Source organism: Prionailurus bengalensis, chromosome C1, assembly GCF_016509475.1.
Source record: "Prionailurus bengalensis isolate Pbe53 chromosome C1, Fcat_Pben_1.1_paternal_pri, whole genome shotgun sequence".
Classification (NCBI taxonomy): Eukaryota; Metazoa; Chordata; class Mammalia; order Carnivora; family Felidae; genus Prionailurus; species Prionailurus bengalensis.
In genome coordinates, this window is record NC_057345.1 from 157,548,838 (window position 1) to 157,609,785 (window position 60,948).

Sequence of the window (60,948 nt, forward strand, 5' to 3'; positions counted from 1 at the left end):
GTTCTATCAGGATATAAAATAGTGATTTTTTTTTTTACCTTTAATGGCTGTTCCCTTAACTACAAAAATACCCAGCCAAAGCTTTGAAATTACCATTGGTATTGACCTAATTACGTTCTTAAACAAGGTGCCTCCCTTTCCTCCTAGTTACATTATTACATTATTTTCTTTGAGTTGCCCTTTTACGTGGACGTGGCATAAATGCAGAGATCTCCACTTTAGGTTTTTATTTGCCGGAACTGTGTCAGGAGATGAATACAAATTACTGTTTATCTATCAAACACTTACTTAGCACTTCCTAGGTGCCAGGCAGTGCTCTAAGTGTTTTACAAACATTAGCACATTTAATCCTTATGACAACCCTATAGGTAGGCATTATTATCATCCCCACTTACATGCCGGGAAAATGAAAGCACAGAGAGGGTAAGGAATTCAACAGAGGGCGCACAGCGAGTGTATAGTAGTAGGATTCATATCCAGGCAGCCTTGCTCTGGAGACCATGCCTTAAACAATAGTTCGTCCTCTCTGGCTGTGTCACATGAGCCATTATCTCATTTTTTATCTCACTGAAATAAATTCCTGATGTAGGTGATTTTTATGATCATTTTTAGATATGAAAGAAAACTGGCCTCCAAAAGTCTGAGCAGCTTTCCAAGTCACAATTAGATACCAAATTCAGAGCAGTCTTGTAAATCCAAAATCTGGCTTTGATACACTGCCTTCTGCTTGCTTGGGTTTACTCAGACAGTCTCTGAAGGATGAACATGAAGGAATTTTGGCCATAGAATTTTATTTCCCCACTTGACTTTGCAGTCAATATAATCATTTGATCAGGACTCTAATGCAGAACACATGTGCCTAGGAATCCATTTTGTAAATTACAGAGAAAGCCATAAAATATCCCCACATAAAGTGAGCAGGGATCAAGGCTGCCATGTTTTTATGAACATAGTGATACACCCTTAACCAAAATTATATTTTCTTCTTGTAAATGAGGATACAAATTACATTTTTGACCTTTGGAATTAGATTTTGTATTTATTTTATGTATTTCTCAAAAGAATTCATAAAGATTGACAGTCATTTGAGCTGCTGCTAGAAAGAAAAGGTATTTTTAAAACCTTGGCATGCAATAGACAAGCAGTAACTACTTCTTTATGGATTGAACTATTGAACAATTCATGCTTTGATCATTACTTAGCAATTTATGACTTCTGAGAAGCCATTTATCACTACCTCCTGAATGATCTTCCAAAACAAATACAAACCAAAGAAGAAGAAGAAGAAGAAGAAGAAGAAGAAGAAGAAGAAAAACAAGAATAATTTACTCTAATCTTTTTTATGGGTTGTAGTATTGATCACCCCCATATCATTACATAGGCATTATTAGCCCAAGGTACCGACAAAAGACAGCAGAGACACTCTGTACATTTCTTATACTGAAACTTGAGCTCTGCTGAGTTAGAATTTCCCACCTTTGCACCATAGACCTCCTTCTAGAATCAATCACAATACACTTATTAAATACCTACTATGCACAAATCCCTGTATTGAGCATTAGAAACTCAGAAAACTAAGGCATACCCCCTGGCTTCAAGGAGTTTGTGTTTTATTGAAGAAGACAGATTACAGACAAATACACAGAATATTGTAAGATAAGCATCGGTAAAATCACCTACAGGATACTGAGGTGGCACAAAGAGGGAGTGATCAATTGACCAGAGGGCCAGCAGGAGCTCAGAGGGGACTTCTTGCTTTTCAGCTAGGTCTTGAAGGAGGAGTAGGAGCCAGTTGAACACTACTGCCAGTTGAATACTCCTAAAAAGGAGTATTTCAGGGTAGAAAATTTGGCAAGAATCAGAATATAGAATACCTTGTAAATATGAAAACACGGACTTATAGTCACCATTCCCAACAGTGAGACACATTAAAGAATTTAAGTGGAAGAATAATGTGACTTAGTTTCCCTTCTAGAAAGGGCAGGGTGATTACAGTCTGCTGGATGTATCCAGAGACCAAGGATGTAGACATGAAGTCAATTAGAAATTGTTGTTAAGAGCCCATAAAAAAGACATTCAGGAGCAAAAGCAAGACAGAATTTAGATAGATAGGTAGATAGATAGATAGATAGATAGATGATAGATAGATAGATAGATAGATAGAAGTGGAAGATGAGGAAGAGAAAGAAATGAAGCTGGCTACTCACTTATGTAGCTGATACAAATGTAACAATTAAAGTGCTTTCAGGGGATTTATTGTCTCCAATAGCCACAATTGTGTAAGTCAGGTAAGCCCAGGATTGGTCGATTAACCAAGTCCATCAGAATTCAGGTTCCCTTTCCTTCCATCTTTCCACTGTCCCTTTTGCTCACGGTCACAATATAGTGCTAGCTCATACATGCAGGCACCACCTGTGGCCATACCAACGTGTGACGGCGTAAAAAGGGAGCTTGTACACTGAGTGCCTCTCTCTCTCTCTCTCTCTCAGAATGAAGGAAGCCATCCCCAGAATCCCTCAGCAGATCTCTCAAGTCTCATGACCAGAACTGAGGCAAATGCCCCTGCCTAACTTAACCACGGACAGAGGAAACAAGGCCACCATGAAGTAGCTTAAGTCAGTATGACTCAGCTCAGGCTGGTGTCTGCCCTTCCTGGAGCACGGGAAGGGTACAGACCAGAGAAAAATCCTGTTTCTAAGGAAGAGGCAGAAAACAATGAGGACCAGGTAGGAAGGAACCTTGTCTGCTACAGGGAAAATGATTAGTTTGGCTTCTTCCAGTCTAGTTGTGGGCGAAAGACAAACTGTAAAAAAGTAAGGTGGTGAGTAGAATTCCCCAAATATAAATAACCAAAGTGATCAATGTTTTGCAGACTCAGAGGATAAAGTAGGTGTATTGCATCATTTTTGTTTTTAGAAATGAAAAATTCATCCCCCAACCTGATGTTTGACCTGCATGGTATCTAGTTCTAGACACTTAGCAAACATTCGAATGATGGATATTCACTCACGTTACTTTCAAATGTTAGGATTTCACAGGCTATATAGATGTATCTCTATATAAGTCCCCCGGACTCCTTTCCTTTCAAGCACACTCTCTTCCTAACCTGAAACTGTTGTGCTTCAAAACCAGCCCATTTGTCAAACAGGATTTTCCAAAAAGGTGAAATTTTGAAGATTCTCCACCACCAGCTATTTTAGTAGGAAGGAGACTCAACAGGCATATTATGCACTTTTTGCAGCTTAAAGCCCCGGTCTTCTGAGTCCTTCTCACATTCTGGAGATCCGTCTCTTACTGCTTAGAAATACTTCTGATGTTTGAAACAAAAATGTGTTCTTCAGTGATTAACACTAGTCCGACTCAATTATTTTTCAGCTTTATTATCACTGAATAAACTAAAACCTTACAGTGAGCCCAATGACTATATGTCTTATTCAAATAAGTCTGGTTGAATTTGATGTTTTTAATAAAGAAACACACTCTCTGGAACACGTTGCCTTAGTTCATAATGTAAAAGAATAAAATTCTTTCTGTCGATTGGCCATTTTGCAAAAAACCGTAGTAGGAACGCCAGCTCCTTTGTTTTGCAGAACAGTAACCAGTTTAATAAACAGTAAACCAGTTTAATAAACAAACTATATGGTGAAAATTCCCTCATCTATCAGGCATCCAGTTTAATTGATAGCTTTGGATTTTGGCCCTTCTTTAGATGATCCACCAGACAAAAAAAAAAAAAAAAAACAAAAAACAGAAAGCTTTGCCGTGTATTGGTTATTTTCCTCAACCTTGAAATTTATCCATAAGACACTTAGGAAAGCCCCTTTGCGGTAACAGGAAGGTCAAATTCATTGTCGCTGTTTTTCCAACAAGCTGTTTATTGAACAAATCCTTTTTATTTCCCCCTTTTAAAAAGTTTAAGTTGGAATGCATTAATGTGGTAAACTGTTGGCTTTCATCCTGGTCACCCAATTCCACAAAGTCAAAATGATCAAAGACTAGGCTCTTCTCACCTTCTTTCATCTTCACTGCCTCCACGGAGGACGGAAGGTCAACACAGTCACACGGGCCTCCAATTACCGATATCAAGATAAGAAAGAAATGGCTTTCCTTTCCCACCTTTGAAATTATATTTGGATTGATGTAAAATAAATCTCAGAGCCTCAAGTACCCGCTTGCTTTCTGATTGCAGACAATGGCTCCTGAACAAGGACCAATACATGGGTGAAGTGGGAGAGGTAACCCAGTCCCCAGGCAGTCTCAGCACCGGGACAGCCCGGTCGATTTCTACTATTAAACTCAGCTTGCTTTGGGGCGCCTGGGTGGCTCAGTCGGTTGGGCAACCGACTTCAGCTCAGGTCATGATCTCACGGTCCGTGAGTTCGAGCCCCGCATCGGGCTCTGTGCTGACAGCTCAGAGCCTGGAGCCTGTTTCCGATTCTGTGTCTCCCTCTCTCTCTGACCCTCCCCCGTTCATGCTCTGTCCCTCTCTGTCTCAAAAATAAATAAATGTAAAAAAAAAAAAATTAAAAAAAAAACTTTAAACTCAGCTTGCCTTTGGCTTTTTGATTATTTAGATTAAAATTCTATTGGCAAACTATGATTTGTATTTTCCCCAAGAACAGCAGATACATAGTAAAGAGAATTAAAAAACAATTACAAGTTACGACTGCGTGTTGTCTTTAATGATCTCAGAATAAAAAGTTTAATTTAAAAAATTCTTGGAATCCAAAATTATAAGGAAATGTAGAAACAATTTGATATATTGCTCTAGAGTGGAAAGCTACAGGGAAGAATATTCTGAGACTATTATGACACCAATGCTCCCTTTGAAATTTTAATTAGGGGAAAAAAACGCCTCAGAACGACTCACTTTTGCATGTGTGTTGCTTTCTCTTGTCCTGGTTAGAGTCATCGTTGCTTTTTTTGGCAGAATTGCCCTTTTATTTGCCTGAATTAACAAAAATAATTGGTTCTTTTATATCTGTCTTAAAAATAACTCCTCCGTAAAACCCTTTCTTCTCTATCCTATGGTAATATTTGGGATATTTATTCAAGACTTAGAATCAATCCAATGCTGTATCTAAGGAGACTCCTGATTCCTTTCATTTGTTTCTGTGCTAGGATGGGGCCTTCCGCACATTCTGAACAAGCAGAGATCCATGCTGCTTTGTTTTCTCATCTTTAACAGTAAACGGTCCTACCACTAGTTGATAGAAATTTCAAAGCTTAGAGACCATCCATCCACCATCAGTTAGCATTAAAGAAAACTAGCTCTCCAACGTGTTTGTGTGTTTGTTTGTTTTTCCCCAGAGAATTAACCTTGAATTGTCAGCTATGCAGATATTTCTAATGCCAGATGAAAGAGTGATTTGAGGGAAAATGTTGAGTAACTGATCTATCTATGTATTCATATCTTGGGTCATGTGTTCATATCATAATGATCTGCTCCGATCTAGAACTGCCTTCACTGAATTGTGCTTTAATATTTGTCCTTTGTTTTTATTGCACTTGATTTTAACTGGTCATATGAAATACGTTTAAACATTTGGATAGTGGCCATTGTATATTTAGTCTCCCCTCTCCAAGTAAAAGACTTTAATGTCAAAAATAACATTATCTCCCCTGATAAACTGGCATGTTTATTACTTTCATATTTAAAAAAAACTGTGTAACCAACTTGTCACATTTCTCATTTTTGCATTGGCTGCCAGGAAGCTCAAAGACAAATCTAAAAGAGACCTCCAACTATTAGTAACGATAACTCTTATGGTTAATTTATCTGATTGTTTATAACTTAGGTCAATTTTTCCATTTCTTTTTTATTTGCCTTACAGTTATATCTTCTGCTTTATGCCCCTGAAATCTTTGTCAGAAAGAGATAGTTTGCAAGTAAATTCAACAATTAAAATCTTATTTTGGTATAATAATTTTTTTGATTTTAAAACATATGAAAGGTTGGGTGCCTGGGTGGCTCAGTCGGTTAAGCATCCAACTGTGGCTCAGGTCATAATCTCACAGTTTGTGAGTTCGAGCCTCACCTCAGGCCCTGCACTGACAGTACAGGGACTGCCTCTGATGCTCTGTGTCCCTCTCTCTGCCCCTCCCTCATGCGTGCCTGCACGGCATGCACGCACTCTCACAAAAATAAATAAATATCTTTAAAAAATAACACATAACATGGGTATGCGCCTGGGTGGCTCAGTCGGTTGAGCGTCGTTCGAGCCCCGTGTCGGGCTCTGTGCTGACAGCTTGGAGCCTGGAACCTGCTTCTGATTCTGTGTCTCCCTCTATCTATGCCCTTTCCCTGTTCATGCTCTGTCTCTCTCTCAAAATAATAAATAAGCATTAAAAAAATTTTTTTAAGTAACACATAACAAAGGTTTCACTAAGGAAATACTAGTTAGACATCTGAAAGCAGTGTAAAACAAAAATGAACATGGTGGATTGCACTAGACAGTAAGCAGTAATTAGTAAAAATAAAGGTTTTTCTCTAGTGAGGTAAGTGGATGAGGAAGATTGCAGGAACCTTTTTGAGAGGCCATGAATTGGAGAACAGTTTTGGCAGGTTTTCATATCACCTTAAATATGCCATCATTATAACACTGACTTATACTTAGATTGTCTATAATTCTGACTTTGTTGTTAGCTGTTGGCTTCTTGAGAATATGACCCATGACTTAGTCATTCCGATATATAGTACCATATCTGATCCATAGTAGGGCTTCAATAAATAGTTTTGAATGCCAAATAAGTTTCCATCTATTCAGTGGTATTCCTGAGTGAATAAGTTTTTCACAGTGCTTTCTAATCCTGTGATTTCAATGCATGCACTTTAATTTATGTTGCCATAGATACCATGTCCTAAATATGCTGGTTGATACAGCCTTTTGACTCTAGTCATTTCATCTGTGAATGGTCAGTATCAGATTAAAAGAAGCCTACATCCAAGCATTTGTCTCAATGTTGATGAAGTGTATCAAAATCAACTCTTAGAAACAAACCATCATTTTCAGAAACCAAAAACATAAATGTAACATATTAAGATTTTTTTTTACTTCACTAACTTTTGCTAAAAATGATTGTCCATCAAATGCAAAGAGAGAGTTTGAAAAAGTGTTTCAAACCAAATCATTAAGCCTGATTTTAGTTTTGAGAAGTCATGCTTTCTAGAACACTCTAAATGGTTCTTTGTGGTTTTATTCCTTATGCCTGGTGCTTGCTCTTGTCAAGCTGTGGTAGAATGTAATCTCATTAAGAAACCAGGGGGAAAGTTTAAAGCAAATGTTAAAGGGCAATCTAATTACTTTACGAAATATAAGATGTGTACAAGACCCACAGACAAAGGTTCTTAGTCTTAATAAAATTTCTGATTTCAATAAATGAATAAGTTAATTCTATTGATGAATTATATATATGTGTATATATATGTATATACACACATACACACACACACACACATACATACACACATGGTATAATACATAGATTCTCCCCCTAAAACATAAGCTTCACCAGAGAAGGGATTTCTATCAGTTATATGCACTGATGTATTTCCAGGCACCTAGATTAGTGCCTGACATATATATATCTATTCTCATTAGACATTTGTTGAATGAATATAAAAACATGCTGAGGGAACGATAGCATTTCATTATTTGCTCTATTTCAGTCCAACTAAATGTTTTCTCTTTATTTCATATACATAAAATCATTGAGACAGGGATCCCAGGAGGAAAAATATGGGACATACAAGCAGCTCCCAGGATAGTCAGTCAGCAGTGAGCATTCTTATGTGGTGCCTTCTAAAATTTGGAATCCCATGGTTAAACAACCTCTGGAGACTTTGTTTTTTTTAACCTTTAAATCCAATATTTAGGAAGGGAAAACTGCCACCTGTACCGTCCTCCCCTACAACCCACCATCACCCACCCTATTCAAACCCTCCCCCTAAACTTTCTTGACCAAGCACAATCATGAAACATAAAAATATGCAAATATAAGTCCCAAACTAAAATGAAAGTGGTAAATACACTAAAAGTATTATCTGCAACTCAGCTTCCCTACCTAACCATAAATCTTTGAAACTTTAGAATTATTCCTTAATATTGAGAAGCCTTCTGTAAACCACTTGGCTTCAACCCTATTTAAATTCATCTTTCCCTCCCTCAGAAAAGGGGGGCTTCCAGTGAGGAACCAAAGGAATCTATTGATCCTTGTCTTTGTGTCTGGGGATGGGCATTTGTGTGAATGAGACCTGTCCCTGATGAGTCCTCACAGACCAGGAAGAATTTAGGCCGATGGCTTTTATGTCCTAATCTAGGAGCCCTCAACCCACTTAGCTTGCATGTTGGAGTCTAGAGAAACCATTCACAGAAAGGAGACATGCTCTGGACCTGAATTTAAAAGCCATACATGAAAAACTCTTCCAAAAGAGCCACTTGCTGAATATATTCGTGATGAGTCATTTCTACATGGCAGAAATTCAAAGGGTGAAAGGTGAAATAGACAAACATATGAATAATGCGTTGATGCACGGGCTCCTTGGCAATGCATGCTCTTGGTTAGATTATATAATCATATATATATCATGATATATGTAATAATCTTATTCTGTATCTAATCATGTATATTTATAATGTATATGATTTATGATAGAAAGAATGGAAGACTAGAGTATAAAAACTCTCTCTCTTGTCTATACACACTCACACACACACGCACACACACACACACACACACACACACACATATACTTTCAACACTCTACTGCAAAGCTCAGGACATGAGGCTCTGATTAAGTCCTTAAGGGCAATAGTGAAAACAAAGCCAATTGGTGTATATTGGTCCTAAATTTAAAAAGCCATCGATTAGAAAAATTACCCCTTCTTATTTGTCCTCCCTTTAAATGAATAAGAAAAATCATTGGGGACATGAGCAACAGAAAAGAGAATGTGAACCTTAGATTTAAATAATTCACTTCCCTCAAACTATACTTCAAATTTAAAGGTCTAGTTTACACAGACACAAAAAACCTGGAGTCTTATATTTGTTTGTTTTATCCACTTCACATATGCATTACTAAAATTGGACTACCTCCCTTAGAAAAGAATAACAGTGCATCTGCTTTCCATGAAATGTCCCTAAAGGATATAAATGTTTTTGTTTGCTACAATGAGCTACCTGAATGTCATGCCATAATACAACATGACAATACTTAACCTGGGGTAATTCAGTTTGACAGCACTTTTTTGGACAGAATTTAAAGTATTTTAGAGTAATTTACCATATTAGCAAGCGTTGCATGGAATTTGCTACAGCTTTTTGAGTACAAATGCATTAAATATCACATGATCCTTGTGCGTCCCTAACACCAAATGCCAGCTCATTGAGTTATCATGAGAACACAGTATGGATCAGCTCTAGTGTCCTCCTGGTATAGGACAAAGTGGGATTTCATAAATGCTCCAGGGGTGTCCCCACATGTTTGGTGGCAGGAGTCAAGAATCATTTTTCTCTCTCCACCCATAGGCAGTTGTGCCACAAAATACAGTTGGATGGGAGTTTGCTGTAGTCCCGTAGCCCCCAGACACTTGGACGTGTGGACATAACAGCTTGCACTATAGTCCTCCCTGTGAGCTCTGACTTCATGTAAAGTGTACAGCCCGGTGCCCAGCCTAGGGCTTTAACATGTGATGGACATGATTGTCACATTGGGAGAAGCCTCCAAAGTTACACAGAATGAGAAATAATGCTCCACCTTCTAAGGCAAGCCTACTGGAAAAGAATGGATGTGTGAGAGGCGCCCAGAAGCCAGCACCTCATTGGCCTCGGAAGAGACTGTTGATCTCATCACATGAGATCACTGTGTGGTTGTTTTTATTTTAATCATTTTTTAAAACATAAAGTAATATTTGAATTCATATTATTTGTAAATAATATAAGCAATAGAGAGGTAGAAAGAATAGAAATTAGTGGCCGCTCCCATCATCCCACTGGTATCCCCAGAGGTAATGGCTGTTAATTGTTTTCTTGTTTTATTTTGGGGTTAGGCCTAAACATTTAAACTTAATATAACCAAATGGTTTAATGATTCTTCTAATGGGACTCATTCATAGTTGAAAATTCAATTATATCTATCATATCCCCATTATAGATCTCTAGCAAGTCCCTATTATAACTATTTTTTTTAGCAACTCTTGAAATTCATTACTGCAGTGCATCTAATACAGGAAGAAGAACTCCTTCTTAACATTTAAAGTGCTGTGGTTACCCATAGGTAATTGCTATGTTTTTATAATCCATGGATTGAAAAATAGTTATAACAGAAATCTGCAATGAAGTTGACAACACTTTAAAATGAATTCACATTTTTCTTATCACATGGGCATATATACGCATTTGAAAAAAATGATATACCTACATGTACAAGATGAAATTTATTTAGGCTCCAAATAATGATTGGTGTGCAGATGGATTTTCGGATCAGATCACATGGGGAAATTAATTCATCACTGCTGACCACATCCACCTACCCCCCCTGACCTGCCCACCCCCCCCCAACACACAGACACACAGTCACACGCCCCCAGTTGAGAAATAACAGCATCAGACTATAAAAACTTTCCATCAAGCAGGGAAGTTCATTTAAAGTAAACCCTTAAAAGATTACAACACTGTTCTAAATGGGTCATCATTTAATTTTTAGATATTTATGTGTTTTGAAGAGCAAATAGGCTTTCTATTCCAAAATAGCTCAATTACGTTTTGATTGCAACATCAGATTTTCCACGGATCTTGGATCTCAAATACTGTAATCATTTATACATAAGTTGATAATTGCTTTACAAAAATAAAAACTGTTGCTGTGGTGGTGGTATAGAGTGGGCATGTGTGGTGTTTTATCATCCTAGAGATTTCACAGTCTACTTAGCTCTATTGATTTTGGAACACGCATTGTTTGATTCTGCATGATTTCAGGTACGGCATCTTCCAGGGAAGGAAGAGAAGAAGATGGGCGGTTGCTTGTGCCTCTGGCAGGGCCTCCTCCACGCGGGGGCTTTCCACAGCTTGCCCATCTCTTTGACCTTTAGCAGGTGGTTTTGCTCTGCGTAGTTCGCTTCTTTCACTTCCTGCACAGAGGCTTCAGAAATGAAAGAACATTCAGTCCATTTATCCACAACTCCCCCAAGGAATACCTTTAAAAAAAAAAAAAGGACATTCTGAGTGACCCATTTACACCCTCACTCCATCAAATGTGTCACGATCCTGTGGAGTAGTGGGCAGTTCTAGGTATGCGTTTAGCCAGTGAAAGAGTTGTATTTTACTTTAATAGAGGTGTATTTCTCAGGCCCTTTTGTATTTATCACCATTTCTTTCCAGGGGAAATATATTACAAGGAGTACACACACAGTTGCCCTGATTTGTGACTTTTCTCAAAATTTCTTTTTTATTTTTCATTGAAATAAAAAAAGGAACTGACTGGTTTTTTAGGAGCCAGACCAAGAAGGTTTTGATGGGAAGCAACAGATGGACTGCATCAGGTACCATATCTTTGAGGCCACTATTGCACTAAGTTTAATGAATATAGGCAGAATCAGGTTTAATGTAACTTTCAACTGTAAAATTGATCATTCCAGCTATCCGTGTACTATAGAGCACATCTTTGTTCACTGCCTACAGTTTAAGTAACATCCAGCTAAGCTGGCTAAGCTTAGTAGGTCCCACTTCCTGCCCCACACAAAGAAAACAACACATGGACCCAAAGGCAGTTTATCAGATACTTTTTAAATAGAATTCCAGAGAGCTTTGCACTTATTGCCCAAGGTCATTGATTGTTATCTTGGGAGAAAAAGAGCTTCTTTTCCTCATATCTGTCCAGTTAAAGCGTACAACAGCTTCCTCCTGAAAAGAAATCAGGCAAAAATAGTAACACAAGAAGAAAACGTGATGAGGGTGTAGCTCGCCCACCCTATTCTCAGTGACTGAGTGGGCTGCCTAAACATCAGAGAAATTTAAGGCAACAAAGAATGGTAAGCAGCCCAGGTGATGTTGCTGTCGAGGGCGTGAGGTGTAGGTGGCTTCCAGGACCTTTAGTGAGCAGGGCATTCTGGATCTCAAAACTTGAAAAAAAAATAGCATTAAACAAAGTACCAGCATAAAGATATAAAAGTGCATTCATGTAGTGTAATTGTAGTCAAAATTGTAGGCTTTCTGTTATGAACCCATTTCTTAAGTGTCTGATATTCAAATTTAGTCTTCCTGTGAACTCATTAGTCTATAAGCTTCACCTTTCTTTGTTTTCCAAATAAAAGGACTTGTGTTTTTTTTTCTTTAAATGTTTGTTTATTTTTGAGAGGGGGGAGGGGCAGAGAGAAAGAGAGAGAGAGAGAGAAAGAGAGAGAGAGAATCCCCAGCAGGCTCAGCACTTCCAGCACAGAGCCTGATGCAGGGCCCCAACCCACAAACCATGAGATCATAACCTGAGCCAAAATCAAGAGTCAGGTGTTTAACTGACTGAGCCATGCAGGCACCCCAAAGACTTGTGTTTTCTAACATGAGTTCCAGCTGTTCCGGACATTTCTCAACTGATTTCTGGGTAAGTTAGCCACGGCGTGGAAAACACTTTGACAGCAGCTTTTTAACTCCTCATTCCTTTGGAAGGTCTACTGAGGAAAGCATGCCCCATTTGGAAGTAACAGAGTACCTCTTCTTTGTGCATCTAAGTACCCATCAAACCTAGGGTAAGAGAAGTGCTTTATGTTTTTGAAGAAAAGATGCACTGCTTCCAAACTGGACCAGTTGCTTACCATGCCACAATTCTGACAAGTCTCACTGACCCTGAAATACAGAAATCGCCATTAAGGACAAAGGTGACCTCTCTGTAAGTCCCCACCTCCCCCACCTCCCACCCTCTGCAGAAGCTCCCGCAGGTTCTCCATCATGCCTCTGACTGGTCAAAATGGTTGTTGGCATCTGAACCAAATGCGCTTGGGTATGGTGGGGAACCTCTTAAGTCAGAAGGAGGATCACTTTCCAGATTTCAAGATGCTGCCCTTTGAATTAAGAGGTGCCGCTGCTGCTCCAATTGTCTATAGGACAGGTATTTCAGACTGTTGGTTTTGCTGTTTTTTTAATGGTGGTGATGTATTTGTACGAATACTGGCCTATTCTCTCACCCATTATCTCTAGTGACAGATGCCATATCCATTCCTAAAAAGACTGATTTAGAATAAAATGCCTATAGAAAAAAAAAAAAATGAAAGCAACTGCCCACAGATGGGTCACACTGAATTCTCACTGGAACTAACTGGCTGCAGACAGTCATGTTCAAATAGGTCATGTTCAAAATCAGCAGTCATGTTCAAATTCCACAAGCTCACATGGCATGATTTACAATAACAGTATTTTCAAGATATGTGGAGCACGAACTGAGAAATCCAGCAAGGCAATAGTTGACTCAGTCAATATGCAAGCTTTGCAGAATTTCTTTCCACATATGCTTTGGAATGGTCTTAATTTTCAGAACCAACTTCAGCAGCTATAAAGGCAGAGATAAAGCTGTAGCTACAAAGTTGGACAGCCAAACACAAATAATGATCGATTCCATTGTTCTGTGTTTGCTTGTTATCAGCGTAAATTCACGTTGTACCAAAATCATTTGTGAAGCAACTCATTTATACAGACTAAACTTTTATAAGTGAACATAAATTAGGACATTTTTATTCCTGAAAAATGTCATGAAGTTATATCAAACTTTTAAAAGGCTCATAGGAATTTCTTGCTTAAATTTTTTTAACGTTTGTTTATTATTGAGAGACAGAGAAAGACAGAGCATGAGCACGGGAGGGGCGGAGAAAGAGGAAGACACAGAATCCGAAGCAGGCTCCAGGCTCTGAGCTGTCAGCACAGAGCCCGATGCAGGGCTCAAATTCACAAACCGCAAGATCTTGACCTGAGCCAAAATCGGATGCCTAACCGACTGAACCACCCAGGTGCCCCTGGAATTTCTTACTTAATAAGACTTTGAAAACAACTTGGATTTTCTTCATTCTTCTTTAAATCACCAGGACCTAGTATGTGAATTGCTCTTAAAAGGAAAATAAAAATATCGTTTAACTGTTGAAAGACTAGCTCACATGTATTTCAACTTAAAATCAGGAAAAACAGGCCGTATGATCTGGGGCTCCATGCTAAACTCCTTTATCCTCACAATGTCTCCAGTTTTATTGGCAGAAACATTAATCGCATTTGTATTTTTCAGTCAGAACAGGGAGAGCTATTGGTCTTAATATTTAGTACTCTGGGGGCACCTGGGTGGCTCAGTCAGTTGAGTGTCGAACTCGATTTCCACTCAGGTCATGATCCTAGGGTTGTAGGATCAAGCCCCGCAATGGGCTCTATGCTGAGTGTGGAGCCTGCTTAAGATCCTCAATCTCTCTCTCTCTCTCTCTCTCTCTCTCAGTCTCCCTCCCTCTGCCCCGCTCCCCCACTCACATGCTCAATCTCTCAGATAAAAACAAATAATTTTTTTCAGTGTTCTGAACACCTCATTCAAGAGAAAAATGCATTTGATTACACCCCAAGTGCTGTGCATGTGTGTGCACACACAGCCACGCTCAGTTCAGTGTCTCTCCTTTGTACTTCAGTATTTCCATTACTATACTTTGTTATCTGAATTGTATCTTTCTCAGGAAGGATATGAGTTCTTCTGTATATTTCTAGCTCCTAGTAGAACACCTTAATAATAGAAGATATTCAACATAGTTTTGTTGAATGAAGCAGTGGATATTACAGGAGAGGAATTAAGAAGCTGATTCTAGAATCCACATGTGGCCATGGCTATATTTCATCAGTTCATCTCAGATCAAAGTGTGGAGAGAGACCGAGTTCCTGCCAGGTACAAGGTTCTGGGCTAAGCTGTGACATGTCAGATGGAGTTTGTGCCCAGTGATTTTATGTCATGGAAGAACATTTTTTGGAAACCTCACTTTCTCTCTGCTTTAATGCCTGTTACAGAAACATGATAGACAATGGAATAGATGTAGTCAATATCAGTCACTTTTTAATCACTGAATTCTGGAATCATCCACACTTTTCTTACTGAGTTTCGTAATTCTAGCCTCATGTGCTAAAATTGGGAGAACTTCTTCTGCATGTGAAGTCTACTGTTTTTCGCTAAGTTGGATGCCCAAGTGGAGTTTGACAATTGCTGCCATGCCAAGATTTAGCGTAGCATGTTAAAGAGCAAAGCTGAGAAGAGTTTATGTACAATCTGTCACCGCTCGTCAAATCTTGGGTCTCTCTAGTGCCTTTCTCTAAGGCGTAAAGGACTCAGAAGAAGAAAGAACCTTGATAGATGCGCGGCTTTGTGCAGAATGGTCCCCCTGAAAGTTTCTGCTGCCCCAGCCAACGGTGAAGTCTCTCAACACCACCTCTCTGAGTTTCCTAAAGATGTTGGTATTTGCACACAGAAGTTGGCTTAATTCATCTTTCCTAGGAATTAACTTTTTTAAAAAACTGGAATTATTTTAACAGAAATTCTTTGTGTGGCTTGGCTAATACACTTAAAAATCTTCTCCCTCCTTATGGTATACATCCTGAACTGCCTCCATAAATATTTAAAGACTTCATTAAACAAAGACATGCTGCAATTATTACCACTCTACTTTATTGGTATGAATGACCATGTTTACATACAAGGAAATGGAAGTACTTTGAAACAAAATCATTTCAGTTGGCTTATTTTTTTCTAAGTATTTTTTTCCAGGATGTTGTCCGATCATCGTCAGTACTTACTTTTGATAACTCTGTCACTTAGGCTTTGGCAGTCATATCACCGAGTCTTATCGCATAGGGCTGATTCTGTTTCCAAGAGAGCTCAGTTGCCTCTTTCAGAAAGGCAACAATAAAGATCCCTGACAACATAGCAGGGCTAGGAATCCTGGGATTAGAATAATACCCTGTGTAGAATAGGGAAGACCTAGCCGCAGAAGTTACAGCAATACAAGCTGGCTGTGGCACACACTGACCTCTACAGGTGTATCCCTGCTCCAGCACTGCCTTGGGGTCCATTAAGGCCTCCTTGTGACTGCATCACAGCTCAACCTATCCCTCCCTTTCTTCCTTCTCCTCTCATCATGGCCTGGGTGTCACTCCCAAGAACATGCCCCAATAAACTTGCTGCGTGGATATCTCAGAGTCTCAAAGTCTGTTTCCCAGGAACTCAGGCTGTGAGAAGAGAAAAGGAAAATTACATTCATGATCAGTGAAACTTACAAAGTGAAAAACCCTGTTCTGTCTTCTAAATTTGTTAACTAATTAGGTCAGGTATTACCTTCACCTGATTTCCTAATGAATCACAAAACTTACTTTGGTAAGTTAATAAATAGGCAGCTCAGCAGCACTCTCTGTTTTGTTCTGTCAGTCTTTATTCAAGTCCTTGGTTGCAGACAGACCACACACAAACCGGAATCAAATGTGGCCAGATGTTGACATTAGAGATTCACAGTGCAAATCCCTTTGTTGCTGCAAAGAAGGCTGAAGCAGAACTGGGGAGAAAAAATCTCATGTCCAAATATTATTACTATTTTATTTGTCCTATTCGTCACTAAAATACTTCATAGCTAACTCTCATGTGGAGACACACAAAATGAATGTGATTCCTCAAATATGGCCCTGGTGGAATTCTTTTCTGCCACATGAAGCTAAAAAGAAGGGAAGATGTTAACGATGTGTAATAGAATAATGCACTGGAGTAGCTATAATTTTTAATCCTGGTAAAATTGTAACTTAGATTAAGATGTGGGTGACAAATTTTGAGTCTAGGCTATTTCCCCAGAAAAACACAACAATTTATATAGCCAATTTTCAATTATCTGCCCAAGGAGAAATAGCAATAATGGCAATTATCCAAAAGAGTATATAATGAACAAATTAATTTCTATTTGACTTTGAAATACTGTTTTGTATTCCAAAACCAACATTTGGATGTGGATGCCTTTTTTATTCTGTAAGGTTGCTATGCCTCAAACTTGAATACTAAAATTATACTTTCGAAATCAGATGGTAGAAAGTGGCTTATATTTTTCATCCTGTCTTGTGCAGTACATTCCTGCTTTCTATATTATTGCTGAAAATAGATATTATCTCTTAGGATATATTAAGTTCATCCTAAAGTAGAGAAAACTTGCATCTATATGTTTCCTAGTTTATATTTTCCTGGCACTGATGATAATTTAATACTTTGGTTAGGAGGACGCCATCCCTCCCTGTCCTTGCTTGGCTAAAGTTAATTATAGTTATATTTTGTGTACGTGTCAAAAAAACAAAGCAAAACAGAATGGGTGGTCAAGGCAAGGAGTTATGTCCAAGTAAGATTTAAGATGTTTAAATGGAAATATCTGCCTGTGGAAAATTGAGTTGGCCATACATACATTTTCCACACCGATTTTGGCCCTGGTTTGGTTATTTTTCATTCAGTAGATGCTAAATTGTATACAAAGTTATCTGGCATAGGATCCAGCTCATGTTAGCCGTCCATAATTGCTTATTTCCTTTACTCCTTGCTTCCTTTTCTTCATTCAATATGTTTTATATAAGATGCTTCATATGAATGCTTCATAGACCTTAACAAATGTTTATGTTTTATTCCATTCTTTTTTGTATAGAAAATATTCATTTTGTGAAAATGAGGAATTTCTTTAATATGTTAAAATAAAATCATCCAGTTGTTATCTTCCCAATGTTAATATACAATATGTGTTTCAATTCTTAAAAGCTACCTCCATGGAATTTGATTTATCACAGTTTTTTTAGATTTTATTTATTTTTATTTTCTTCATGTAATCTCTACCCACAATGTAGGGCTTGAACTCATGATCCCAAGATCAAGAGTCACATGCTCTACTGACAGAGCCAGCCAGGCACCCCCTGATTTATTATTATTAATCTATTAAGAACCATAGCATTTTAAAAGATAAGCATGAGGCTTTGCACACACTAAAAACTGGCCACATACTCTCCTGTCTTATTCTCAGTCATGCGGTGCACTCGCATTCTAGAACAGTACATTTTTATATAAGGCAGAAGATTATCAAGCATCGCAGTGCTTTCAATTGTTTGCTTTAGGACTCCTTTGCTTTGGTGTTTGACTTGATAATTATTTGGCGTTTGACCAAAGTTGGCTTTACCTCCCTTTAAAGATCTAAATAGAGTCTTCAGTTGAACACTGGAGACGTGGGTTATACAAAATACCCAAGCTGTGTAGACCTAGTTTCAAACCTGGTTCTACTACCTGCCAGGGTGATATTAGACCAGAGACCATCTCTCAGGGTCATGGTTATCTCATTATTAAAGTAAAGATAATAATATAAAATGAAGAGGAATGTGGTGATGCTTACAAATAATAAATGTAAGTAAGTTAGGGTATATTAGGCATTCAATAAATGTTGGCACTGTAGCAGGATTTTCACACAGAGAGTCGTGACACCAAGGCTTGTCTTTCCCAGAAGCGACTTTATTCATGCCAGCACTGCTCAATTGGGTTTATACCCAAAGAACTGAGCCCCGAACCCCACGTGGCATAGTTTTTTTAATACATTGTCTATTTCTGTGTCTCCCATATATTGTAACACACAAACATGTAGTCTGGTTAAGTGGTCTCATGTTACAAGGTTAAATGGTCTCATGTTACAAGGTCGTGATGGATGTTGTCACGTAATAGCATATAGCCAGGTTGCCTTGAGGGTTTTTTTGTTTTGTTTTGTTTTGTTTTGTTTTCCTTTTTCTCTCCTTAGGGAGAGGACCCTACCACGTGTGCATTTACAAATACTAGCATACATGTACTAAGTGCTAATACCATTCTAGGCATTTTCTGCGTATCGATTCATTTAAACCTCAGTATAATCTATGATCCAGGTACCATTATCACTATTTAAGAGAACTTAAGTCCCAGTGAGCAGCTGAGTCAGTATTTCAACCCATCCCATATGCTTAGCCATCACGTAGCACTGCCTCTCGTATAAACAGAGCAACCTGTTAGCAGAAACTGGAACCGGCAAGTGGATTCAGTGCGGCCCCCTCAGGCCTCTGCCCATAACTCCAGCACTGCCATTCTTCCTATCTGGCCACACTGCTTAAACACCATCCCAAACAAATACCTGCAATCAGAGTTTTATTTCCTATGAGGGACCATCGTATTTTAGTCATCCAGCTTTACCCAGAACTCATTCCACAATATAAATGGAGAGAAAATTATGCCTCTTATGAACTTTTATATAAATGCATCTTGAGACCCAAGGCTCAGATCAACTGAAGGCAGCCTCCAATGTTTCATTTAAACAGATCTGATCAGATTCAGCCAACCTCAGAGTGGTCCCAAGTGGAAGTGAAAGGTTGTAGGTAAAAGGGAAGACACTCGTGATAAGAAGCCCCAGTTCTGCCACTCACTAGCTGAGTCCTTGCCCAAGAGGCTTCTGCCCCCTGAACCATTCACTTTCTCTCCATTTGGAAACTGAAGATGTTGCATTGGATCTTAGGTAAAAGCTGGCCACCCATGAGCGAACCCTGACCCTCCGGTAGGCTTTGGCTTTAACCTCGTTTGACCTGCACAAAGTTTTAATTTATACTTATGAACTATAAAACAAGAGATTTCACATGAAAATCCTTATTTCTGTCTTCCTTTGAAAATCTGAAGCTGTGATATTATTGGGCCTGTTTTTCCTTATGCCATCAGTGAAAAACATCGGCTAGATGTGAGTGCTGGCTCCCCCTTTAAGATGGGACATGTGCTGTCCGCAGCCCACCATTCCCTGTTGTCTCACACCTGTCTGCCCCTCATTCATGCTGCTTACCTGGTCTTGTAGGCATATGGGTTTGCAAACCTAGGACCAGTACCGACCTTCATTTGTTCATTTATTCATTCTTTTTTTTTCATTTGATCAACCTGTATTCAGTGCTTTCATGCCATCTTGTCCATTGTACTTGTAACCTAAATACAAGTCTTTTTTTTTTTCACTTCTCAGAGGTGAATTAATCTCCACTGTCCCTAACATTTTCTCTCTTTTCGTTATCTGCATAGGATCCTGCAGCTTGCTAATAAGCAGCAGCTTCTCCTGGCACAAGCCACTGTCCTCATCAGACAAGCTGAGACCATGCTTTGTGCCCTGCACCTATAGTAAGAGAAAAGGTACACGGCGAGCTTTGGCCCAACAGGTAAGAGAAGAAGGCGCTGTTTGGTTATGCAGCCCGTCACTGGGGAAATTAACAGCAATTCTATAAAATCAGAAATCAACATCTAAGGACTAATGAGGAAAGTGAGACATTTCCTTTTTTCCTCTCATTACTGTTTACCTGCTATAACATATAAAATAGCCTTGGCATAAGCCATAAAATAACTCGTGTTCCTGAATGATAGGGGAGAAAAAAATGAAAGCTGAACAGAGAGTGGCCTTTTTAAAAAATTCATATTTACAAGCGCCTACGAAACCTTTGACTGATTTTAGTGGTGGCCTCTTTTAGGATGAAACATCCGGGAGCTAAATATATCCCTCAGGTGACCTGAGACAATGCCTATTTAAAAATCCATCTCTCTAAGGCGATAGCTAATTGATTCTTGAAACTTCTTTGCTGAAATAACCTTGTCCCACAGGCAATTGCGTTTCAATTATTTCTTATTTCACTTGAAAATAATAGTCTTTTTCTATAGAAAATGATTGAATAGTTATAAAAAGTATCTATAATAACACATAATTGTTAAAATATTTTTATTTAAAATGATAAAACACACAACAAATACTCAGAATATTCCTTTATACACTAACTTTTTGCCCTAAATAGCATGCTAAGTTTATTGAAATGATTGCAGCCTTCCTGGAGTATGACTCAGGAAAAGAAGCCCCCACTGGCACCAGGAGACTTGAATCATACTTTTATCTCTTCCACCATTGCCTCTGTGATTTGAGCCAATAACTTCATCTCTCCAAACTACAGTTTCCTTGCCCATGAAATGGGCTGTTATTTCAGACTGCTACACTTGATCTTAGCCATAAGGCCAAAAAGTGATGTTATTTCAGATTTCTAAACACCAGGCTCAGTTTGACAGTGAGGTACCACTGTAGGGGTGGGGAGCCTTGAGCTAGTTCCCTGCAAATCTGTTTGCCTAAGGCAAATTCAACAAAATGCTGGTTTGCCAAATTCCTTTCTTTTCATTATTTACAAAGTTTACAGCAATTTGCACTGGGTAATTTGGTTTTTCCCATCTTTGGAGATTTATGTGAGGTTTTAACTGATAGTTTTCCAGTTTGCTCCAAACCAACATTTGAAGGAATGCCCAGTTTTTCTTTGCCTTAGCCCTGCTGGTATTTAGGGGAGAGGATCCTCTAATAAGGAGGAATGGAGAGGCATCAGCACACAACCAAAAAGGACATAGACTGAGAGACATGACTGTGACACCATAAGGAATCTCCAAACTGAAGACAAATATATTCAGGACTTAAATATATTAGGCAGATTGACCGTTTGGGGGAACTGTTTCATAGGATTAGCCTGCTGTTGTAGTTCTTCCTTGTAGGGATCTTATAATTCAGTGGAGGAAAAAAAAAAGATTAAAATGAAAGCAGGAAGTAAACAATGCAATTACAAATCGTGATGAGCACTCTAAAAAAATGAAAGGGGTGCTAAGACAGTGAAGAGCTCGACCTTGCTTCATACAGGTAGTCAGGGCAGGTGTGAGGCAGGAGAGCGGTTCCCTGTCCCTCCCCTTTGCAGGTTTGTGATAGGATTGCATCGCTTTGCTCTCCCCAAGATTCCGTGGGGCCATGGGATTTGATCTGGCCAATCAGTTATGCATTAAAACAATATGTGTCTCTTCCGTGCTGGAGCATCTAATTGATGTTGCTCTAGCTCCCTTTCCCTATGGCATTCTGACAGGGCATATGGTCCAAGATGTGGTTGGTCCCTTCACCTGGAACTTGTGTGACACCAAAGAGCAGAGTCCCCCAGCCAACCCACACTGGAGATGCACAGCCTACAGCATGAGCAAACAAACCTTTATTGTCTTAAGCCACTGAGATATGGAGGCTTTTTGTTAATGTAGCTTAACAGAGACAATCCAGACTATTACAAGAGACATATCTGAAGAGGCAGAAAGACAATTTGTAGAGGCTTTAAGACAAGAGGCTCTGAGCTTGGCTGGTTCACAGAATTGAAAGGCGGTCAATATGGGTGGATTATAGTAAATCAGAAAAAAGTAGCAAATAATCTTGAGTTCCTTCTACTCTCTCAACTCTTGCCTATTCTGACTCTGAGGCTGTTCTGATATTTATATTCCTGGCAATGCTTAGAGATAGATTAAGTAGCTGATTCTAAATGCTTTTGATTTGTTTACACAAATCAAACTCTCATATTTTATCTCTTGCCTCTGGATTATGATCGTTTTTATCAAGAACTTTGCATGTGGGCTATTGATATGATAATGCAATCCTAATGCCTTCTCAGGAATGAGGGCCTCTATCCTTTCAGTCAATAGGAAGATGCACTTAAGTATACAGGCCATTCATAGCTGAGCTGAGGCTTGGGATGGGAAGCCCACAGCATTTCACAATTGAATAATATGTAATACTGTGCAATTTTTAAGCTCTCAGCTTTTCATATCAATTTCTAATATTCTGGCAACAGAATCTAGGGAAAAGCCCAAACTTTCATGGGACTCATCATGGCTCCTTTTATGTATATGTATGAGAGATTGTCTTTTGCACTGAAGATCTTGTTTGAAAACAAAACAAAAACCCCCTAGCAAAAAGCAGATTGCATGAGATGCAGTTTATCTTTTTTGGAAGAAAAGAAGAGCTGAGTCAGCCCTCCTGGGATTTGACAACTAAGGTATTTCTTTATCCTTGACACTGCTCAGATAGAGCCACAGATATTATAACTGCCTTTATTGAAGTTTGGTAGATTTAGAGGAAATACATCCAGCTGATATTACAGTCATTCTTGTACAGTTCTTAAAGTCTTAAGGATTTTTTATTGAGGTGAATGAAATCCTGCTTAAGAAAAAGAAAAGTAGAAGAAAGGAAGGGAAATGGATCTTAAAAAAAACCTGGGTCCTTAATGTAGTCCAGGCTCAGTGTTAAGTGCTTTCATATGTAGTATTATCCCCATACAGTGGAGGAAATAGCCCAGAAAGATTAGGATCACCCATCCAATGAGTGGCAGACCAAGGAAGGAACAGAGGTCTTCCCCCTCTAAAAACCCTTGTCTTTCCTCTCTACCACTTAGACTAGAGTGTAAAAGTCTTCCTATACCATCACCACTATCATATCCAAAGTAGCCCAGCCTTGCATTTCTATGATCTCCAGAGTTGTCCTCTAAATGGTAAACACTAGATCAGTCTTCATTTATTACATATATAGGTTCAGAAGAGCTTCTAAACAGAGATGGTTGTAATAAACTGTGCTCTGCTAATTGTAAGTCTTCCTTTTGTTCAGCCTCATCCTGTATAATTAGCACAGTCTTAAAAATAGAAGTTTTCGATGGCATTAAAGTTCTTACACAGCACACCCTCTAATTATTTCATATCTTCACATTAGGGATAAGATACGGTGGAGGGGGTAATACTGTTTGTTCTTTAATTACTTATAGAAGGAGTTCAGGAAAACCAGGAAAAAGATATCATTAAAATAATTTCTACATCATTCTGAGATATATACACATAGACCAATGCCCAGGCATACATTTTTCTCATACACTTACTCCATCCTGGCTTCTGACATCATTTTTGGCATGGTCTCAGTTATACCTGTTAGCATCTCTTTCTATCAAGGACTTACCTTTCCTTCAAGACTCAAAATCCCCTCCTCCACTGGTCTTTAAGATATCATTCAAATGAAGCTCCATCTTCCCATCTGCCAGGGTACTTTGTACTAATCTTAAAGCCTGTCTCTGCTCTGTTTTATAGGGTTGGGAGCTAGGGCAAAAATGGTTGGTGACTCACTCAAATATGTTTTCTCTCTTTTCTTCTTGGGCATCTAACTAGACAGCATTTCCTTGCCTTCCTTAGAACTGGGAATGTCCACATGACGACTTTCTCACAATGGAGTGTGAGTGTAAATGACATGCTTCATTTGGGAGCCAGGATTTTTAGGAAGTACATGTGCCTTCTCCATGCGCACTCTTCCCTGATGCTGTTGGAGTGAGAGGAGGAACTCTGAGGCCTTCAGGGATGGAAGGAACCTGGGCTCCTAGATAACCAGGTGGAAAACTGTCTGACCAAGTGGGAACACCCCTATTAGGTTGTGACGCAAATAAAAAATAACTATATGTTGTACTAAACTTGGAAATTTAGGGTTTATTCATTATAGCAGCTATGTGGGCTTACCTAACACAGCGTGCTCACAGCGTGCTAACACAGGTGTGACCCCCCTCTGTTTGATAAGCCCTAGAAGGACTGGGACAAAAAAACAACCCTTCACTGTGAGCAGAATTAAACTGAATAGCTGCCTCATGTGGAAATGGAGCAGATAATCATCAAAATGAAGAGTGGAAGATACTCTAAAACATCTCTAACACTGGAGATACCATTTTGTCATTTATAAGCAACTATCCAGAATTTTGTAAATAATCTCATAGATGACTAGAGTGGAGAATTAAAGGGATACTCAGTTCCCATATTAAAATATATCCTAGTTCATTATCCATTCAAATATCCATTATTATTTCGATCAACAAGTAGGCATTAAACACATTTTATATGGCCTCACCTCACTCCATACACAGTCCAGTGGGAGAGCCAAATATCCACTAAGTCTTTACTCTGCTTCCCACCCAGGTTCTCAGCCTCCTTATCTGTGAAAAAGAGTAATAATATTACATACTGCTCAGATTTTTTTGTATTTTTTACTTATATAATATTTAAATATGATTAATGTGAAATATTTAGCATTGTGCTTGACACCTGAACTTGGTAAACACTCAATAAATCTCAGCTATTATTATTTGTGTTAGTTGGGGTAAATAAGATTGTACAACAAAAAAATCTGGGTAAGAATGAGGGAAGGGTGGGGCGCCTGCGTGGTTCAGTAGGTTAAGCAGCCGACTTCAGCTCAGGTCATGATCTCCTGGTCTGTGGGTTCGAGCCCTGCATCAGGCTCTGTGCTGACCGCTCAGAGCCTGGAGCCTGCTTCAGATTCTGTGTCTCCCTCTCTCTGCCCCTCCCCTCTTGCACTCTGTCTCTTGCTGTCTCTCAAAAATGAATAAACGTTAAAAAAAAAAAAACTTGTCTTTCAAAGTGACTCCTGATATGAGAGTTGAGAGGTTAGGAATAATGTTGCACCTTTTTAAAAATGAAAACAGTATGTGCATAGGACCAGTGATGTGAGGAAGACTTGAAAAAAAAGTAAGAGTAGCTGGAATACAGAGAGCAATGAAGAAACACTGCAGAATGAGATCATGCAGAGCCTTGGGAACCATCTTGTAGTCACGCTAAGAATTTACCCTCTTCCTAAAGTGCCGTAGAAAGTCACTGAATGGTTTCAAACACGTCATGGCACAGAATGACATGATCAGCTTTGATTTTAGAAAGGTCATTGTGGCTATGAAGAAAAAATGATTGGAGGGCAACAGAAAGGAGCATGCAGGCCACTGGGAAAGTTACTGTACAAGCCAAAGCAAGAAATCCTCACGGATAGGTCAGGTGGTGGTAATGGGGATAGAGTGAAGTAAAGATACAAGAAGTTTCTAAAGTGACATGGAAAGGACATGGTGATCAATTAAGTGCAGAGATAAGGGAGAGAGTGCTGTTAAGAATGGCTCCTGGTCTTTCACAGGGTTGTGGGTACATTTCACACAGATAAGGAACCCTAGAAGAGGATCAGGATTGCAAGATCACAAATTTACCTTTGTACACACTACATTCGGATGCTCCCCAGAGATCCAAGAACACATGCCATGTACACAGTTGGATATATGGGTCTGGAGTTCCATAGACACATCTGAGCTAGAGTATAAATTCAAGAGTTATTGGCATATGGATAATACCTGAGACCATGGGCAGGAAAAATTTGCTTAGAGAATAGGCAAAACTTAGACCTGAGAGGAAAAGAGGGTCTAGAACCTAGCTTAAGGAATTTATAAGCAAAGAAGACTATACTAGTCAGGCAGGGTTCTCAAGACAAACAGAACCAGTGGAATGTGTGTGTGAGTGAGTGTGTGTGTGTGTGTGTGTGTGTGTGTGTGTCTAGTTATACTTTAAGGATTGTGGTGGCTTGGGGAGTGTGAAATCTGATAGGGGAGGCCAGCAGGATGGAGACTCAGGTAAGAATGACAGTTGGAGTCCCAAGGCATTCTACTGGAAAACCAGGAATAGCAAGCATTGCAGATGAAGTCTGAAAGCAGTCTGCAGGAGAATTCCTTCTTCTCAGGGAAGATCCACCTTTTGTTCTATTCAGACTGTCATCTAATTGGAGGAGCCCTACCCCACACCACCCCCACCACATTATGGACAGAACTCTGCTTTACTCAAAAGTCCTGGCTTAAATGTAAATCTCATCTAAAACACCCTCACAGGAACATCCAGCATGATGTTTGACCACATATCTGGACACCGTGGCCCAGCCAAGTTGACCCATAAAATTAACCATCACAGAGACATAAAAGGAAAACCAGAAATAGTACTGTTTCTAGGTGCTGGGAATGTGACCTATACTGTGGTTTACAGTGTGACCCCAGAGTCGGATGGCCTGAGTTAGAATGCTAACTCGTTGTTTACTTGCCTTGTAACCTTAGGTGCTTACAGGAGACTGGACCAGCCTAGACTGGCACCCGGGTGAAACAGAATGAACAAGATGATGCTAAGCAGCTCTGGCTTTGGGCAGTGGAGGGCTGAGGAGCAGGGAGCTCTGCAAATGATACTCACCCTGCCCTCTCTCTGGCCACAGATATGGCAGTTTCCCTTCATTGCATGGCTGGCATCCAAGAGTTTGCTTTTCTAATGCTGTGTTTATTTATGGCCTTGGATGTGCTATAACCAAAGTCTTTCCTGACCTGTGGCTCTGCCACTGAACAGACCAGAATGGAAACCAGAATATTACACAATTCATAGGTTGAAAAGAGAGAACAAGAGAAACATTGGCCACGTCACAGTGCTCTCTCCTGGGGCTTTGTGGCAGGTATTCTCAGTGAATTTTACTGAGCCCTGGAGAGACAGCACAGAAAGATCTTTAAGCACGGTAAAGACTTCTCCAGGCAGCAAACCTGTGGCAACTCAGAGTAGTGGCTCCCCCACCTTTCCTCCTAGGCTGGCTTGTTCTTAGGTCTCTAACAGCAAGTATGATTAAGTAAGGACTTATTTTCCAGTTGCCTGGGCAAATATTTATTCAGCTGTGGGTAAGGCACCATGCTTTCTCACCAGACTGTGACAGATCTAGTGCTTTGGCTCCCTGACATCTAGGCTAGAGCAGGAAAGTAGTGGGTGCTCAATAGATGTTGGTCAAATGAATTACCATAAACCATATAGTTATAAGGCATTTGGAAAATACCCTATAATACGAAAGGGTCAACAAATCCTTCTTCCCTAATAAAATCTACCTGAGATCCCACAAAGGGCTTTTCATATGTTTTCTAATAGTATAAAATATCCCTCATGCCCTAGTGAAATAAGTCTAGGATACGATGAACTTCCATATAAATTAATTAATGTAACCCTGTTGAAAAAGGACCTATGGGCATTTGAAATAGCCAGAAAGATGATAGGCAGCGATCATATAACTCACGGTGAGATCATGACCTGAGCCAAAATCAAGAGCCAGATGCTCAACTAACCGAGTCACCCAGATGCCCCAAATCTGCTCTACCTTTTTAAATTGAAACCCAGTAGTGGACAGCCTTTATTGAGTGTTTACTGTGTGCTAAGCACAGTGCCATGAGTTTTGTGTATATGATCCCATTTGAGCTAAGAACAACCGTGAACGATTGCTTCTGTAGCATCTTCATTTTGCAGGCTAAGAAAGAGAGGTCTATAGAGATTACAGAATGTTTCAAGACTAATACACGTCTAGAAGTTGAATCTAAGTCTTTTCGTTTACACTCTCCTGTCTCCAAAATCATACACAAACTTCAGCACTTGGTGACTATTATTATAAATTTCCTGTGACATCCCTCACAACTGACTGCCACAATCTGTATATTATAACATAGAGAATTTTTTATCAAGGACACAATGCTGCTTTTATCGAAATTAGATTTTGCTTCATGGTTTGAACCCAATTCATTTATTTGAGTCATGTTAAGTCTTAAAAAATAATCAGGGGCGCCTGGGTGGCGCGGTCGGTTAAGCGTCCGACTTCAGCCAGGTCACGATCTCACGGTCCGTGAGTTCGAGCCCCACATCGGGCTCTGGGCTGATGGCTCAGAGCCTGGAGCCTGTTTCCGATTCTGTGTCTCCATCTCTCTCTGCCCCTCCCCCGTTCATGCTCTGTCTCTCTCTGTCCCAAAAATAAATAAAAAACATTGAAAAAAAAATTTTTTTTAAATAATCATGTAATGACCACCTTTTATGGAGTGTTTATATTTCACTATCTCAGACATTTTGCAGAAATTATTTCTGATATTAGATTGATTAGTTAAAATATTTCTAATATTGTATAGATTTATTTTTATATATTAATATTAGATTTCTAATGTAATAGATATACAAAGTGTTATATTAAAGTTGGAGCAGAACAGGGGCACCTGGGTGGCTCAGTCGGTTGAGCGTCCAACTTCAGCTCAGGTCATGATCTTGCAGTTTGTGGGTTCAAGCCCTGCGTCAGGCTCTGTGCTGACAGCTCAGAGCCTGGAGCCTACTTTGGATTCTGTGTCTCCCCCTCTCTCTGCCCCTTGTCTGCTCATGCTCACTCGCTCTCTCTCTCTCAAAAATAAACATTAAAAAAAAAATTTTTTTTAAGTTGGAGCAGAACAGCCAAGTCTTACCCCACTTATTAGTTTTATTTTCAGGCTGCAGGGGCTTCTGACTTCCCCTTTCCCCATTCTCCTCAAGTTTCATGTGCTGCCTTTCCTCCCCCTCTGCTTCCTTCTCCACCAGCCTCAGGGCCACTGCTCCCCCAGCAGAGACTCTTTGACTCACTGACTTGCCAGCCAAGAGCAGGTCTGGGAGGACAGTCCTCAGAGTTGTGGGAGGAAGGTGAGAGGAGAAGACCAGAAATGGTGGAAAGAGAAGCTGTAGGGAGGGTATGTGTTCCCAAGGGAGGTACAGAGTCCAAGCAGGAGAATGGAGAAATGAGCAAGGAGAGAGCACAGCTGGGCAGACAGATCCTTCAGGTGAGAAAATGGGAAAGGCAGGTGAAAGTGCCCCAGACTATAGCAGAGTCTGGCAAAAGGGAAGGAAAAGGAAAAGAAATCTCTAGACAGCGTTGAAGATTTTTTTTTTTATGAAGGAGAACCACGAAGAAAGTGAAAAAACAGATTTTCCAGCCAAGCTCTACATTTGTGTGGGAGTCCTGTTGACAGACAACCAGATCATTTCTCTCTGTTGTTCTAACCAATCACCACTGGAAGCCCTGCCCCAGGGAAATGCCCTCAAGGATTAAGCAAAAGGAAGTAGCTCTTGCACCAAGAGCAGCCTCCTGAATGACAACCCTGACTAAGGCTGGACCTTTGTTCACAGAGCAGGGAGCAGGGCTCAGTAGTGAGCAGGCTGTTGGCCAGACATACCACTGTCCAGATTTGGATGAAGCTGGAATGGAGTGGAGTAGGGATCAAGTCACTTTAATAAATAAGTGTATGTATGTATGTATGTGTTGGTCAGAAAGGAAAATAAAAAATATATGCAGGGTGCCTGGGCAGCTCAGTGGGTTAAGCATCTGACTCTTGATTTTGGCTCAGGTCATGATCTTGCTGTTTGCAGGTTCGAGCCCCACATCGGGCTCTGTGCTGACAGTGTGGAGCCTGCTTGGGATTCTGTCTCTTGTCTCCCTCTCTCTCTGCCCCTGCCGGGCTTGTTCTCTCTCTCTCTCTCCCCTATATATATATATATATATATATATATATGCAAGTTATTCCCAGGCTTCAGTGAAATGCTATCAAGATTTCAACTGAGGAGTTTGTACATTCTTTGATTTCAAACTTGCCCATAATTTTAAACTGTCAATATCAATATGGGCACATTGTTCTACACATTTAAAGAGGATGCTACTAGTGGTGATTATCCTGGTTTTGTATAGATTTAGTTGAACAAGCTGGGGCATGTCTGGCAGTCTCCCATGTTGCACAAAAAGTTGATTTCAAACTGTAGCTGTTTGAAAATACACACCACCAAAACCAAGAGTTTGATGGAAAACTAAACAAGCGCTTCTTAGTCTGTATTTTTTGCAAACAAGTGATTCAATTGCTTTGATTTTAAATTAACAAATCAAAAGGTCAGTCAGTTTGATTAAAAACACAGGAACCGGCTAATTGATTTGTTGACTGCACTGACTCTTTGCTTGAAGAGGCAGCATGGTGTGATGAAAACAGAAGTGGGTTTGGGAGCCAAGCAGCCTGGGCACTGGTTTGGGCTCCCCCCCCCACACACACCCCAGTAAGAATCTGGGTGACCTCTGAGCCTCAGGATACTCATACCTCAATCCTGGACTCCAGTGATAATCACATGAGAAAACATGAGGGGAAATAAATTTGCACACTAGAAAGTTTGGTACAAAACTCAGTTATTACTATCAATAACTGTCACATAACCCCAAAGCCAAGTGTTTATCAATCCCCTTCAAAGACTGGGAGCCCTCCCATGTGTAACATTGTCTGTCCCTCTCCTGTCTGAGTCATATTCCCTAATAGTTTTCAGCAGTGCCCTTTCTTACCGATTTAATTCAGCACCACTGACAATGATAAGCCCAACCACTGCGGCAGTTAATAGAAATTCTCCTTTAAATGAAGTGCATCTGCTGTGACATCTGTTTAAAACCCATGGAGGGGAGTCAGTGTTCACAAGCAAATTGAGTAATTACTATGTAATTACACTATAAATCGTGCAGTCATTGATTTGCTATCAAAATTCATATCTTTTGGACATACTCAGTATGAAAACCACCTGGGTTCTTCCAAAATGTGCAGCCATGTTCTTATAATGGTCAGTAAAAGGATTTGAGCTAAACACCTGTGGCCAAAAAATTAGAATATTATCTCTAGAAGAGAGAAAGTGTTGGAAGGAAAGATATTAAAGTGTGGAAGAAGATGGTAATAGAGTGAGAAAGAAAGGGGACAGGTATTTTGAAGGGAAATCATCTAATTGCTTTTTTAGTCATTTAAGAGCTGTGACATTGCTAAGCCTTGCTGGCAGGAGAAAACACAGGAAGAAGAGAGACCAGAGATGCAGGATTTCACCTGTTCCAAGAGAAGCCCATCACTCTTTGGATGCTGTTTGGAAGTTGGGAAACTTGTACCATATGCAGAGAGTAGAGGAATTAATGATTCAAAACATAGTATCTACTAGTCCTTTACTACTACCCACATTTATAGCAGTAAAAACTGATATCTAATACTTTACTAACCAGTTACAAAACATAGCTCTATGGTACTTCCTTAAAATCCATTTTTAAAAAGCCAATCAATAGATATTTTATTAACACATAGAGTAAGTAGGTAATGCATACAAGGCTATATTCTTGGAACAATACAGAATATAAATAAATAAGGCAGCATCACAGCATAATGGAGGGAAGGCTGACTTTGACCCTGGCTGACTTGAGTTTGAATCCTGGCTCTCTTGAACAGCTGTTGGGTTGAACCATATGAAGCTGCTGATGTTCAACCATTTTTAAGCTACATACTGGCAATTTCATGTGGTTCGACCAAAAAGAATGGGAAAATCTCAAATAGTCTGGGCCTCAGTTTCTTCATTGCTAAAAAGGAGGATGATTATTTGAAAATCAGAGAAAATGTTTATAAGATGTTTATAACCATAAGAGACTCTTAAATACTGAGAATAAACAGGGTTGATAGGGTTGTGGGGGGAGGGGAAAGTGGGTGATGGGCATTGAGGAGGGCACCTGTTGGGATGAGCACTGGGTGTTGTATGGAAACCAATTTGACAATAAATTTCATACTAAAAAAAATTTTTTAAATACAATAAAGTTGTGGACAACAAACAAAAAAAGATGTTTATAACAAATGTTCATATAAATACTTATAAAAAGTTTATAGTGGGATGGATGTAGAAACCTCCTACCCTCGGTCCCCTGAGAGAATGTACTAAGCAACACCATTACTGTACAATGGGAAAGGAGACAAAGGACAGTGTTGCAAAAAGTCAAAGTTGTGGGAGTCTCCCTTCTGATCGCTGTGTATTTAAAAATAGAAGTTACACTAAATATTTAATGTTAGGAATTTTATTAAAATGAGAGGCTCCATTTGTTAAAACAAAGGCATTTGATGCCCTTCCTAAACATGCAGTTGTATGTCCAGTCTCTAAAACCTAAATTCTATGCCAAAGAGCTATCTTCAACAAATTGCGCACTAAAATCAGTTACTCTGCAACTATATTAACATCAAATGGTTCGAATTTAATAGCATGCTACTTTCCAAACTATGTTCCTCCAGTCTTCAAAGTGTAAGTCTTATTTAGGGATGGCATGCAATTTTACAAAAAGAAAGTAAAAACTGCACCCCAACACAGCCAGTCACATTTATATGGTCTCTTTCCTTTGCAGGGGTGGGGGGAGCAGCCGCACTTAGCAGCGACAGAGGCAGCAGCAGGGGAAGAGCCAGTGCCATCAGTCAATTTGCTAAGTAGAGACAAGAAGCAAGTTCAGTGGAGCAGAAAGGTCCCTGCCTCTGTAGAGTTGATGGAGACAAGGATGTGATTGGTTTCTTAAGGGGCAGGCAGAGGGGCAATGTGTAATTTCGCCTCCCCTCACTAAATGTGCCTGTCTATCTGAGATGAATCAACACCTTAGATTACACATTATGCAGATGACAGTAGCAGTTTGGCACCTAACGCAGTCTCCTATCAGAGTTTAGAATCACTCCCACCGTTGTCTGTGAAAAGCGAAAATAAATTCCCCTCCTTGGCTTCCTTGTCCTTGAAATACAGCTTCCTCTAAGCCCCACAGCTCAGAGGCTGAGCTACGTGGCAGATGGCAGTGTCTCCTTGCAGAGGTTACGAGCTCAAAACTCCCAGACTAGAAAATTAATTTAACAAAAACAAAAATAGAGGCACCAATGGTCCTTGCAGATCATACAGCGAGGATCTCAGGGAAATTCAATTCTTTAAACAAAATCAGGAAGATCTTGACAGTGTTTCAGCACCAATGGGCCAGGTGAAAACCATAGCCAAAGGTAGCTATTTCCTGAGTTGCTCATTGAAAAGTGACCCCGGAAGAATGGAATAATAACCATGTGGGCTAGAAACTTTTTTCTGCCACCATTAAAATGGACATGCCTTAATCCGGGGAAATGAAAGCTGTAAGTTTCTGATCGATCCTCACTTAAGTACCATAAAAGAGAACTGAACTGACCATTTCCCACCAAGTCCCAGGGTAAAACTGGAAGATAGCTGCTGAAATTTCAGGAATAGTTAGCCCATACATGAAAAATGACATCTTTAAGTGAACATGATCAGATCCTAGTACAGATTCCCAACGGAAATTCTAAAAACTCTCTTCCTAGAGCTCCTAAGAAATATCTATATCTAAAATGCTCTGACTTATCCCTGGGGTAGATTATTGCCTTAAATTATCTCTTAAGACCACTTCTAATATTGAAATTTAGGCTGTAAGGGTGAAATCAGAGTTCTTAACAAAAGCAAGTGCAGTGTTGGACTTCTATATCAATGAAGGGTTGAATTCTATGGTAGAGTAGGTTATTATCAAAAAAGAGAACTTTACTGGACAAAATATGGTGTGCCAGTGTGCATTTCAAAAGCACCCTCTAACACAGGTCAGAATTCAAAAATAAAAGAGAATCAGGTCAGAGCAATGGCATTCTCGTGGGTCATAGGATCTTTATATCCACTCAGACTAAAAGGAGCCTTCATTTTGTATCTTTGCATGAAGGCTTAGTGCATGTAACTGTGTTCTCTGTAAACATTTATGTCAACCATAGAAGAGTTAAGCTTGAAGTAAAAGCATGGATGGCACCCAAACAAATCCTGGATTTTTCTTTATAAAAAAGTCAGCCCCATCTGAATAATAGTCTTCTTAGTGCACATCTTTTGTGGGAAGTTGGAGAAAGACCAGCTTTACCGAGCCTGGCTTGTCTGTCCTCAAAAGCACAGTGTGGGTTCTTCTCCAGAAGATAACAAGTCTCTTAATAGAATCAAAGACCCAAATTCTAGCTTTAGATTCTCCTGGTTCTTTTACTTTGGTCACAAATGGTTAATCACTCTACAGACTTTCTCCTTGTAAGACGTTGTGCTGAGGCTTCTAAACTAATCACGTTTATAGACGCATTGAAATCCTTTTTAGGCAAGCTAAGAAACTTCTGCTGCCTTACATGCTGCTGTGCACTTCACTGAGAATGACAACTTGTTAGATGTACCTGTGTAATACTTAGAGCCTCCTCGTAAAGACTTTTTTAAAGAGCTACTCCATAGCGGCGCCTGGGTGGCTCAGTCGTTAAGCGTCCAACTTTGCCTCAAGGTCATGATCTCAAAGTCCATGAGTTTGACCCTCGTGTCAGGCTCTGTGCTGACAGCTCAGAGCCTGGAGCCTGCTTTCAATTCTGTGTCCCCCTCTCTCTCTACCCACCCACCCCCCTGCCAGCACTCTGTCTCTCTCTGTCTCAAAAATAAATAAACATTAAAAAAAAAATAAAAAGCTTCTCCACAATGTTACATTAGTTTCAGGTATACAACACAGTGATTCAACAAGTTGATATATTATGCTATACTCACCACAAGTGTAGTTACCCTCTGCCCCAATACATTGCTGTTAAAAAAAAAAAAAAAAGGGGGCGCCTGGGTGGCGCAGTCGGTTAAGCGTCCGACTTCAGCCAGGTCACAATCTCGCGGTCCGTGAGTTCGAGCCCCGCGTCAGGCTCTGGGCTGATGGCTCAGAGCCTGGAGCCTGTTTCCGATTCTGGGTCTCCCTCTCTCTCTGCCCCTCCCCCATTCATGCTCTGTCTCTCTCTGTCCCAAAAATAAATAAAAATGTTAAAAAAAAAAAGATATTTTTAAAATTTCTTTAAAAGCTAATCCAGAGCAATCTCCTCCATCCAGTGCTAGAACACAATATACATACACCCCAGGTCTTCACCCGTCAGAAAGAAGGCTGGCTTTGTGGTTCATTCACATCTGACGTTTGATCATTGTGAGCCACATTGATCCACATTGAGCCACATTCATGTCTGAAGGGAGACGAAAAATTTGAGAAGGTGCCTTTCTATGCCTTTAGGAGAGGAACAAAACAGTAGCATTAAACCTCCAGTTTGGCAGATTCCTCAAAGATACCAAGATTGTAGGAATACTCTTTCACGTTCCCCAAATAGCAAGTGTGGCCACTGTGGCATTGCCACACTTACCCAAGCACCTTCTGCAAAATGTACAAATGAAATGTATCAGCCATCTAATGACATCAAAGGCCTGTGCCAGCCTCCCCCTTTCCCTAACAGGGGATGAGAAGCAGTACCAGGCTGTTTTTTAGCCCGCAGCCACTCAAGCCATGTTCCTAATTAAGAAAGTAAAATGACCCAGACAAAAGTACAAAAAACCCAAATGGTTACTGTAAGTACAGATTTTGAGATTCTCTATTTGCTGCCACGAGAATATCTCAGGGAGAAGGAAAAATATGGTAAACCACAGGAAATAAGGATAGAAGGCTAATATATTTAAGTAATTTTCACTACTGTAGTATGTTTCCTTTGCAGTATAATTGCCTCTTGGATTTTTTTTTTTGGCTTATTTTTGCTTAAACACCAGAAACTTTTGACTTGGTCCAGGTTTTTGAATACTTGAATAGAATGTGGTTTGGCGTAAATATTAACAAAACTGAAAAAAAAATGAATTAAAATTTATTCTTTGAACTAAGCTAAAAAAGGTATATATTATTACAAAAGTTACTTTGTATACGGAATAGTAGGGGCTTGTTGTATCACATCTTCTGTAGGGCAATCAAAACCAATGGTCAAAACAAAAACACTTACTTGGGTTCTCTCCACTTCTTTAGATTTAAACCCGAGTGGAAAGCCTTGGAGGAGAGCACCAATGACATTTCCGTAGCCCATGCTGATACCCAGCAAGTAACACTGCATTGCCTGTACCATGACTCCAGCAAATATTCCCTACATCTGTCTACACTGAGCAGTGCAGCTTCACAACATCTCATACACACCTTTATGCCATTTATTTCATCACTTACAACACTATATTAAAATAAACTCCAGGGGCGCCTGGGTGGCTCAGTCAGTTGACCACCCGACTTTGGCTCTCACAGTTTGTGAGGTCGAACTCCGCGTCGGGCTCTGTGCTGACAGCTTGGAGCCTGGAACCTGCTTCGGATTCTGTGTCTCCCTCTCTCTCTGCCCCTCCCCCACTCACACTCTGTCTCTCTCTCAAAAGTAAATAAACATTAAAAATTTTTATAAAATTTTTTTTTCAACATTTATTTATTTTTGGGACAGAGAGAGACAGAGCATGAACGGGGGAGGGGCAGAGAGAGAGGGAGACACAGAATTGGAAACAGGCTCCAGGCTCTGAGCCATCAGCCCAGAGCCTGACGCGGGGCTCGAACTCACGGACCGCGAGATCGTGACCTGGCTGAAGTCGGACGCTTTACCGACTGCGCCACCCAGGCGCCCCAAAAATTTTTAAATAAATAAGTAAATAAACTCCAGGTGACAATACTGGACTTCAGCTCCTTAGAGGACAGTATGATGGTTAACCTTCTACCCCCGGGAGCTAACACAGTGCCTGCACATAAGAGAGACAATTAATAATAGCGTCCTAATTCATAATAGCATGCATTAAAATATTTAAATACATTTCTGATTTTCTTCAAGTATTAAAATTAAAAATAGTATTTACTGAGCACAAATACGTGCCCAGACTGATATTGAGTGCTTTCCTGATATTTATTTCATTTTATTTTCATGAATCTGAAGTAGGCACAGTTCCTGTCTTCTGAGGAAACGCGTGCAGAACAGTGATACAGTTAGCAAACGGCAGTTTTATGGTTTTTAACACCTCACAATACTGCCCGCTGGTACAAGTCCCTTAACAAACACTTTTTCAAAATTACTGATGAAATCCAGACTCTTGGCAATTAAAACACTAAAGTTTGTAGCTGCAAATTTTCGTGATTATTTGACACATAGAGATAGCCCATGGTATGTCTAGTCCAACTTGACTTCCTTTATATGAAGTGTTACTTCAAGGTGCTTCACAGTGAGGGAAACAAGGATGAAAGAAACTGAGATCTCATCCTCATAAGATAGTATTCCTGGAGTAGAGTTCCACTTGACCAGGGAGATCCAGCCCACCAGGCTAGCTCTCATCATACCTGACCTGGAAGAACTTCTGTGGCGAGTGCCCAGATAGGTATCCTCAATACTGTATTGAGTCAGCTCAAATCATCATCGGAGTTGGCTCATCAAACAGACTACCAGGATGTGCTGATTTCACCTTCTTAATAACTGTCCCTACTGTGCTGACGATACTGTGTATTGTGTGAGTGATATGGGCGTTGATTACAGAATGAGCTGCAGGATAAATAATCTGGAAGATTTCAAACAAAAGATGGACCTGTCTCATACTGGCATCATAAAGGCTCTCAGATGCCATACTGTCCTCATCCCAAGAGCAGAAGGGTTGACTTAGGACTGTTCTGTGGATTTGACCCATAAATTGCAGGTTTCGATTGCTTGTATTGTTCCTCTGAAATATTAGTGGCCCGGGAGTAAGTTGTAGTTGCAGATTAATGAGCCAGGTTGGGAAGTTATGACTGTCAGCAGCACCATGAGTATGATTTCAGGGACTCCAGGCAGCAGATCATTGTTGGTGCCTTTGTTCTCTGACACTGCAATTGAGACACGAAGTTTCTAGGACAAGGCTTACAGAACCAAGAACACTGTCATCTGTTCTAATATTCACATCCCTGGAGTCTCTGAGGATGCTAACAGAATAAACTCAGGAAATGCAGGAAGTCTGTTAGACTAAGTAAGCAATAGTGGAGGGATGATTACATAAATAAAATATGGTAGTAATTGAAAACAAAGTGTCATGAGAATATTGGTAATGGCAGGCAAAGGTGTTGATGATGCTAAGAAGCAAAAAAAACATGAAAATGTCCATATAACATGATTTATTTATAAATAAAATATTTATAAATAAAAATATAAAATGCAAATAGAGAAAAGATCTGTATCTGCTTGTCAACAGTCCTTGTATCTGCTTGATAGGATTATGTGTGATTTTTATTTTCTTCCTTTTGTTTATTTTGATCGTCTTAATTTTCTGTCCTGTGTATGTATCTTTGTTTTGTATCTTTTTAGTACTACTAAAACAAAAGCTTTCTCAAAAGCAATATAGCCATAAAATGCAGTTAGAAAGAGGAAAGTTTAGAAAATTAAGAGTTATAAGGTACTAGGCTTATAATAATTTTTTTAAATAGATACTCTAATAGGATTATGTTCACCCCATAAAGTAACCAGAAGGCTGTGACCAATCTGCCTTTCTTTAAATCCCTTTTTTAAGAAACAAAAAATACAGTAACAATAATGTGATGAGAGTCATTTACAATCCCAAAAGGGAGGTCATGGAGCATCTTAACTGTCCAATAACTGTCTATCTCAAACTGTGTTGCCAAGAAGCTTCTAGTAAAAGCAAAATTCAGTGAGCTATTTTATGTCGGTCTTGAGATTCTCAAAAGAATACATCATATTAAAAGCTCTGAGCAGTCCTGCTGTAAATTAACTTGAAAACTTCATTTAATCCAGTGTTTTCTTCCCATTAGCATCTCACATCCCAAGTAATAAGGATATTGGGATGAAGTCTGGTGATGAGGCGACACTGAAAAACTTCTTCTTTCAGACCACATGGATACATTACTCATATTGGGCATTTACTTATTTGCTTAGCTCTCTGCTCCAAGTGCAAGATAAATAATAATCTTGATTTCTGACAATTGCCCCAGGAGCCATGCCCTAGAGCTCCCCAGGGACACAGAAGCATTGGCACTTCTCTATTAGTCTTCTGGGACTGACAGATGCCCAGGAACCAAGGAGCTCATTATTGTTACTTACTTCATGCCTTGACAACTTTTCAGATATTAGAGGTTATACTTTGCCCCCATTCCTATTACCCAAAATGCATATTTTCCTCTTGAATCTGGCAACATATGGCCACTGTATAGAGTTTCCAAGCATGCTAAAGCCAACATAATAATAGCTCTGAAGATAATTTCCTGGAAGGGCATTTTTAGCAGTGAAGTTATGCTGTCTCCAAACTTTTCAATGTTTATACTCTTATCAGTATCTTGGAAGTGACATGAGGTGAGCGTCTTGTTAGGGGATTTCACAGAAGAACACAGTACAGTAGCTATTGCGAATAATGGCTGTGGCTATGGTAACCCAAGGTGAAAAGCACTATTTGCATCACGTTATCACTCCTTAGAGATCCAATTTACACATGTTACTGCTGTAACTGGACAAGATGGATGTAATCACAAATGACCCACCACAACAGCAAGCCAGATAATTTATTTTTAAAAAATGGTTCAGAAAGACATTCAGGAAAGAATAATTCAAGGATTTGACAGTTGACAACTTGTGAAAATTTTTGAAAAATATTCACCCCAGAAAAAGTTCAGATTCTATATTATGTTTCCTGAATTTCTTTTTTATTAATGCTGGGCTCTGTGTGTGTGTGTGTGTGTGTGTGTGTGTTTGTGTGTGTTTATTGTCATTTCCAGAAATGTTATCTTTTATCTAGAAAATTTACTTTTAATCTAGAATCAATTACAACAAAGTCATGAGTTCAGGAATTAAATCGGAGGCAGAAATTTGCCTTGAATGGCATAGTGAAAAGGTCCAGGCTTGGGAGAAGATATCATATATTCAGACTACAAAACACCGTCTGGTGTATCTTTCTAGTACAACACACAAATGCTTGCTCTGGAATACAGTCCACTTATGTATGATATCTCAGCTCTCAAGAGCCCTCAACAAGGCTACTATTGTATGACAGATAACTGTTGATGGCTATTTATCTGGAAGCCATTTACTCCACAGTTATTTACTCATCAGCTACAGTATTTCTTGCACCATGCTATTACACTTAGGTACAGTGATAAAGATAGAAGTAATAATAAGAGTAATAAAAGTAGTGATACAGCCAGAGAAAATCTTTGTCCTTATAGAGGTGACAGTTTATCAAATGGACATGGTTAAAAGCAATGAGGAAACCAGCCTAGTGATTAAGGGGTCTTTCCATATGACATAAAGAAACAATCACCCCAAAATGCAGTCAGTGATAAATTATGAAACTGTATTGAAAATGAAGAAATGGTGAAAGTATGGTGGAGAAAAAAATAAATTCATGAGCAATGACTCCCTTTGCATACTCAGTTTCAACTATATTCTATCATGAATCCAACACTCTACCATCCCAGATGGCCCCTATTCTCAAATAAATCAATTTAACACTTTTGTTTCTTTGCAAATGCTTTTCTCTTAACATTGAATGCCTCTTCCCCACAACCAAGTTTTCACCTATTGAGATTTCTCTATTCATTTTTTAAAATTTGAGATCCAAGTCAAAATTTGTGTCTTCCATGAATGTAAACCAATCATCTACATCAAGAATGAACTATTTTCAGTTAGAGTACCATAACTCTAATTATTTCTTATTTCTTACCACATGGATTATGGTTAATATAACAAAAGCTTCTTAAAGGTAGTGAATTTGCATTTTAATATGAATATTTAATAACATTTATAAATTGTTTTAAATTTATGGCTTATTCCATTTTTTTAAGTTTATTTATTTATTTAGAGAGAGACAGAGACAGCACAAGTGGGGAAGGGGCAGAGACAGAGGGAGAGAGAGGCCAAGCAAGATGTGTGCTGCCAGCACAGAGCCCGACACGGGCTCGGGGCTCAAACCCAGGAAATCATGAGATCGTGACCTGAGCCAAAACCAGAGTCAGATGCTCAACTGACTGAGCCACCCAGGCGCCCCAACATTTGTAAATGTTTCTCAGGGGATTGTCAAATATAATGAATGAGTAAATGCAAACAAAAGCATTTCAGTAATCCTCCCAAATTAAAAAAAGAACAGAGAGTAATGAGTTATCAGCACGTCTTCAGACTTAGTAGTAGACACATGTATGGTGCCATGTGTAATTATATAGGTAAAATTAACACATCACAAAAAAAAGAACCAAATGAATTTTCAGTAATTTTTGAGAGTGTATTTATGGTGGCCTATTTTTAAATGAAGACTCCATGGTTTTCAGTGAATTCACCTAGAAGAAAGGCGCACAGAGTTTCCTGGAAGAGATAAGTTGTCATCCAGGGCATCTTGCCCTAAGCAAGGTCACAAGAAGGCCATGTGACACCCAAAACACACATCCATACATTTTTAGACAGCATGGAGAGAGAAAATAGGGTTTTCAAATATGATCCGCAATTCAAAGGCGGCTCCTTACATGGACAATGCTACACAGCATTTTTCTAGATGAGTATAGCAGAGATTCATTCATTTTATACTGGTGGGTAGCTCTCTCAAGCAATGCTTAAATGTCCAGCAATTTAAATAGCAAATTTATATGCCATTTTAAAGCTTACAATTTATGTACCTCACAACCAGCCTGAAAATTAGATTATCATCGTTCCATCTTTTAAAATTTAAATTCGTTAGTTAACATACAGTGTAGTACTGGCTTCAGGAGTAGAACCCTGTGATTCATCACTTACATAGAACACCCAGTGCTCATCCCAACAAGTGTCCTTCTTAATGCCCATCACCCATTTAGCCCATCCCCCACCCAGCTCCCCTCCAGCAACACTCAGTTTGTTCTCAGCATTTAAGAGTCTGTTATGGTTTGCCTCCCTCTGTTTTTATCTTACTTTTCCTTCCCTTGCCCTATGTTCATCTGTTGTGTTTCTTAAATTCCACATATGAGTGAAATCATGTATTTGTCTTTCTCTGAATAATTTATTTCACTTAGCATAATACACTCTAGTTCCATCCACATTGTTGCAAATGGAAAGATTTCATTTTTTTTTTGATCACGAGGAGTAGTATTCCAAATATATATATATATATATGTATGTATGTATATATATATATATATATATATATATATATACACACACACACATACACATACATACACCTATATACCACATCTTCTTTATCCATTCATCAGTTGAGGGACATTTGGACTCTTTCCATAATCTGGCTATTGTCAATAGCAATGTTGTAATCATTGGGGAGCCTGTGCCCCTTCAAATCAGCATTTTTGTGTCCTTTGGATAAATACCTAGTAGTATAATTGCTAAATCGTAGGGGTAGTTCTATTTTTAATTTTTTGAGGAACCTTCATACTGTTTTCCAGAGTGGCTGCTCCAGTTTGCCTTCCCACTAATAGTGCAAAAGGGTTCCCCTTTCTCTGCATCCTCACCAACATCTGTTGATTCCTGAGTTGTTAAATTTAGCCATTCTGACAAATATGAGATGTCATCATTTCATTCTATACTTAAAGAGTAGAGAAAATGGTGTGTGGTTTGGGGTCCTTAGTTTAAAAAGCAGAAGCCAGTTTACAGGTAAAAGAGAAAGGAACTTTTCAAAGGGCATTAGGTAGTTCATGGAATCTCCAGGGGGACAAGACCCACGTCAGGTTACTCACCAGCCAGAACAGCATGACCAAACAGTCATGACCAACAGCACGACCAACACAGCCCAAACAGTGCTTGACAATTTTTAGAGTTGTTTTAGGAGGCACATCATTGCTTCCACTGCCTCTACTCACACCTATGATGTCACATTTGGAGGATGGAAATTCTATCACAGCAGTTTGAGAATAGACACCTTTGTCACTCCATGTACTCTCCAGTCAATCCAAATCACCAGAAGGCACCTGCCATATTGTGTTGCTGACCCCTGCATCTGTGTCTTGCCCAGAGGCATCTGATTGGTGGAAACTAGGTCATATGCCTTTATCCAAGTTGTAAAGGGACCTGGGAAATTTAGTTTTTGGACTTCAGCTTCTTTTACAACTGGCCTACTTCCTGGAAGAAAAGCTAAAGGGGAATTGGAATAGAAATAGATTGGAATAGCTAAACTACCAAATCTGCCATAAATGGAGAATTTACTTGACTACAGTCACATCACTAGTAAGTGGCAGAGCCAAGTCTTACATTCTTCCCAAGATAAAATGATTGCGTCATTATGGTAGAGATGAGTAGTTCATCTGGCCTTCAAAGCTTTATTAAAATATCTCGTAAGAGCAACTGTTTCCTTTTGACCCAGAATTGCATGGGCTCCAAGCATCATTATTGGTTTGATTTTCTAGATATCTTAATATTGTGAAGGGAGATGAATCCTTTATCCTTTCTCAAGCTCTCATTTAAAAATAATGGGGGTGCCTGGGTGGCACAATCGGTTGGGTGTCTGACTTCGGCTCAGGTCGTGATCTCACGGTCTGTGAGTTCGAGCCCCGCATCGGGCTCTGTGCTGACAGCTTGGAGCGTGGAGCCTGCTTTGGATCCTGTGTCTCCCTCTCAATCTGCCCCTCCCCTCCTCACGCTCTCTCTCTCAAAAATAAATAAACATTAACAAAATTTTAAAAAATAATGACAGCTTTTACATTGTGCAACCAGTGGTGTCGGGGCCAGAAAGAGCCTTGAGTGGTGGTGAGAGGCACAGCAGCTGTGAGTTCATTTTCCCTACCTTCACATTATTGCCTGGATAACTAAAGGAAATAGGGAAAACAAACATTTTTAATCTGACTACATGTAAAAAGTGAAATGTAGGATATGGTGTAGAGACCCACACTTTCCAGTTTAAGAGATCGTGTTCACATCCACGTTTAATCACTCAGTAATTGTGACACTGGAGCAAGTTGCTTACTCTTTGGGCCTCGGTTTCCTGTTTTGTAAAATGGGAACAAGGATGCTTACTAACAATTATAATTGTTAGGATTATATGTAAGTTATAGAGAATATTATGAGTAGAGGCAGAGAAGCAATGGTGTGTCCTCTCAATTATATGTAGAAATAGTTATTTGTAAGGCATTTTATATAGTCCTAGCAAATAGTATTGATTAAATACAAACTATTATTTAAAGTATTGTTTTAAAATAATTAATGTCATAATCTTAATTGAGCAAATTTGAAAAATGAAGTCCTATGGTAATCTACCCAGTCATAAAAATGGTTACACTTTTTTTTAGGCAATCCAGAATATTAATTTATTTCCTCTTCCCTCAGCCCCACACCTTAGAAGTCAATCGTTTTCCCCAAGAGCCTCCTGAAGGCCCCTTTCATGTCCTTGTTCCATAGGCTGTAGATGAGCGAGTGGTTACACTTTTCACTGAAGAGCTATGATAGAGAATAATGACAAATGAGATTTTCTTCCTCTAATTTCTGATAGTTTTACATTTGTATGGCTTCATGTGTTTTAACAACAACAAAATGTCTACTTCCTTCCACAACTGACCTGTTTCCAATTATACTTAGAGACCTTTCCTAAATTCTACCTTTATAGAACTCAAACTGTCTGATGGTTTTCAAATAACATAATAAAGGAAAGGGGAAGCAAATAGCTTGATATCTCTTAGAAAAGTCACCTGTACCATCTGTCTAGGCCTTACTGGAAAAAAATGACTGTTAAAATGAAGTCTTTAAACAAAAAAAAAATAGTCTCAGAATTTCATGGAAACTCATCTCTAATGGACCAAGTAAAAACATGCTTTGAATGGACCTTACAACATTTTAACAGTTTCAGAAACAGCGTGACATCTCAAATATAAAGAAGAGTAAAGCTCTCACATGTGTAGAGCATGTACAAAAAGCACAAAATCATTTTTTACCTTTTGTTGTCATTAGTAAAACTTGTTCTCAATGCCTGTTAAGTTTGTCTACGATATAGACTTCCTAGCTTAAAAAGAAATTGGACTCAAACACATGTTCTGAAATCTATTTTCTACAGGGAAAAGAAAAAGCAGAAAGCAGAAGGAAGGCAAATGTCTCTCTACTTTGGTATCATCTTACATTTATACCCAGTCTGAGAGAGAGAACCGCGATGAAAATGGAAAGGGATGTATAAAGTTCATTGGTCTCTGACCCACGTTTCCGGTGAACTCTGCTAGACAGCTGACTGCTGAGGGAGTTCCCTATGCTAATGAGACTGGAAGTGGGGCTGAGTATGGTGTGGAAAATGGGTAGAGCAGGCAAAGGAGGGGGAAAGAGGAAAGTGCAAAGACCACCAGAAATGCGAGCAGAGAAACATGAGAGTGCAGCAAGGAGGAATCCTAGGCAAGAGTTGGAAGAACAGAGTGACTAAGCTGTCAGGGAAGGTCTTATGGCTTTACTCAGAATGACGTTATGCACCATGCAGATAGATTGCAAGAGTTTAAATGGGTGACGATTTAAAGAGTTTGCATGCATAAAAGCGTGAGAGAGCACTTATTTGGGGGCTCTGGATATGAAATGAAAGAGAAAAATATGACAATAATTGAAAGTGATGCCAGGGTCAAGAGGTTTTGTTATTGTTATTCTCGTCATTTTTCTAAGCCCTTCTAAAGACAAAGAGCCAATGGTGATGGAAGGACTGAAAATGCCAAATAGTGCATTGAAGAGCCTTTCATCAAGTGGGTTGAGAAATCATGGACTGGTGTGGAATTCCTGATCAGTGAAAATTAATGCAATTTTGAAACTAAGAGAAATTTTTAAGGAGGAAAATGTTTCCCAAGAATTTTATGGCAAAACTACAACTTGAGGTTTCTTCTGTTGACTGTCAATCCTGTGCTTTCTCCAGGAGGCCAAATTGTCTCAGTCGCTTTGACGATGAGATCTTACCCCCACAAAATTTAAAGGCTCAGGAGTAGGAATAAAGATTGCAAATGATTGTGGAGAGCTGATGCAGTGGGGAAGAGAGAATGGTAAAGTGACAAGAATGAGAGTTGAACCTCAGAGGCCTTGGGTGGGCGGGATTAATGTCTTGAGCCCTGCCCATGGAATCCAAGTGAGAAGAGTCCAGTGTAGCTGCAAACAGATTCAAGAGCTATGCAAGGTGGATTGTGGTGAAGAGTTCAAGGTGCCAGTAGGATGAAAACTGGCAGGCTGGGTCTCTAACCATTGGGGAAATAAGAATCATTAGCAAAAAGGGAGTTATGAAAAGAGGGGAATGTGTAGAAAGGGAAATCTCTAACACAAAATAGTGTCTGGTGAGGGGAAGCTGAGCAAGTGTTTGGTAAATAGCTTGTGGGGAGCAACACTGGGGATTGGCGGAGGTAAGAACTGTGAAGAACCAACACAGGTGACTGAGGATATTGGTGAAATCCAGGGCAGCATTTGTCACCTCACTGGCCAGGAGGTACCAACTTGAGAAAGTATACACAGAATCACAGATTTCAGAAACAAAATGGTTTGGTTAAAAAGCTACTCTGCCAAACAGAACTCATTGTCACCCAGGCTTTCCTTTGGGTACATCTCCAGAGCAATTCATAAAGCTAACTCTGATGCTGAAAATTGCCAAGTCCCTTAAGTTGAGTGATGAAATGATCATATGCTTTGTAATATTACATTGTGGATAAGTTCTGTTACGACCTTGACAAGCCTATGAAGAAAAACTGGTAAATCGTGAATTGGCTTTGTCTTGAATATCGCTAAAATACTCATGGTATAGCCATTTGAGCCTGTCCTAGTGGACATAGAATGTTAATTATGACTAAGTAAATGCTACTCAGAGGGCTATTTAAATCTGGTAGATTTTTGATATTCTAAAGTTGTATTTGAAAAAAAATCTAGTTCTTTATCACATTAGTGCTAATAATAATCATAATATTTCCTCTAACTTGTGTATCCTTTTTTCACAGAAGTATAGGACCTCTTAATATTCACATTATAAAATGAAATTGAAACTTCTTGTGAGAACAGTCAACTGCCGAGCTTTCCCCCCACCCCTTTTGAGTATCAGCCAAATAAGAAAACTGCTTTTGCACCAGTCAAGATGAGTTGACTTATTGCTCATTAAACATTTTATAGGTGATACCCTCAAGATTTGTCTTTTGTTTATCATGTTTATATTAATAATGATAATACTCTTCGTTCTGGTAGCAGTATTTAGCTTACAAAGTATTTTCAAATCCAGTATCTTATTTGATCCATACCTTGCAAAGTATGTCCGGATGTCATTATTCTCATTTCATTGATGGGGAAACAAAGGTAGAGAGATGCACAGAGTCCAGAGCTGATTACTAAAAATCTGGAAGTTGAATCCAGATCTTCCAGTGCCATAAGATTGCCTACAAAATAATTTCCATTGACAGCAGCTACATAAAATTATTTTTGCCTAGGAGCGCCTGGGTGGCGCAGTCAGTTGTAAGCATCCAACTTCGGCTTTCACGTCACGATCTCTCAGTCTGTGGGTTTGAGCCCTGCGTCGGGCTCTGTGCTGACAGCTCAGAGCCTGGAGCCTGCTTCGGATTCTGTATCTCCCTCTCTCTGTGCCCCTCCTCCACTTGCTCTCGGTCTCTCTCTCTCTCTCTCTCTCTCAAAAATAAATAAACATTGGGGCGCCTGGGTGGCGCAGTCGGTTAAGCGTCCGACTTCAGCCAGGTCACGATCTCACGGTCCGTGAGTTCGAGCCCCACGTCGGGCTCTGGGCTGATGGCTCAGAGCCTGGAGCCTGTTTCAGATTCTGTGTCTCCCTCTCTCTCTGCCCCTCCCCCGTTCATGCTCTGTCTCTCTCTGTCCCAAAAATAAATAAACGTTGAATAAATAAATAAATAAATAAATAAACATTTAAAAAATTAAAAAAATTATTTTTGCCTGTTACGTGTTCTGATAAATTGATATTGTGTAAAGGGGCATTTGAGTTAGAAAAGGAAACAAACGGAAAATAAAAATTGCAAGGTCTTTTCTGTATGATGTTATCAGTTCCCTCATGGTACTAATGTCATTCTCTGAAATATGACCCAAAATATTACCTCTCTGTGATGGACTAGGAAATATCTCCTTAGACTTTGTAAATTTTAGGTAGCAATACACTAACATCTTTCTGGTTTCTAATAATATCCATTTATATCAGCTTCCCCTACCCAAAATAATGGGGCAAATGAATACTCTTTTTGGTGTCGCATAGCTCATCATTTTTAAATTCTCCCAGCTGCTGTTTATATGAGTAGGATGTCTTTCCTCTCATCCTCTTCCACCTCTGTAATAAAACATCATGGCGTTTCTTTCCCAGTGGAGAAGCCCTACCCAAGGCCCGACCATACTGCCAGGCTCCCAGGCTCCTATGATTAAATAAGTGATGGCTCTGCCCATCTTTAAAAATGTGTCTCATATAAGGCAGTCAAGGCACCATATCCATCACTGCAAAGGAAGCCAAGCATTTATTTAAAATAATGAGACACCCTCATTTTCATTTTTCCCTGAGAGGATTGTAGCGATGTTTAAAAATTCTCTGAATTCTAGAACTAGGGCAACACATTGATTCGAAGAAAGCTGTAATCTTCTCTAATTTGAAGTGCACTTTTTTCTGCAAGGAAATAGAGTGTAGCTTTCAGAATAGCAAGAGCCCTAAGCCCACACATGAACATCCTCATCCTGACCACTCCTCTTTCAAGTTGGCCCCATTCTTCTGAGTGCAGGGATTTATAAGGACCTTTTCAACAAATTTCAAGGTATAGTGAACTGAAAGGAGAAAGGTTCGAATAATCTCTTCCAGATTTGGGAGGGAAGGGATTTCAGCTGCCAAATCATGATGAATATTACCTTTCTTTGCTTTCTGCCTCTTGCTTGTTGCAAACGTTCTGTTGGGTGAGTTCAATTATGGGGTCTCTGAAAGGATTCATAATTAAATTTTTTTAAAGGAACAAATTAGCTTTTTGTCTTTCTGAGGCAGAGGAGTCAGACCATTTACCTCTATGAGCATTCAGGGATTTCGACTTCTGTGTGTATAGTGCCTTTCACAGCCAAGGAGGCTGACTTCAAAGAGAGGCTAGGAGAGAGAGCTAGCCCTCTGTGATTTGGAGAGATAATAAGTTAGCAAGCTGTATAACATAATGGTTTATGAAATTCTTCCTTCAAGGACCATTATCTAGTGTTAATAGTGCTTTATTTCTTCCTCTCCTGTGCTTATTTAGAGCATAATTACAAGAGCGAGAGGAAGGGAGGGAGTTGGGCATCAAGATAACCATTCGCCAAATTAATGCAGCTGAGTAGAATCTCTGGCCTTTGGGGCTCGTTTATCAATTAGTTCTGTTGCGGTCTGAGTTCCTGGATTTCCCCATAGAATGAAGATTCTTTGATTTCGCTCATACACCAGCTCTGAGGAAAGTCATTTGAGATCAAAACATTTTTCAGGCAGAATCTCTTTTACCCTCCCCAGGATGGTGATGTGTGGTACCACCAACTTTTCATCCATTTCAGGAGCTTTTCATAAACACAAGTGGTTGGCCCTTTCTCTCCCCGCCTTCTCTTTTCTTTATTATCTTTTTTTTTTTTTTTAGAATTTTTGTCTTCCTTTTATCCCTCCCTTTTAACTGGTTAAAATTGGGTTGATTTGTTTTCAACAGGTTTATCTTTTGTACCATGTTTTAAAATGACTTCATGGATTTTAATGTTAAAACCACTTTTGTAGTGCCATATGGTCTCTGAATATTCAAAATCATTTCTGAATAATAGGAATGCTGGTAGTTGGAGGTGACACAGGAGAATCGTCCTTATTCTCCAGAAAACAAGTCAGTTCCTCAAGAATTGTTTGACCCCAACCTTTTGGGAAAGGTGTCACAGCCCTGACTTCACTTTCCCAACTAATTATGGATTGATTTTTTTTTTTGCAGGGGAGGTGGGGGATACCTCAAGGGAAAGAAAAAATGGCAGAAGCACAGGATTGTTTTTAAATCTGTGCCATATTCCTCATGTGGTCTTACAAAATAAATGAACTAGCTTTTTTTCATCTAAAAATAAGCCAAACTTTGTGTCCCCTTACACGTTGATGTTCCATTCTACTTTGAATGCTAATTACCCATTTTTTTTTTACCCTTTAAAAGTTAGTTTACCAAAACCCAATAATTTCCCTGCTCGAATCAAGAGCATAAAATGTGAAGAAATGAAATCTTGGGGAGCAAAGTATTTCATTTTGTTGCCATCCAGGAAAGTAGATGTGGATGGAATTGTGTCCCTTCCCCCTAAAAAGACATGGTGAATTCCTAACCCCCAATACTTCAGAATGTGACCTTGTTGGGAAATAGGGTCTTTATAGAGGTAATCAAATTAAAATGAGGTCATTAGTGTGGGCCCTAATCTAATATGATGGGTCTCCTAAAAAGGGGTTGAGGGGTAAATTGGGACACAGAGAAGGGAAAATGCTGTGTAAAGATGAAGGCAGAGATCTAGGTGGTTCATCTATAAACAAGGAGTGCCAGAGAATTGCCAGCAAATCACCAGAAGTTAGGAGAAAAGCGTGGAACAGATTCTCCCTCACAGCTCTCACAAAGAACAACTCTGCCAATATCTTCTCAGACTTACAGCCTTCAGAATTGTGAAACCATAAATTTACCCAGGTTCTGGTACTTTGTTATGGCCACCTTAGCAAACTAATACATATAGCCTGCTAATACCAATAACCTCCATCTCTAGAAGCTGAGGGCATTTGCAAGAGTGAGCAAAAAGGCCACAAATGGGAAACATGAAGCCAAGAAGATCCAAAAGACAAGAGAAGAGCAGAGTTCAAAAACCAAAAAGAAAGTGTTTCCTAATGAAACACTAATCCCAAAGAGCCAAGCAAAGAGCCAAAAAGTTAGTAAAAGACTCAATGACTAGACTGAAGGGCACAAGACTTTCTATTCTCAGCTCAAATGTCACCCTTCAGAGAGTGACCGATTCATCTAAAGTAGCTCCCCTCTCACCTCTGCTCAGTCTCTATCCCATTGCCTGACTTATTTACATCAGTTGCCGCTACCTGAAACTATTTTTGTATTCGTTTATCATGCGTTTATTGTATGCCGTTTCCTAGAAAGTAAGCCCCCATCTGTCCTACCAGAGTGGAGAGCAGTGCCTGGCATCTCTGCAGGCATCAGGTGTTTCGCACCTGGCATTAGGTGTTTCGCACGTTTCTCATGGACAAATGAAGTAGACTTGAAAATCAAAGGGAAATCAGAACATGGAGATATTATATTCCTTGAGACACCAGAGAGTTGACGGGGCCTGGACAGCCTTGCCCATGGGTGCAGGGAAGCTGGAATGACTGCAGGCCCCTTCGGTGACAGTCAGGGCGTAGGGAATCAGTGCTGACTCCTACCTGCCTGAATATGATGGAGAGTGACCGAACTTGACACCCAAATTATGCACAATTCACCCAAGAGATTCTGCCCGCTTGCTGCAGGACTTAACTTCTGGCCATACAAGAAAAGAATTTTGGCAACTTAGGGGCTTTTTAAAAAATACACTACTCAAAATAACAGACTATCCAATGTGATTTCTAGGGGAATCAGGAGCTCCTTAAATTGAAAATTCTGCTCCATTAACTTCCTGAAAGGTGAAGGTGGGTAGCTCCTGAAGGGTCTTGTGAATGAGGTAATCTGCGATACAGGATGGCTCCTGGGGAAGAAATCTTTCAAGAGTTCTAGAGGAAGGTTATTTGGAGAGATTTGTATTTAATGGATGACAAGTTAATGTGTCATCAGTGTCTGTGGTTGTGGTAGGACTGCTAAAAGGAATGACAAATGTTCTATATGCAACTTTGTATTTTAATACATTAACGCGTCTGTTAAACAGGACTTTTTTAAATCTCATGAAACTAAAAGAACCCCCCAGAGGATTCCTCTTTGTGACATTCAGCTCCTTTCTCTAGAACTTTTCAGCTGACGTTTTCTTTGCTTTTTAGTGGACTTTTGCCTTCGTGTTTTCCAGGAAGAAAACAGAATTCTCTAGTGAAAATCTGTACAGTGCATTTGCTAAACCAAAAAACTGATCGCAATCCTGTGTTCAGAAGAATCGATTGACGTGTGTGACCTGGACCCCAAATCATGAACTGATAAGCTGACATAATCCTCTCCTCACCACTAGAACCTGTTCTTTATATCATAATACTATCTCCCTGTGTAACAACATTTCCCTCAGAAACTCAAAGGATTGGTGATGATCGTTAACACATATAATGTGTTTGGAAATAATGTAGATTTTATTTTTGTCCTTATTTTAGCTTAAGGCTACCGAGGCCCAGAAAGCCTCACAGCAAGTTAGGATTGCTCAAGGAGTAAAACGTGGACATCTGGCCCATCACTAACTACTTCAATCAACATACATAAAATCATGCTTTAGAGTTAAATGCAGCATGCTACTACTCTCTCTTACCTTTGCTTATATTGCTATCTGTTCCAGAGGTATATTTTTGTGTTCGTTTGGCCACCGGAGACATGTGTTTTCTTGTAAGCAAAAAGGATGTTTTTTAACACCCCTCGCTGTAGGTGCACGTTATCCTTGGCTGCTCTTCAGATCCTAGGCTGGTTCTTTCACCCATTTCCAATCCTGTTTTTATTGGTGATAATTTGCATTTACTGGTGACCAAGATGTAACTGATGGTGTGCTTACTTTTGTTCTCATGTCTGAAAAAAAATCAGTAGTAAGAGCAATTCTTGCAGTGTGTGAGTATGAGCACATGTGTGTGTTTGAGGACATCAGAGAAAGGGGAAAGCAAAGTGTGTCTGAGCCTCTTCCACAGTAGCCACTCTCTCTCCCTGCCCCCAGCTTTAATGTACTCTTTGCAAGACATCAGTTTTTGGTGATCGAGGATCTTCACAGAATCGGTGTCATGCAGTGTGTAACAAACCAGAATGAACTAGGCAAAAATTCCAGCTGCGGACATACATCTAAGAAAATAAATGCGCAGATTGCTGGAAGAATAGCAGCATGAGATGCTCCCTGCCACCCTGCATTTTCCTGTGCAAGATTTTGCCTGTTGTCCTAACAGCCCTTTCGAAGCTCGAGATGACTACTCAATTATTCATTCACTAGCTGTGTGATCTTGAGTAAGCTACTTAATATCTCTGACTTTCCATTCTCTCAACTGTAAAATGGAGGCAATAGCTCTCTTGTAACATCATAAGGAATTAAGCTCCATACAATACAGGCCATGGAGTGCACAGCACGTAGCCTGATGCCTGGTGTACTACATGTATTTTGTTTTGTTTTGTTTTGTTTTGTTTTATTATTTAAGTTTATTTAAGTTTATTTATTTATTTTGAGAGAGAGAGAATCGTAAACAGCCTTAGCCCGGAGCCAGATGCAGGGCTCAATCCCATGACCGTGGGATCATGACCTGAGCCAAAATCAAGAGTCACATGCTCAACAGACTGAGCCACCCAGGTGCCCCTTTATCCCTCTGTTTTGATCATGTACATGAAGTCTTTCCTCCTGGAATATGAGTTCCTTGAGGAGGAGTACGGGTTCTATTTCTGTTTTCCCAATGCTTTACATGCACCCATGTGATTAGTGGCTCGAGAAAAGAACTTGAGAGGAACCTCTTCCAGTGACTATTTTTGGTATACCAGCTTAGTGATAGGTGACTCACACTTTAGTAGGAAAGTATGGAAAGTGACAAGGGCTGTATGATGATCACGGTAGGCTTGTAAGAATCGGATACTAAGCCCTGGAATAATGAGGGAGAAAGTTTGGTTGTGATTACCATCTTGAGACTCACTCATATCCCTTTGGCATTCAAATGGAGTCCATGTCTGTATATTCCAAGTTGAGAAACCCTTCTCTATACTCTACTGCTGGTTTCTCTTCCTTCTTTTTGCTTACTGTTTAAAGTATCAAAGCTTGCTGCACATCACATCCCTTTTATCAGCTCTGGTGCACCTTAGAGTGGACATTTCCTTCAGGAGCCAAGAATACTGGAGCTTATATTTAGAGAGTACTTATTACGGGTTGGATGAAGGTGTGATTATGCCTGGAGTCATGCTGCTTGACGCCATTCTAATATTCATTTAGTTAGAATGGTAACCACACTGAGTTATTGCTGGTCTCATATGGATCATATATTCACAGTCAGCCCTTGGCTTTGACAAGATGATGTGTATTATCTCTGCTATTGCCCATCACTTCTTTTCATTGCATTATGAATATTGTGCATGGAAGCATGATTTTCCATCTATAATCACAGTTGAGTCCTTTCAACACAGTCTGTATGTTTAAGTGCATAGTTTTCTTCAAAGCAGACTTTGTTGAAATTGATATCCATTATCTGCTATCTCCGTCTTCCAGGGATACCATGTTTTGCTCTAACTGGGAAGGAAGAGACAGTTTTTATTAACATGAATAGACTTTGTAGCCTGGCATGTATTGTTTTACTGGTGTGATAGCAACTCAGGTTCTAGAAAGGAGTAGCATTCTGAAGGACAACTTTTTAATTTGAACACCAATTAAAGTGTTGTGTCCATCTTCATTGGATTTGTGGCCCTAAGCTCAATTGTGTCTCTCATTATACTCCTGCTATGTTTACTGACAAGTGTAACCACAGAAAAAGAATTGAAAGGGGCCAACGTAATTTCATCAAGGGAACATCAGGGTGAATTGTTGAAAACCACAAAAAGTGATACCATTTAGATCAACTACAAAATGCATGCTGCCAGCTGTCTGAAAGGACACTTGGGTGATGGTGTCCATGCCTGAAGAAAAGGCTCTTCTTCATAGGATGCCTCCTAGAAAACTGATAATAAAGGACTATCATTTGTGAAAGCCAAAGTTAGGGAAAAGTGAGGAAAAGTAAAGAATTACTTGTGAGTCAGAGCCTAGAGAGACCATTTTAGCAGAGATTTTCCAGTGGCGATGGGCACATTTTCAAACACAGGGCTAGAGAAAGCAAAGAGATGTTGAGAACTGATTATTTCATCAGAATTAAGTGAACGAAAGCTCAGACTTGGAAACGTGGAAAAGAGATACAAGGCCCTATGTGAGACTCTCCTGCTTGAAAGAAGCCTTTAGTGTCCGAAGGTATTTAACAGCAAAGAAGTCCTCTTGTGACGAGGGAAAACTCGTTTTAATTACTAATGTTCAGTTTACTTCATATTCTTCTAGAGTTTATAATCTAATATTTATTAATTGGGTATAAATATACATAAATAATTTCTATCAAGGGGAGAAAAAGGAGGCAGGTTGTGTTAGGGAGTTTTCAGTAGTGGTGGAAATGAATGATTATGTTTTTTATTTTAGTCACCATGGGTAATTCTAACACCCTTATTCTGTTTATGTGGGGATGTAAAGTAACTGAATAAATCTTAATGAAAACCGTGTTTTATTGATTTTGCAGAGTTAAGAGGAAGACTTGGGAGGGATGGAACCTTCCAACAAGTTTGGAAGAAAGTAGAGGGAATGCACAGATGCCAGACTGCCACGAAGACCCATGGACAATCCCGCACTCACGCTTCTCTATCGAACTTTAAGATTTATTAGTAATATGCTGCCTTTGCAAGATGAAAAGAAACTAATGCCAAGAAGGCATATTCTTCAATATTTGGAATAGACGTGCTCTCAAGACAATGGCTTCAAAGGTGTCCTGTCTATATGTTTTGACAGTCGTGTGCTGGGCCAGTGCCCTCTGGTATCTGAGTATAACTCGTCCCACTTCTTCCTACACTGGCTCCAAGCCATTCAGCCACCTAACAGTCGCCAGGAAAAACTTCACCTTTGGCAACATAAGAACTCGACCTATAAACCCACATTCTTTTGAATTTCTTATAAATGAACCCACCAAATGTGAAAAGAACATTCCTTTCCTTGTTATCCTCATCAGCACCACCCACAAAGAATTCGATGCCCGCCAGGCAATCCGAGAGACGTGGGGGATGAGAACAACTTCAAAGGGATCAAGATAGCCACTCTCTTCCTCCTGGGCAAGAACGCTGATCCTGTTCTGAATCAGATGGTGGAGCAAGAGAGCCAAATCTTCCACGACATTATTGTGGAGGACTTTATTGACTCCTACCATAACCTTACCCTTAAGACATTAATGGGAATGAGATGGGTGGCCACTTTTTGTTCAAAAGCCAAGTATGTCATGAAAACAGACAGTGACATTTTTGTAAACATGGACAACCTTATTTATAAACTACTAAAACCCTCCACCAAGCCAAGGAGAAGGTATTTTACTGGCTATGTCATCAATGGAGGACCAATCCGGGACGTCCGCAGTAAGTGGTATATGCCCAGGGATTTGTACCCTGACAGTAACTACCCACCATTCTGTTCGGGGACTGGCTATATCTTTTCAGCTGATGTGGCTGAACTCATTTATAAGACTTCACTCCACACAAGGCTGCTTCACCTTGAAGATGTATATGTGGGACTATGTCTTCGAAAACTGGGCATACATCCTTTCCAGAACAGTGGCTTCAATCACTGGAAAATGGCCTATAGTTTGTGTAGGTATCGCCGAGTTATCACCGTGCATCAGATCTCTCCGGAAGAAATGCACAGAATCTGGAATGACATGTCAAGCAAGAAACATCTCAGATGTTAGGATTTTTACCAATGTAAATACATTTCTTTTCTTTTTTAAGAAATGGGGCCTAAGGTGTTGGTATTTAACAGGTGTCACCAAGGGAAATGAACTGGCAAAGGGGTTTTGTAAAAAGGGTTTTCTTCCTACTCCTACTTTCTTTCTTCGATTACCAATTTACAAATGTCAGGCTCTGGTCATAGAAACAATACACGAGTTTGAAGGGCCAGATTTCATTCTCAGGTCCTAAGGCATTGCATTTATCTGAAAAAGCAACTTCCTGAAAACTGCTAGGATTTACATACTGTGCATCTGAGATAAAAATCTGGTTCTGGGAAACTGAAACTCACTGTAATGTCTTCATATCAGCTCTGCAAAAATGAATAAGTAAATAGCGCTTTTTCAGAAATAATTCAGAAATAATACGCAGTCAGGAAGACACGCTCGATGTGATTATTAACATTGTGTGTGCTGTTATATTGAATTTTTACATATATTGCCATGGGACATGTACAGAGTTTGCCATTCCAGCAAGAAATGAACTTAGGCCTGGCAGGAAGGCTGCAGTTAAATAAATGGAAATCTAAACTTGAAAATCAAATATCCTGTATGTTTGGAAGACAACTCTGCCTGCTCATCCAAGGATTAAACCTGGTCATTGGGTGGAATGTATATAAAATGCTACTTAACAAAATAAACAAGAGCTTTTTTTTTTTCCCCCTTTCAGAACAAACATTACCTGGTGCCTCCAAGGAGATTTTGCCAAATGTAATCTCACCTGCCTGCCTCCATACAGTGTTGCTAAGTGCATTTTACAATTTCTGACAGAGGCAGGCACATGTGTAGAAATAAGTTGGAAGGAGGGCAGAAAAACAATAAATTACATGGAGAAAATACAAATTTATGTCTGCATTAAAATTAACATAAGCAAACTTAGCAATAGTATGAGATGCCACGCCCACACATTTGCAAAGCATGTGAGAGAATCTTTCAATGGGTACCAATGTTATTGGATGGTTTAGCTCTGTAGGTGATAGATGTAATACTCTAACATCTGAAACATCCAAGCACCTCCAGCAGCAATGCTGTTGGGAGGCATTCTGGGAGCTCCAAGCTCTGTGATTGAGGTTCACGGGAAGGAAGGGTGGAGAAGCTTGGAATCAGTTCCTGTTGATACCATCATCTTTGCTGGGTCATGTGAGCAGGCATCTTAACCTTGCTGTGCTTCAGTATGCTCATGTATAAAATGGATGGAAAAAACACCTACCTCACAGGTGCTGTGAGAGCAAATTGCATTTCCTAAGACTCTTGAGATCCTTAGTTTACAAGGTGCTAATGCAATGTGTCATGCGTTATGCCAAATGCTAAAATAATTCATTACGATGATGGTCATTGTAATCAGTAGTAGTAACATCAGCTTAAATGTAAAATCTGCCAAAAGAAAGATCGAATATGAACTGTTCGTGCATCTGGTTCTTCTAAGATTTTTTGACTTTTCCCTGGATATCTTAGGTGTTTGGAGAAGCTTCAATTTCTCTACCATTTCTTCTGGCTTCAATGAACAAGTTTTTACTTCAGTGCATTGCCTTGATTTCCCAGGGTGCTGCAAGTGAAGGCAGCTGTGTTTCTTCAGGGAGGAGCCTCTGGCTGGAAGTGTATTACAATAAATGAATCACATGCTTTGCAAAATGTATTATATCCCATCAACTTGGATCTCAGGAAACAGTGATCTGAATTCTCAATAAGAACTTTGAAGAGTGACCGGTAAAGCTAGCCCCCCTCTATCAGAAGAACAGGCACTCAGCAAACCCCCACATTGCACATCATCTATTCATTAGAAAACTTCTTTTTGTTTGTTTGTTTTCATTCAAAGAAAGCCCTGCAACTGAAAGAATATAACTTTTCTTTTAACCTGACCTTTGGAAGCCCCCCCTAGAAGTTGATAGCAAACAAGTAAACACAATGAACAAATGGAAGTCATGGCCTATTTCTTGAAAACACTGGATCTTTTATCCCCAGCCCCAAAGAATGCAATATGAGACAGGCCTTCCTGTCCTTCAATACATCTTCATCAAACAGCTGGACTGCCGAGTTTGATTGGAAAACAGCATTAGGTAGCCTGGGGAGAGATGGATCAGCACAAGGTGAGCCCTCTCTAACCCCCACCCCTCAACTGCTGTGAGTTCCAGTCATTGGAAAGTCTCATGACTTTGTGCTTGGTTTGCGTTTCAGTCACATAGCTGAATCAAGCCTCTGTCTTATACTACCATTTTGCATTTACCTTATGCTCAGTCAAGCCACCTTCGCGTCAAGGAATTGCACATTACGAACATCGTATATGTACATCTATGAATTGTTTTCTGTGTGTGTGTGTGTGTGTGTGTGTATCCACTATAAATAGAGCCCTAATCTTTAAAAGGAGCAAAAATCAGAGAATCATATGTCTTAAAGAACTATTTCCTAACTTTTTTATGCTAGGTAGTGCCCATGTGACAAACATGTAAATATTCATCAAAGACCATATGTATATATTTTAAAGGCATTTTTCCCTTCTCCCCTGTATGTATAGCTAGAATCTGCTTGTTATGTACATTTTCTTCTGCATGGAGCTCGGTGAGGCAAAGCCATTTGTCCAGTGTTTTAATAGCTGAAAGCATGATTGCCCTTCATTTTTTGAATGTTCAAAAAAAAAAAAAGTTTAAGTCAAGTGATCATGAAAAAGCTCTAATTTTCTACTTTTCTTAATTTTATGGTGCCAGCCAAATTATGGTTTCAATTATTTAAGCCATTTTTTAATGTATTATCATTTCTCTTACATAAAATAATGTTTCAATGTTGTACCAGGAGTCGTTCAGAGAATTTTTATAAAAACCTTCTGACTGTCCCCCTACCTGTTGTGTTCATTATGCATTGGATAACAAAAGGTATCAATAATTAACGTCTGTATTCTTAAATTTTCCTTTTTAAGTTTGTTTTTGGAAAAAAAAAGTTTTATCTTTGCTGGTTAGTTTGCGTGGCTTTGGGTCTTCTTCTATTGAACCAAATGCCAGTTTCGATATATAATATTGTATTTTTAAATAACGGGAATCAAAAAAATGAACATCGTTTTCGATTTGGATTAAAATCAGAAGAACAAAACCCCTTTGTGTGATGATATGGGGGAAACAAACTCTTTACAGAGAAGCTGAGGAAGGAGTTTTTCAGTCAAACCTCTTCTATCAAAAGACAATGGAACATTTACATAAAGCTTCTGGAATTCATTTTCTACCTTTCCTAATAAGTGGGTTTAGTGGGGGAATTGATTCTGTCATTTCTTCTGTAAAGGTGAGGATAGTTTTTATAAGCAACAAAGTAACTTGTGAATGAAAGAAGTAATTTACTAGAAACGCTTGTTGATGATAATTGACATTTAGGTATATCGTTATATATGAATGATTGTTTATTTATGTATTTATTTGTCAAAATTGTACATACTATTTCGCCAAACGTACTTGTCTGTAAAAGTGCACTCTCCAGGTTTGTAGTACTATTTAGGGTTACATGGGTTGCCAATCAAGCTGCTAATCAGAATACTATTTTTTGTATCAATGTTATAACACTGAAAAATAGATGTCTTTACATTCAGTTTCTTCACCTTCCTCTTGAAATGTAAACTGTGGATTGAAAGCACGATGCCAATGTATAAGCCCATCTGTCATGAGGAAGATTATGGTTCCGTAAAGCTGATTTTTTTAAACCATTGGGACAAATAAACAGAAGGAGAACATATTTTCCACTGTGCTTCTTTTCTGGAAAAAAACCTCTTTGGCGAGATGCGATCATTAAAATTAGCTGATGCCCTGTTGTTTATCATTAACCTTCTCCCCGACCTCAATACAGGTAATAGTTCAAATCACTCAGAGCTCATCCCAAGAGCCTAATGCAGTCAACTTAGAGATGGTTTGGTCCGGAGATTATGGGCTGCCTGAGGATTTAGGAAACTGGGATCTCCCTTGACCCTTGGAGGCCTCAGGAAAGTCTCTTTTAAATTCTGACAGGTTGAACATGTCAACAAATTATAATTCAGAGAGCAGTATATTGATAACATGCTTGGTGAATTAGGACCTATTAAATCAAGATAAAACTGTCATTCTTATGTGTCACCCACATATATCTTTTGGAATATTGCATACTATTTTAAAAGTTTGCTCGTACTGGAAAAATGCTATTCAGGCATTCTTAACGGCAGACAGGTAGATGCTGATTGCTGATGCCTGACTTTGGAAACAAGAGACTAATAGCTATTTAAGAGACAAAAG

The 60,948-nt window shown here is 39.5% G+C and overlaps 1 protein-coding gene across 1 annotated transcript; it reads left to right on the forward strand.

Moving 5' to 3' along the window:
* The first annotated feature begins 20,079 nt into the window (after positions 1–20,079).
* B3GALT1 (beta-1,3-galactosyltransferase 1) lies at positions 20,080–60,418 on the forward strand. Its single transcript, XM_043576952.1, is given in 4 exon segments — positions 20,080–20,211; positions 55,463–55,992; positions 55,995–56,684; positions 57,378–60,418. Coding segments are annotated over 2 exon segments (978 nt in total). The 5' UTR covers positions 20,080–20,211; positions 55,463–55,691; the 3' UTR covers positions 56,672–56,684; positions 57,378–60,418.
* The last annotated feature ends 530 nt before the right edge of the window (positions 60,419–60,948 follow it).